Genomic DNA, 71,545 nt, shown 5'->3' with positions numbered 1-71,545 from the left:
GCTACCGAGGGCGGGCTGGAGCCCTGCATGTACGTCTCGTACAACTCGCTGGCCGCCTGGCCGACGCACGCCCGCACGTTGGCTAGTCCCCACATCGTGGTCAGCCTCTGTGGCTTCAAGAAAGAGCTGGACCCCGAGCGCGAGGTCGCTTTCGTGGAGGCCTCCCGCTTTGCCCGGGAGAAGGAGCTAATGTTCCTGGACACTAGCGTCCTCACGGGTGAGGACGTGCAAGAGGCTTTCCTGAAGTGTGCCCGCACCTTCCGGAACAAGATCCGTTCCGGCCAGCCGGACCCCCGAGGGGATGGGCTCAGGCCTTCAGTGCCGGGGACGCTTCCCTCCGCCCAGCTGCCGCAGCCTCGGAGCGCCCGGGGCCGTGGCTCCCCTCAGCCCTGGGGCTGCTGAGACGTGCGGAGCCAGCTCCCCTGTTCTCCAGGACCAGCTGGAGACCTTCTGGCTGGGGCCCAGACCCAGGCCCTGGGAGGCCGAGCCCCTCACCTGTCCTGACCCCAGAGAAGCCACCCCACCACCTGTCCCCCTTCCCTGGCCTGGTAGGGCCTGGTTGAGGGGCGAGACTGAGCCACGGGGGAAGGGGGAATCCGTACCTGCTGTTGCTTCCAATGTCTTGGCTAACCCCTGTCCCCCCTGAACCCCTAACCATACTCGAAGAGTTCCCAAAGCCTGAGACCAGGGCATTTGGCCCCAGCTCCCTGCCATTGCGAGTACGTTAGTAACTAGCGATAGTTTTATGTGTATCCTTCCAGAAATTTTTTGGCGTATTTACATATACATTGTACATATGTGCTTTTAAAAAACATAGGTAGGATCACACAATGCATGCAATTTTGCTTTTGCTTTTTTCACTTTATGGGTGAAATATATCTTGGAGGGTTTTTTTTTTTTTTTTTTGTAAACAATGCTTTATGGGGGTGGGGTGGGGACTGGACAGACTGTGAACCAGATGCCAGGATCTTCAGTGAATGAGTAAAGGTGTTGAGGTATAACCAAATGGTATGAAACTTAGAGGAAGTATCGGGGTTTTTCACCTGAGGGTGAAGGAAGAATTATCTGGAAGTTGTAATGTGGCTGGAAGAGGATGCCCACCTCACCTCCTCACTCTGCAGTACATGCATGTGTTGGTATAAATCACTTTCACTTGAAAGGTCTGCAAAGGACGCTCCATCCTCACAGGAAAGCCATGAATATTCAGGGATGAGTTGGAGGATGGTAGGAGAGTTTGTTAATCATGGAATGGTGTTCTAGAAGCGATAGCAGAAGCACCTGGAAGTTAAGGTAGGAATGACAGGTCAGGTGGGGGAAGAAGAAGCACAGAGGAATATGGGGAAAACAATAACAATATGGTAATTTAATAGGGGCACCTGGCTGGCTTAGTTGGTAGAGCATGGGACTCTTGATCTCAGGGTTGTGAGTTCAAGAAACACATTGGGGGTAGAGCTTACTTAAAAAAAAACAACAAAAAACTAACAATGCTTTGCATGGATTATCTCATTTAATCCTTATAGCAACCTCATAAAGTAGAGCCTTTATTGTATAGATGAGAAGACAGGCCCAGAATTCAAGTCACTTGCCCAAGGTCACATAGCAAATAAGTTGAACTGGGTGCTTACATACTGGGCAGTGACAGAGGAAAACAAGGATGTGAATGAGCATGGTGAGTTTGACTTATCACAAGTTTGGCAGGGTGGTTAGTCCTAACAGTCTTCTGATACACAGGAGGCTCTCAGCTCTCTCCAAATTTACCTGTATTTGGCACTGGAGGCAGGAGCTGCTGTTTTGTTGGTGTTCCTTATACGGCTCTGTATGGAAGGATTCAGGCATCGGCGGGGCCCAGTGCATTTTCTCACTTGTGCTCTGCAGAGTGATTGGTGGTGGGGGTAGTTGGTGTGATTCTTAGGTATGTCTTGCCCTTGTGGGGGGTAGACAGCCGGGCTGCAGAGGGCTCTAAGGTGTAAGGCCGAGAGGCAGTTTGTGGGAGAAGTGACCTTAATGGAAGACATCAGGGGCTGTAGATTCTGAGAGATGTGAGGCCCAGCAGGGGTCTGGCAGTGGCCCAATACTTTCTTGCAGTGAAAGCAGTTCCTCCAATGTTCAAAGCTGTGGCCTAGCTCCTAAAGAAACCTCTCTTTACTGGGGGCTCAGGGGTTTTGGTGCCATGCTTATTGCTCAAGGAAGCTTATGAAGAAGAAAAGGCAGTCCTCCTGCAAATTTCCCTGGGCAGCATTTTAGAGCCTTGGGTCAAGATGACCCTAAAAAAACCTTTCAAAAGTTTAAGGAGGCAAATACAATTTGTGAACATTTAATGTTTAGTATAGCTAGGTTATTTATTTATTTTAGTAAAATGTATGATAGACTTGGGTTTTCTGTGTACAATGCTGCATATACGTTGAAGAACCTTGTAAATTGCACAGAACATTTATGCACAAATTACAATACAGAGAGCATGTATGTCTAAAACATAAAGGCCCTTCATAACTACTAATTGCATGAATAAATGAAGTTCATTATTTTAATTTTTTAAAGATTTCATTTATTTATTTGAGAGAGAGAGAGATAGCCAGAGAGAGTACAAACGGGGGGGAGGGGAAGTGGGAGAGGGAGAAGCATGCTCCCTGCTGAGCAGGGAGCCCCACACTGGGCTGGATCCCAGGACCCTGGGATCACGATGCGAGCTGAAGGCAGATGCCCAACTGACTAGCCACCCAGGCACCCCATTATTTTAATTTTTAAAAAGACTTATTTATTTATTTTAGAGAGAGAGAGAGCATGAGCGGGAGGGGCAGAGGGAGAGAGAATCTTCAAGCCGACTCGGCGCCCAACGCAGGGCTCAATCCCATGACTCCGAGATCATGACCTGAGAGGAAACCAAGAGTAGGATGCTTAACCAACTGCACCACCCAGGTGCCCCATTATTTAAATTTTTTTTCATTATTTTAATTTTTGAAGAGGTTTAGGTTGGGGTGTTTCTTCTTTTATGATATATTGTTTGTTATAGCAATGATTTATTTGAGGATGAGTCCTTTGTCAGGAGCAAACCCCCAATTATAACCTTGGAAAAACAAAATCCACTTTATGATGATACCATTTACAACACAAAACCAGGAGCACATTGCAGTGAAAATCAGGCCCTGCTTATGTATTTGTGTAGGTGGGTTATGAATGAAGGTATTCATGCACACATACAGAAGTAAATACCTCATTAATACTAATGACCTAACTTGGCATTTGTCATAATTCAGATTCAGTTTCTGTGATCATCTGAGTGTATGAAAGTGGATTAAAATATGTATGTACGTGTTGCTATGTATCTATTCCCATGCATATACGATTTGTCATAATTTGGATAGAGTATGCATGATTTTATTTTATTATTATTATTTTTAAAGAATTTATTTATTTATTTGACAGAGAGAGACACAGCGAGAGAGGGAACACAAGCAGGGGGAGTGGGAGAGAGAGAAACAGGCTTCCCGCTGAGCAGGGAGCACATGTGGGGCTCAGTCCCAGGAACCTGGGATCATGACCTGAGCCGAAGGCAGACGCTTAATGACTGAGCCACCCAGGCGCCCCGTGCATGATTTTATAGAATTAAAAGTTAGCTATTATTTCTAGCACTGCCAATATTCAACTTTTTAATTATTAGGTTTCTCAAACAATTTCAAGAAAGTAGAAAGTCCATCTAGGTGTTATTAATTCTGGGGTCTATCAGGTTAAATTTTATTCACTAGTGGAATATATAGTTACTACTATGCTGTTAACATGTACGGATTCAATGGGGTCTTTTTCCCATTCTTCTCAAGCTACTTAATAACTGTTTATTGTTGTTATAATGTATTTATTGTTACATGGCAGGCTCCCAGGGTGATGTGCCAGATGAAGAAAGCTGTTTGGCAAGAAGCCTGACAGTGTAGCACCAACCACAGCTTGGGGTCTGGGCTTCAGTTTTGCATGTTCATAAACTCAATATTCTAAACGTCACAGAGTTGATTGATGCTGGGAATGAGGATTCACGCTAAGGACATTCACAAGAGACTGATGTATAAACCAGAATGACAATTCATTTACAAAGACAAACAATTGTTCATGAGGATTTGAATTGAAAATAGCAAATTTGGGGCACTTGGGTGGCTCAGCAGTTAAGCATCTGCCTTTGGCTCAGGTCATGATCTCAGGGTCCTGGGATCCAGCCCCCCCTTGGCTCCCGGCTCAGTGAGGAGCCTGCTTCTCCCTCTGCGCCCCCCCCCCCAGCTCATTCTCTCTCTCTCTCAAATAAGTAAATAGAATTTTAAAAAATGGCAAATTCTTGTCAGGGAGATCTTCATGGGAAACCAAAGTATAATCAGAAGATTGTCCCTACTACAGAATCAAGGCAAGGTGAGTTAGTTGTACAATTCAAATACATAATAGCGTTTGTTATGATTGCTCCAGACACCCATCTCCCCAATATAGAATATTTGCTCCCTGGAGAGAATGGTGTATTTGTTTTATAGGTGAGTGCTCATCCACTCCACTGCCTGGGTGGTGCCTGTTTGGTTAGGTTTTGTATTTTTCTATGGTTTCTTTGCTGATCAAAACTTTGGATTCGCTCTTTTTAAAATTACACTAGTAAAACGTGTTTCTTTAACTGTTATCTCTTCAATCAGATTAGTCTTGTATAGCTTGCCTAGAGGCCATTCTATCGTCAGGGAAATTAGCTCCCTTGAGTTATAGCCCAACTTGTAGGTATGGTGAGGCAGGGGACAGCAACCTAGTGAATAATTCTATGGGGGCACCTCACTGTGGCTGGTGAATGTGGTTGTCAGATCAAAATACCGGATGCCCAATTACATTCAGATAACAAGGAAATTTTAAAGATATAAGTATGTTCCAAATATTGCATGAGGTGTAGTCATACTAAAAATATATATATTCATTGTTTATCTGAAATTCAAAGTTAACTGGATATCCTGTATTTTTGCTTGCTAAACCTGGCAAGCCCAGGAATACATTAACAAGATGCCATGAGGCTTGCCTGGGTTCACGGTGGTCGGTAAGCACCGATCCACTCGGTTGTGTCAGGGAACAAAAATCGTTCCCACCAAAAAATTGCTCAGGTTAATAAGCAGGTAGCAACCAAACACGGAATACTCTTGACCCTTTGAGGAACCCGTAACTGACGCAACTGCCATAAATGCTGCCTTGATTGATTACCCCACCCCCTTCATTCTTCTCTTCCTGCAGCTAGAATGATTGCTCTATCTATCTCTTCTTCCTTCTCTAGTCCCGCCCTTCCAAGTCTCTCTGGAGGGGGAATCGGTAGCCCAAAAAGGGCCGGCAAAAGCGCCGACGTGTTCAGAGGAGCGGAAGTAGTCAAATTTCATTGAGAACCGTAAAGTGCGGCTGGCTGTCTCCCTTTCCGGATAACGACAACAGCTCCGACTGTCAGTGCCGGCCTTCCTCGTGTTAAGAGGGTCTGCCGGACCCTTGCTAATTCAATTTTTTTCCCATTCCGGGCCCTTCCCTATCGTCGCCCCCTTCACCTTGGATCATGTTCAAGAAGTAAGGACATGCTGTGGCCTCCATCGGCTGCTCACAAAGGTGGTGGGGGTGGGGGTGGGGAAGAGGGCGAGAGCAAAGATCCTCTTTCTCTCTCCCCCGCCCCTGCCATCCTTACTCCCCAAGGTCTTCTATAGTACTATGCTCTCACTCGCAACTTGCAACACTGTAGCCTTTCCATCCCTAATCTTCAGTCGGGTTTTGATCCCCCCACCCTCATTTTCTTTTTCCTTACCCCTCTTTCTCTTTTGCCCCCTCTCCCAATCCTATCCCTATTCCTAGGGTTCTACCAATCACAATCTTGCACCGTGATTTAAGGGTATATCCTCTTTAGCTGAGAGGAGAGCCCTGCCCTCACTGCCATATGTTTATTAGTTATGAACTGAATAAGGGAAGGCTTGACTTCCTGGGTCATGGCAGTGAAGGAGTCTGGGTGACAGGAAGCAAGCGGCCTGTCATGCCTATTGCCTAGCTGCCAGATTAACCTTGTCTTGAAAATAGCGTGATTGCCCCATAGGCTATTCAGTGTAAGGAAGACAAAAATTCTTTGGGAACCCACCTAGTGGGTTTACCTTCCAGACTTGATAGACGCAAAAAGCAAAGGGGGAACATGGGCAAAGGAAGGTGGGTTTTGTGCATGACATTTTGAACAAAAATAAATAGAGATCTTAGAAATCATCGTCATCATCACTTTAAAAAAAATCTCAGCAGATTACATAGCCTAGCAGGGGTCAGTTTTCTGTGTTATATTTGGGTTGGTCTTTTGTGTCTCAGCGCCCGAGGGTTTTTTGTTTTGTTTTACTTTGTTTTTTCACACGGGTTTTGTTAGAGGTGGGAATCTGTTTCTTCCTAGGTAGAATTGAGTAGGGTTTTCCAGGAAAGACGTTTGTGTAGCTGATTACAGATTATAATGTGAAATATGCCTCATATTCAACCCCTCCCCGCCCCCCATTGTGTATACATGACAGTTTAATATTGTATTAAGACACTGGTTTTGTGCTGGACAGAATTAAAGGGAAATGGTATTTTAAAAAACAATATTTCATAATTATTTTAGACATCTAAATACTTGGGAATAGATGACTAATTAAAACAATACCTTTAGCTATTTTGATATGTCTGCTTAGAAATGCCTTTTTTCTTGCAAAAATCATTTGACAGATTTGATGAAAAAGAAAATGTGTCCAACTGCATCCAGTTGAAAACCTCAGTTATAAAAGGTATTAAGAACCAATTGATAGAACAATTCCCAGGTATTGAGCCATGGCTTAATCAAATCATGCCTAAGAAAGATCCTGTCAAAATAGTGCGATGGTAAGTCTTTATTTTTCTCTATATAGAGCTCAGAGTAGCTGAATATTGTATGATTAGATTGCACTCATAATAAATGGAATTATTTTCACATTAACCATCGGTAGATTAATTATAGGAGTAGATAAATAGAATAACTCTAAAACATCAGTATTTGTATTTTCAAGTGTTTCTCTATGTTCCTGAAAAATGTGACTTTGTGTACTGACTGTTTTATTAAAGAGTTAAGTGTTTTTATTCAGACTTGAATTTAATTTATTTCAGTTTGTACTGTAGATATTTGTTTATTGAATTATCTAACAATGAAATTAAAATAATAAAATGTGAAATAAAATTGTAGTAGGTCATAATCGTCTTTTTTTTCTCTACTGGACTGGTATGGTAGGTGAAACAATTTAAACAATGCTTTTTTGCCTGGATATTTAATGAAGTTAAACAGAGGTTACTGTATCTTTGTATATATATGTTTCATATTTTTTGTTATTTAAAGGATGTTTGGCATATTCATTTTTGAAAGAAGATATCTAACTTGGTACTTTGTGACATTTGTCTTACAGCCATGAACATATAGAAATCCTTACAGTAAATGGAGAATTACTATTTTTTAGACAAAGAGAAGGGCCTTTTTATCCAACCCTAAGGTTACTTCACAAATGTAAGTCTTGTTAGAAAATATGTATTTGGGGATATGGAAAGATATAAAAGGAGTTGAAAGTGACTTCTGGTAGTTAACTTATTTATTAATACTAGGTGATATGGAATATAAAACTAAAATGAATCCCCATCTTGTGGTAGATCTGAAAAATGCAAATTTTCTTATTATGCATTCCAGAAAGGCCAAGAAAGAACATTCATTCATTCATTCAGCAAATATTTATTGAACTTACCATGTGTCAGGCACTGAGCTAGCTACTTGAGAATATGATGGGAAGCAAAGGCAGACATTGTCCCTATGAAGCTAACAGTCTAGTTGGAAGAATAGACAACAATTAGATAATTACACGGATATATATTCATAAACTGTGATAAGTGCTGTGAGCACTTCCTTCTTTTAAATTTGTATCTAGATTTGCCTCATGGAGATAACTCTATATAAGGGAAAGCATTGGCTAATTGTGGGAGTCCCATTATTGTTAGTTGAGTGCCAAGGTCAGGTGTTATAAAACGAAATAATGTTTATTACATACTTAACATTTGTATATTGTGAGATCGAGTACGTTACAAAAGAAAATCCAAAGGAGATACAATCCCCATGCACAAGAGGTTTTCAACTGTGAAGTTAAAATTTCTGCTTTTCAAACCAGTGTATTTCTGGCATTCTAGCTAAGAGGCAGAAAGGAAGGGAGCAACTGGAGGGCTCTGTAGATGGTAGTGGTAACTTAATGAGTTTGGTTTTTGGTAAGAGATCAATTTTGAGTTACCTGGTGGAGTGGAGGTATGGAGCAGTAAGGCAAGTCTTAAAAGAGGTGAAGCACTTTAATATTTAGAAAGGATTATTTACAATTACTTGATTAAGTATTGATTTCCTCAGGTTAAAAAAGTACAAGGGAGAGAAACTAAGTCCTGATGCAATGGGAAAAGCTTAAAATGAAAATATTTTGGTGACATTAGGACATTTTGATGACATTAATTCCTACTTAACTAAAAGAGGACAAAGACAAAATATTCAGATGTATTGCATGAATCTAGATTGGATCCGGGTTTGAAAAACAAAATTCAAGCCCTCCTCTCCTGCCTCAAAAGTTATAACACTTTCTTAGACTCTTGGGGGGGAATTTGAATATGGTTTGGGTATAAGACAATATTGTGGAACTATTGTTAAGTTCTTAGTATGATAATAGTATTGTGGTTATGTAGGAGAATGACTTTATTTTTAGGTGATATGTACTTATTTATAGTGAAGCACTACATCTGAAATTTCAAATGGTGGAGGACAAAATGTGTGTGCATAGATAGAGACAAAGCGGGTAGAGCAAAGGGTTAAGGAGCAGTTGTTCAATCTAAGTGGATGGTGTCCAAGTGTTCATTGAACTATTCTTATGGTTTTCCTGTATGTTAAGCCTTTGCATAATAAATTGGAAGAGAAAAATGTTCCTATTTAATAATATTTTGCCAGGAACCAGCCTTTTGGACATCCTAAAGTTATTGATGTGCAAGAAGCAGGGTAATATAGTGGTTAAAACCATACTTGGAGTTAGGTACACCTGGGTTCAGTTCCCACTGCAGGTCATTTTTGCCAAGCCATTTAAACAGGTCAAGTCACTTAACTTGCTTAAGCTTTATTGCCTTATCTTTATTTTTTTAAAAGATTTTATTTATTTGTCAGAGAAAGAGAGCCCATGAGCGCACAAGCAGGGGGAAGTGGCAGGCAGAGGGAGAAGCAGACTCACTGCTGAGCAGCGAGCCCAATGCGGGACTCAATCCCAGGACCCTGAGATCACAACCTGAGCCGAAGGCAGACACTTAACTGACTGAGCCACCCAGGCGCCCCTATTGCCTTATCTTTAAAAATGGATATATTGTCCCTGCGTCAGTCTCTGTGCTTAGCTCTGAGTCTCCTTGGAATCCTCTCTCTTTCCTTCTCCTCCTCCCCTGTGCGCGCTCGTGTTCTCTCTCTCAAATAAATAAGTAAATAAATAAATAGAATCTTTTTTTTTTTTTTTAAGATTTTATTTATTTATTTGAGACAGAGAGAATGAGAGAGAGAGAGCACATGAGAGGGGGGAGGGTTAGAGGCAGAAGCAGGCTCCCTGCCGAGCAGGGAGCCCGATGCGGGACTCGACCCAGGGACTCCAGGATCATGACCTGAGCCGAAGGCAGTCGCTTAACCAACTGAGCCACCCAGGCGCCCCAATAAATAGAATCTTTAATAAAAAGGATATATTGTATTATCTCCCAGGGTTGTGAGGATTAAATGAGACTGTGTATATAATGCATCTAACACAATGCTCAGAACACAGCAATGGCTCAATATATGACAGCCATTGTAATAATGTACTAATTGTTCAAAAAATATCCACTACTATTATGTATTACTGTCATCATCATCATTATTATTAAAGGGCAGGTATTAATGAGGATGGAGAACTAGAAAACAAATTATGTATAAATGCATTCATTCAGGTTCCTTTTTTTTCAGTAAGATGTTTAAATTTGGAGCCATGTTTAATTTGTAGTCTTGGTAGGAAGAAGACTTACTTGTTCTCTGATTAGTGGGAGGGCTAGTGGTAAGACATTGAAGTGGATAAATTTTACCAGTTATTATTATTCCCAGAAAGCCCTGAGAGGTCTAAAAAGTTTTGAATCCTTCAGGGATCCTTTACTTCTTAAATTATGAACTATTAGTAGACACACATACACACACAAAAATAAATTTTTTGAGATTACAAAAGGAATTTATGTTCATTCTAGAGAGTTGGAAAATAGAGAAATGAAATCATCTGTATTTCCATGACCTAGAGATAACCATGGTTAGTATATCGGTGTATTTCTTTCTTTCTTTCTTTCTTTAAGAGAGAGAGAACACAAGCAGGGGGAGGGGCAGAGGGAGAAGCTGACTCCTCGCTGAGCAGGGAGCCTGATGCAGGGCTCGATCCCAGGATCCTGGGATCATGACCTGAGCTGAAGGCAGAAGCTTAACCAACTGAGCCACCCAGGTGCCCTTATTGGTGTATTTTCATCAAATTATTTCCTATGATGTGTGTGTGTATAAATGTGTGTATTTTTTCCTTTTTAAATTGGGCTCTCCATTAAATAGTTTTTAATTAATAGAGTTTCTTTTTTAGGACAGTTGTAGGTTTACAGAAAAATGGGGCAGAAAGTACAGAGTTCCCATATACTTCCTACCCCCCCTTCCCTTGTTATTAACATCTTATATTGATGTAATGCATTTGTTATGATTGATGAACCAACGTTCATTCATTATTATTAACCAAAGTCTATAGTTTACATTAGGGTTCATTCTTTGCATTGTACATTCTGTGGGTTTTGCCAAATGCATAATGTTATGTATCCACTGTTACAGTATCACTATGTACTATCATAGTATCATAAAATAGTTTCACTGCCCTGAAAATCTTCTTCTCCACTTCTTTGTCCCTTCCTCCTCCCCCTCCCCTTCCCCTCAACCCCTAGCACCCACTGATCTCTTTGGTGGTTTTTTTTCTCTTAACATTATATTATGAACATTTACCAGGGTATTACATAGTCTCCAAAAATATGGTTCTATTTTATGTATATTATAGACATACCTTAAGTCATTTATCTCTTTATTGTTGGACATTTAGGTTGATTCCAATTTATTTCTATTATAAAGAGTAGTACTGCAATGAATATATTTCTACCTAAATATATTATATATCTCTAATTTTTTCATAGGATAAAGTCCTAGAAATAGAATTACTGAGTCAAGGAGTTTGAACCTTTTCAAGACTGTTGATACATGTTGCCAAGTAGTCCTAAAGAAAGATTGTACCCAATTATAAGCCTTCTAGCAGTATATAAGAATGCCAGTTTTCCTACATTAGCACTGGGAATTACTTCTGTTGAAAATATTTACCAATGTGGGGACACCTGGGTGGATCAGTCGGTTAAACATCTGCCTTTGGCTCAAGTCATGATCCCAGGGTCCTGGGTTCGAGTCTTGCATCGGGCTCCTTGCTTCTTCAGAAGGGAGCCTGCTTCTCCCTCTGCCTGCCGCTCCCCCTGCTTGTGCTCAGCCTCTCTCTATCTCTCTGTCTGACAAATAAATAAAATCTTTAAAAAACATTTACCAATTTGATAAGTGAAGGATGGTGTTTCAGTTTCATTTTGCATCTGTCAGAATACTGTAATTTGGGGGAAATTTTTTTTTAAGATTTTATTTATTTATTTGAGAGAGAGCACAGAGGGAGAGAGAGAGGTAGAAGCAGACTCCCCGCTGAGCAGAGAGCCCGATGCAGGGCTCGATCCGGGGACCCCAGGATCATGACCTGAGCCAAAGGCAGACACTTAACCAACTGAGCCACCCAGGCGCCCCTGTAATTTGGGGAAATATTTGTTCACGTCCTTTGCCATTTTCTATTGAGTCATTAGTCTCATTAATTTATGTAATGTATTTCTTTTCTTCTAGATCCTTTTATCCTGCCACACCAGCAAGTTGATAAAGGAGCCATCAAATTTGTACTCAGTGGAGCAAATATCATGTGTCCAGGTTTAACTTCTCCTGGAGCTAAACTTTACCCTGCTGCAGTAGATACGATTGTTGTATCCTTCCCAGGCTGTAACTGTTGAAAAATGTATTCACAGTATTTTTGTCATTACTAAAAGATCTTTGTCCAAGAGAAGATTAGATGTACTTTTTGGAGGTTACTGTTACTGGTTTTTTTTTTTTTTAAAGATTTATTTATTTATTTGAGAGAACGAGAATGAGAGAGAGAGAGAGTACATGAGAGGGGGGAGGGTCAGAGGGAGAAGCAGGCTCCCCGCCGAGCAGGGAGCCCGATGCGGGACTCGATCCCGGGACTCCAGGATCATGACCTGAGCCGAAGGCAGTCGCTCAACCAACTGAGCCACCCAGGCGCCCTGTTTTTTTTTTAAAGATTTTATTTATTTATTTGAGACAGAGAGAATGAGAGACAGAGAGCATGAGAGGGAGGAGGGTCAGAGGGAGAAGCAGACTCCCCGCCGAGCAGGGAGCCTGATGTGGGACTCGATCCCGGGAGTCCAGGATCATGACCTGAGCTGAAGGCAGTCGCTTAACCAACTGAGCCACCCAGGCGCCCTGTTACTGTTATCTCATACCTTTCTGGTTACATTTCAAAATGTGGGAAATAACATCATTTCTTGAGACTAAATTTTGTCCCATCTTAGAAGTTAAATGGGAACAAGTAATAAAAGAGTCCCAGCTGCATTTCAGCCCACTTATGGCCCAGGGTTATCAGACTCAGGACACAGTATAAAACTGGATTATTGGGGTGCCTGGGTGGCTCAGTTGGTTAAGCGTCTGCCTTCGGCTCGGGTCAAGATCCCGGGATCAAGCCCCGCATCGGGCTCCCTGCTCAGCGGGGAGTCTGCTTCTCCCTCTGCCTCTCCCCTCCAACCCGGCTTGTGCTTTCTCTCTTGCTCACACTCTCTCAAATAAATAAATAAAATCTTTAAAGAAAATAATAATAAAACTTGATTATAAATGGAGAGGATATGTATGATATGATTGAATCACTTCTTTGGACATCAGCTTGCTACTTTTACCATTGGCTTACCCATCTACACTGAAGTAAAAGCACTCAAAAGGGAAAAGAGCTTAGGTACCAGGTAGAGTATTAGAAGTGGGTAGTGGGAAATATGGACAATTCCCAACTTTAATTTTAAAGTTCTTTTTTTTTTTTTTTAGAGATTTTATTTATAGATAGAGAGAGAGCACAAGTAGGCAGAGTGGCAGGCAGAGGGAGAGGGAGAAGCAGGCTCTCCGCTGAGCAGGGAGCCGGACGTGGGGCTCGATCCCAGGACCCCAGGATCATGACCTGAGCCGAAGGCAGCCGCCTAACTGACTGAGCCACCCAGGCGCCCCTAAAGTTCATTTTTAAGTTGGCTCTTTGGGCCTCAGAACATATTTTCTCCAAGAGAAATGTTTTTCAGGTAGTCCTTAAAACTCATGATGTGGCTGAATAATTGTGCATTATTTTCATTTCTACAGCAGTGGTTTGCTATATTCTAGGTTAACTAGGTTTTTGTCAACTATCTGGACAGGAGGATATCTTTTCCTTTTGTCATAGATAAAGTGGCCATTTGCTTCAGGTTGAGAAAATACTTGGTAGGAAGAGGGAAATCACTGTGGAGTGGAAAGGCCATTGGAGTGGGTTTAAGAGTGTGTCCCGTGGGAGCCTGGGTGGCTCGGTTGGGCGACTGCCTTCGGCTCAGGTCATGATCCTGGACTCCCGGGATCGAGTCCCACATCGGGCTCCCTGCTTGGCAGGGAGTCTGCTTCTCCCTCTGACCCTCCTCCCTCTCATGCTCTCTGTCTCTCATTCTCTCTCTCGCAAAAAAAACCCCAAAAAAACGAGTGTGTCCTGTACTCGAAAGGACAGTATCCTCTGTTGTGGCGGTTATATTTAAGGGGTAGTATAAAGTGTCGGTTTATATCTTAGGAACAGCTTCTGTTGACATAGATACTGGTCACATAATAAGTGCTCAAATATTTTTGGAACATCAGATTGAATGTATGAACTGAAAGTACGATGGGGAAGATGGAGAATAGTATTCTGTAAGGACAGGGTTTTTTTTTATGTTTATGATTTTTCTAAGTGTTGTAGGTTAATAGTTCTGGAGTTTCTCTTAAATGGAAAATTTTCCTAGTACCTAGCCTTTGCTTTTTAAATAATTTTTATTTTGAAATAATTTATAGACTTTTAGACAGTTGCAAAACTAGTGCAGAGAGATACTGTGTACCCTTGAACTTTTACTTCGTAAAATATGTACTGCAATGTTTAACATTTTATTTTTTTTTTTAAGACTTTATTTATTTGAGAGAGAGAGCGTGCGTGAGAGAGCATAAGTGGGGGTAGAGGCAGAGGAAGAAGCAGATTCCACACTGAGCAGAGAGCCCCATGCAGGGCTTGATCCCAGGACCCTGAGCCAAAGGCGGACGTTTAACCAACTGAGCCACCCAGGCGCCTCACAATGTTTAACATTCTAAATGCTTCAAGTGATAACCAAGAACATTTTGGTTGTTCTAGAAAGGTTGAAACTTACACTGAGTTCTTAAAGATAGATTGGGGTATAATTATTATTTTAATGTGTCTATTACATAAAACCACCATTCAGTGATTAAAACATTAGAACAATTCATATGTATTTATTTCACAGTTTTTAATACATGCAAGAAATTTTATCTCCTTTTTCGCATGACTTACTGGGTTTGCTGGCATTGGGTTATAGTATTAGCATTTAACTTTTTTAAAAAAGATTTTATTTATTTGACAGAGAGAGAGACAGCGAGAGAGGGAACACAAGCAGGGGAGTGGGAGAGGGAGAAGCAGGCTTCCCATGGAGCAGGGAGCCCGATGCGGGGCTCGATCCCACTGGGATCATGACCTGAGCCGAAGACAGACGCTTAACGACTGAGCCACCCAGGCGCCCCGGTATTAGCACTTAACTTAAAAACCAAGAATGATAATTAGATTCATTCATTTAGCATTTGTTGAATATTTACAATGTGCCTACAGACTCTGCTAGGTCCCTGTCCTCAGGGAGTGTTGATGGTCTGGGTGAGGATACAAGATGGGTTGAAAATGGCTTCACTAGTAATGTGATCATTGTCTGAACCCCGCTCTCTAAGGCATTTTGATAGATAAATAGTTTTCTTAGCTGTGTGTTTTCAGGCAATCATGGCAGAAGGAAAACAGCATGCTCTGTGTGTCGGAGTCATGAAGATGTCTGCAGACGATATGTAAGTCTCATGTTAGTCCCCCTAAGCTTTTGAGGTATGGGTCACCTACTCAGAAAGCATCAGAATTACAGGTGAAATTTGCTCTCATTCATACCACATCCTACAAATATTTAAGCACAGAAGCCTCATTTCTGATTTTTCCTAACTCTTAGGAAGCCATTGAAACCTATTTTGCCTCTGGGATTGCATTCTTTCTTAAGCACTCTGAAAAGAACTGTGTGCCAACACAGCTGTTTTATATGTATGTATGTGGTATTTTAGGAACTTATTTAGTATGATTTAAATTGGGTGGGAGGAAAGATGTTTTGCTGTTAGTTTTTTTAAATTTTTTAATTTTTAAAAAAGATTTATTTCTTTCTTTTTTAGAGAGAGAGAAAGAGCAAGGGGAGGGACAGAGAGAGAGAGGGAGGGAGAGAATCCTTGAGCAGACTTCTCACTGAGCACGGAGCCCGACACGGGGCTCAGTCCCAGGACCCTGAGATCATGACTTGAGCCAAAATCAAGAGTCGGCCGCTTAACTGAGCCACCCAGGCACCCTGCTGTTAGTTTTTAAAACAGTGACATAGTTCAGTACCACACAGTGTTTATCTTCTGTTTTGACCTGGTGGTATAGAATATTAAGGAAATATTAAAGATATATTACCAAAATATAGTCAATATACTGAAAAACTTTGGAACTCATTTGATTACCAAATTATTCCTGTTAATTTTGTTTCACGGTTAAGTGTAACACTTTGATGTTCTCCTGGTATGGTGACATCATTACTTTGTTTCTATAGACTAGTTAGATCACTAGAATCACTTTAAGACAGGAACTGCAGCAGAGTAATGTAGTTTAATGTAGTCAATAATGTTAATGTAATATAAATAAATTCCCTACATGTGGCTCAATAATTGCAAAATAGCAATGCACTTTGAATTATATTTACCATAAGTAAGCCTATAAAAATTCATAACAATATGTTTATATGCTTTTTCCCTTCTACAGTGAGAAAGTCAACAAAGGAATTGGCATTGAAAATATCCATTATTTGAATGATGGGCTGTGGCATATGAAGACATATAAATGAGCCTCGGAAGGAATGCACTTGGCTAAATATGGATATTGTGCTGTATCTGTGTTTGTGTCTGTGTGTGAGAGCATGAAGACAATACCTCTGTGGTTATGCTGAATAAATTCAACAGATGCTAAAATTCTGTTGGCTTCAAACATTATTTTAATTTCTCTTAAAGTCAAGTTTAAAATTGGGTAGCAAACTTGGACATTAAGAGGTATCTGGTAAGTACTCAAACTCAGACAACTTGGTGTCCTTTCTTAGGCTAATGATGTAAAATGAAGGGCAGGACTTGGTAAATGAACTTGATAGTATATGGCTGACCCCCAGAGAATCTGACTACTTAATGGGGCTGGAAGCTAGACTGGGAATTTTCTCCCATTACCCCCTGGAAATGCCCCTTCTCTTTTGTGTGTGTGTTTTTTGTTTGTTTGCTTGTTGTTGTTTTTAAACTTTTCATTATGGAAAATTCCAAACATATATGAAAGTATGTGGGGAATAGTATAATGGATCTTTTCTGTATCCATCACCCAGCTTCAATTCATGGCAAATCTCACTTCATCTGTATCTCATTTACTCCTTCCCACCCCACCCCACTCCCCAGTTATTTTGAAGCAAATCCCAGATATATCATTTTATCCATACTTTAATATGTATCTTTAAAAGATAAGTGGGTTTTTTAAAAAAAATCATCATACCTAAAAAATTTAACTGTTTCTTAATATGATCAAATATCTGGTTCAAATATGTGACAAGTGAACTTGATTTCCTCTTTTTTTATTCTTTAACCATTGGTTTGCTTGAAATTGGTCCCAGACAAGGTCCATATATTGCATTTGGTGGTTGTTTAAGTCCCTTAAGTTAGAAGTTCTCCCTTTGTCTTTTCCCCTTTAAATTAATGATTGAAGAAATCTGGTTGTTTTGTCTTACAGAGTTTTCTCCCCCATTCTGGATTTTGTCAGTTTCACTGTAAAGTAGTTTAACTTGTTTTTATGCCCCCTGCGTAACCCATAAACAGATAGGCTTGATGAGATTCAGGTTGAATTTATTTAGTGCCCTGTCCTGAAGCTGGGTAAACTCATGCTACACAGATGCTTAGAACTTCCAGATTTGGGTCCTCATGGTATCCCCCAAAGGACATGTATCTCCTATCATAAGTGTTATATGAAGGCCATGAACCTATTTCAGTAAGAACAGTAAGCTGTTTTGGGAATTAAACGAGAATTAAATGGGAATTTATATAGTGACAGTAGGTATTTCTTAATAACCTTGCTGTTCTAGTGTCTCATTTTCATTTGGTTGTTTACAAATATATGACATGTGATTTTATTTTTCAGATGGATACAGACATTTACAAGATTGTGGTGACCCATGTTACAGTTAGAAGGTGGTGAGAAAGGTGAGGGTGGATAGTAAAAAGAGAGAGACCATTTGGCTGGCTGTTGCAGCTGGGCCCCCAAGATATAACATGGGTGAAGGTTATTGATCCAGGCTCTGACCCTCAGACTGAGAAACTATTTCCCACTAATGAAACTTGTAAGACTTGAGGAGTCCCACATTAGAATGTGAATGTGTTAATTTATGGTGGTAAGTCTGCTTAGGATACACAATCAGTAAACAGGAAGTTTCTTGGTGAACATGAATAAGAGTAAAGGAAGGTTGAAATTTGGGGGAATATTTCATCTGGGCTGGTGTAAGGCTTAGAGAATTTTTCCTACTTCATCATTAATTAGAATGCTTATGTCTGCCACAATCTTTCTTTCCTAGCCTCTAGAGGAACCCTGATATTTTTACTTCCTATATTCTTTTTAAGTTCTATGTAGAATATTTTCCTTTGTCATGACAGTTATATTCTACAACTTGGTATATTGTTATATTTTACTATTTATTCCTGATGGATAAAAGTGTAGTCTCATCAGTGACCCATTTATAAATCATCTTTCAGGGTAGGTTTCTTCAACAGTCTCATTTTATGCTGACTTACCAGTTTCAAATTCAGATGTCTCCACTTGAGGGATGAGGCACCCTATTTGAGGCCTGTATCACCTTACATTCTTAAAAAGAGAATATCTGAGTCACTGATGTCAAAACCAGACTTTGAACCTCTAGTTTTGGTACTAAGTTAATGTTAATCGACCAAGATTGCCTATGGAGTGTTAGCAGTGAAAAACAAAGCACACACATATTAGAGAAGTTAAAACCTTTAATTGCCTGGTTTCTGAAATAATTTATCCTTATTTCTAACCACTGTTAACAGTGGGTGTAGGGAATACTTTAAAAATATTTAACACCATCATCTGTGCTTGTTTTTCCTACTATGCTGAGGTATAGTGACTGTTGCCTTGGTGATGTGGACTAAATATGTATGTTTTCTCCTTCCCCTGGGTCTGAGGCCTCAGGTCATGGTGTTAGTCAGGGGTGTCACTCTACACTGGGAGCCTGGTCAGTGTCTCAACATTAGGTCATGCAGGAAAGCCAATTCAAAGAGGTTAAACTAGCATCTCAGCCTCTTGAGGTCTTATGCTTTAAGGAAACCTGGTCTACCCACATTCCTGAGAGTAGGAATACAGGGAGAGCCTGTTTTCTCTAAGGCAATGTATCTTCAGTTCATTTTTAGTTTCAGAATTAACTTTGTGTCAAGCCTGCCTATAATGTAGCCATTTCTATGTATCTGACATACTCAGCCAAGGTCAGTTCAGCTCAGTGAACATTTTTTTTTTAAGATTTTAATTTATTTATTTGACAGACAGAGCACAAGTAGGGCGAGAGGCAGAGTCAGAGGGAGAGGGAGAAGCAGGCTCCCCGCTGAATAGGAAGCCCAATGTGGGACTCGATCCCAGGACCCCGGGATCACGACCTGAGCCAAAGGCAGATGCTTCACTGACTGAGCCACCCAGGCGTCCCCTCAATGAACATTTATTGAATACCTGCTAGGTTCTAGGTGATGTGGCACAAAGATGAATAATACACAAGTGGCCCTTGCCCCTAAGGAGCTTCCAGGCTCGCGAGTAAATTTACATTTTTAAAAATCTGGGTAATGGTGACAGCCCAATACCGATTTATGAAGCCACTGGGAATTACTAATACTTTTCCAATTTCGGTCACCAAACTTTGCAAATTACACATGAGCTAAATATAAAAATATTCCTTAGATTGTATCCAATGTGAGAAGGTTAAAAACATCCAGATGTCTTGGAGTTGCAATGATTCAGCATTCCAACTCAGATGGCTGACCCATTGTGCAGTAATAGAAAGGCCTGATCAGCCCTCTTCTAGCAGACTATTATAGTGGTTTAGTGGTGGTCTCTTGGCAGCTGCATTTTTCCTTTTCTTTTTTTCTAATGTTCTGGACCCAAAACAGACAGCTGGATTTATCCCAGGGGTAGTCATGAACATTTCCAATTCGAGGAATTTGATAGTCCCCAAACAGAAGGTCATATGCCATTTGTCAAACAATGATTATATCCAGCCAAGTTCCTCCTTTGGATACAAATCAGCTACTGAGGATACGGTATTTCTAAGCATAGTACTTCAAAAAATATAAGAATGGCAAATGACTCAATTTGCACAGGTATTTCATTACAATAAGTATTTTACTTTTTTGTTGTTCATGAGAATAATGTAGCAGTCATATATTAATGGGAATATGAAATGAATGTATGCCCAAACAAAATGTGGTAAATATTTTAACTTTGTTTATCTAGGTTCCTTAATTTTGAGAATCTCTCTCTCAAGGCTCTTCACGAAACTCAAAATGTTCCAATTTCTAAAGGAGTATCCACTAGAACTGACTTATAATGAAAGGGAAAAAATGAAAATGTATGCATCCTATGTCAATATAACCATCACTTCTGAGGTCTCAAGCAATCAGAAACTTACTCAAGTAAGAATTAGGCCATTAAAATATATGTGGAAAGCCCTTCAGAACACTTATGTTTAGAATGTTACTAGTTGTGTTAAGGCAGTCAAAATTAGATTAAATATAATTGTTCTTAATATCCCAGTCTCTCAGCAATAGTTCCTAAAGAAGTCATGCCTGTCAACATGGAGACTGATGCATGTAAATGTATACTTTGTATTGTATGTTTTTATATTTTGTATGTATACTTTATTATACTTTTTATAGCAGGCAAAAAAATGAGTACATATAATGAACCATAACACTAATTTGTTTAATATTGTATTAAAACTAATTAAGTACTTGTAAAGGACTACAACTCCATCAGAACAGGAGTGAATAATGTGATTGAGAACCAGTTTTTAATCTGTGTTGAGACTATTAAGCATGCAGGTTGGTTCGTTGATTGGTTGGTTTGCTTAAGAGGCTGGCCTCCTGGAGAATATAATTTATGTATGGGAAAACATACAGGAGATGATTCACTGGAATTCTCCTAGTAATACCCTGTTCATCCAAACTACTTAGTACTATTAATTTTTGTCTCCTGGAGTGAAAAATGAAAGGACACCAAATTTTATCCTTGAACACTTGGAGAAATAAAAGATCAATTAGTGAAATAATTTCTAATTAAAATTCTAATTGTTAACAGAGAATGACATGCTTCATTATTGTTCAATTCTAATTAAATGGGTTATCTTACACATTTTAAAATCTTTTTAAAAGTAAAACAAATTATGATTTTCACATCCTATTTTTTATTGCTCTTGTTCCATTCCTCAATTTTAAAGTACTTTAATTTCAGCTAATATGTGAATAGAGGGAACTCTTGGGGTATAATCATTCACTCCCTTCAGGTTCATTGTAAGTGTTCCCAGAACTCTACCATAGGGGGAAATAACTCTAAATTTAAAAGATGCACAGGTTAGTTTTCTTTCCTTCTAATTTTAATTTTTTTATCACAGGACATGATTGTGAATGGTAACTGTGAACTTTCATTTAATCTGTGGTGAAATAAGTAATTTCTGTTGATTTTCACAAGCATGTGAGCAAAAGACTGTTTTAATAAGCAATAAATCATGTAAGCACTTGCTTGGAGGAAGTGCCATTTCTCCCAACATATGCCTTGAAAACAAATCAAATTCAGTTCCCTTTTTGCCTTGGGGAAAGCCATATTGGGGAGACTTTTGAGGTCGGGCAATCTGTTTTTATTCTTCTCACTTTCTATTTCAAAAGGGGACACTGTCTTTGTCACCAAATGCTGGGGTTGTCCTTCTATGCGGATGCATGATGAAACCCTGAGGCTTGGAAACTTGCACACTAATGAGATGATTTTGTGATGAAACTGCATGTTGGATTGATACTGCCCGTGAATGAGCTTAAATTTGAGACAACTTTTAAAAGGAGCAGTGCACTTTCTTCTAGTTTTGCTTCCCTATCAGCAGGGCTTGAAATGTCTGTTTCTGCATACAGATGTCTTACCAATAATTTTTCTCATGATCTGAACGATTTTGTATGTACTTCTTGGTCTGGATTCTGTTTTCATCAGGTCTAATGCTGATGAACTCATTTTGTAAAGCCAAAATTCACTGTTCCCTTAGACATCTGGACTAGATTGGGCAGGATGAGGAGGATGGGAGGAGAGTCCTTTTCGCCCTGTAGGCTCTGGAAGGTTTCTTGGAGAGTTGACTTATCCAGGATTAGGAAAAAGTACGCTTTTGCCTGACTAAGATATTTCTAAAAGTTGCTTGTGTAAGCATTTTAGATTTCAGAAAGTTCAACCTGAAATGTATGTGAATATAGAGTAGAAACAGTTTCACTTAGTGGGACAACCACTGTCTCTAGCCCATCAAGTTAATGTGTCTTCTAAATGCTTTCCAAAAGTACAGGACTAGAAAATATTTTTCACTGGCAATGCTTTATTCTGTTTTAAAAATGGTAGGGGCTAAAAGTCTGGTAAAAACTCGGACACTTATACTGTACTGATTTTATATTGTGACTTACAAGGTACAAATTTTGTATTTTGTAAAATATTTTGAAAGAAGTCTACAAAGTAATTCCCCTTTCTTGCTCCCAAATGTGGAAGTCTGAGAGAAGGCACATGGCCCCATAAGTTTCTGGATGTTGTCAAACCCAATTCTCTCTGAACTACCAAATGCCCAGATACATTTACTGGGAATGCAGGAGTCTCATTTAAGCTGTGGTTTTTGCCTATGTAAAGAGAAACATCTTGATTAAAGTGTGAGGAGAGAGAAACCATACCGATTTGGGCAGTTTGGGCTCAAGAATGTCTAATTTGCTGTGCAAGGGGAACTTGCTCTAAGTTAATGTTCTTAAAAGCAACTTCTGAACTTCTCCTCAAGAAGTATTTACTTTATAAAAAAGCTGTTTGAGGAAGAGCTGTTTTATTGCATGGCACAGATTAAATGTACAGATGTTATCTTAAAACTTAAGGAGTTCCCTTATGAATTTGAATATTCAATACCAGCTGTTATTCACGTCAACATTTTAATATTTTACCATCTAGGTATTTAATAAAAGGGATTGGTGCATATTTAGCTGTGTAAAGTGTTAGTTAAACTTGTTCAGGTGGCTGAGAAGGAGAGGGAGATAACATTCCCGGAGCACCTACTATATGCACAAGCTCTACTTCCAGTATCTTGCTTCATCTTTAGTATGATTCCATGAGGTAAATTTTAATTCTCATTTACAACTGAGGAAACTAAGGCACCTGAGGGGTTATATAACTTTCCTGAAGATACATACAGAATTGGGATTTGGACCTAGGTCTGACTGCAAACCCTGTTTTGCAGAAAGTCTCCCTTCACATTTCAGAAAATAACCTCAGCCCACAGTCGTATCGCCATCTTTATTTCTGGGTTATTGGAGAGGAGTCTAAGTTGGCCACGCCTCTGATCCACAGTGGGAAAATAGAAGTAGGATTTGAATGTGGTTAAGAATGGGCTGCTTGCACAGGGTCTTATTTGTGCTTCTGAGGGAATGTTTTCCTGCTTCCCTCTTCATCAGTGGGGTATATGGAGAGAATCTTTTGAAACTGGACTCAGTCCTGAGGGCTGAACTTTTTCTATTAGTCACCTTCAAGCCAGGTGACTTGTGACCATTTAAAGGTTATGCCATTTAGGAGCCTTGGCTGATAACGCCATTTAGAAAAGGATATAAGGGGGAGAGTTAGTTAAATGGCGGAGATTATAGGGTATAATGTGCAAGGGCAGGGCTAGCAGCTGCTTTGTGACTATCAATATATCCAAAAGATAAATGGGGGAAAGGAGTAGTGAATATTAAAATTAATGACAGGAGCAGTTTGGTTCAGTTATAATCTAAGGAGAAAAGCTGAGGGGTCTAATCTATGTATTGCTCCAGATGCAGTGATTGAATTTTCAGAAAGAAGATCCAGTGATTTAATTTTCAGAAGGAAGGTCTAGTGATTGGACTCATGCAAGGAGATGGCCTGGGGCCTGCTAAAAGTCAGGTTGCAATTTCCATAGCATTCAAGACAACCAGAATAATAAATAGGACTTTTAGAAGGAACTTAAAGTTTTCTCCCATTTCACATATTAGCCTTGGGGTGGGGGGTGGGGGTCTTAACATTTCTGAAGTTGGTTAGACCTGTGCTGTAACTCTAAAATACATACTGGATTTCAAAGACTTAAATAAAAAAGTAATGTAAACTATCACATTATTTTTTTTTTCCTGCTGATTACATGTTGAACTGACAATACTTTGGATATACTGGGTAAAATAAAATACTAAAAGTAATTACACCTGTGTCTTTACCTTTTTAATATGGCTACTAGAAAATTTAAAACAACACATGCGGCTCACCTATTTCTGTTGGATGGCACTGGAGTGGAGACTGGGCAGTAGTCCCTGAAGCTTCCCTCTAGTGGTGAGTGCCTTAGAGATGTAAATATGGAAAAGAAGATTCCCAACGCCAGTACTCACTCTTCCATCAAGCTAGGACCAGCCTTTCCCTTTTCCCGTCAGATCATATGGAGCTGGGTGTTTTGACTATTAGAACATCCCCGTTTATTCAACACTTTGAGTGCCTATGTGGATGTCTCCTAGTCACTCACTAGATCAAAGCATTCCATTTTTAAAAAAAAATGCAAGCCCATCCCATTCAGGACATCCTTATTCCATCACTCCCATCCATCCATGCATCCAGTGAAAATCTTGAGTCTTATTTTTAGGTCCTGCTCTTCCTGTTAAGGCTTTTGCCAAATTGCCAAAGCAATAGCCTAATCAAATGTGGCCGTTCTTGCATGGAATCAGTGAAAACAACCAAGGAAATGAGAATTATGTGGGTTAAAATATATAGCATTTATCAAATTGAGGACTTTTTAACGCAAAAGGACCACCATATTCTAATAATAAACTATAGCTTGTTCTATTGCTCATGCAGAGATTTCATGAAGTGATTGTTTTGACTCCCTGTACGAACTGTATGAGTTTGGGCTCCTTTTGCTTTCACAAAATACCAGGCCTAGTGTTGAGCTCAAAGTTAAAAAATTTATACAAGGAATATTATAGTATACAGGTGCCATATGAATAAATTTGGATTTATCTTTTTAAAAAATTTAAGTAATCTCCACACCCAACGTGGGGCTCAAACTCACGACCCCGAGATCAAGAGTCTCACGCTCCTCCTACTGAGCCAGCCAGGAACCCCAGAAGTGGATTTATCTTTCTTTTAAAAAAATTATGGTAGAGACCCCAGATATATACCATCATTTCATACTTTCCAAACAAGTAATTTTCCCATTGCTCTTTAAATATTTTATCCTTGATGATACTAGAATTATTGAGTGATTATTTTTTAATGAAACTTTGGGGGACTCCTTTGTTGGGGAGGTTGGCAAACATTTCTGAATTTCTTTGTATGCCAAAAAAGCGCTCAACTTCTCCAAACACAATGCTCTTCACATAACCACTCAGACCTTTACTGAATTCATCATTCCAAGTCAGCTGGCACTAAAAGGAACACAATATTCTTAACAAATGAAGGGGAAATTAGTGGTACGTCATCACTAGACTCTGTACTGTCAGTAAATTTCCTAATACAGGTGTGCCCTGCTTTAAGAAAGCTCAGTAGATGGGTTTAAATGCATTACAGAAAAATCTGGCCATTATAAATCAGAATGGATACACAAGCAACCTTATAGCTACATAAAAAAAAAGCCAAGGGGTCTAATCTATATTTTCCTCCAAACCCAATGTTTTAATTTTGAGAAGGAAGATCTAGTGATTAAATTCACACAAGGAGATGGCCTAGGGCCTGTGAAAAGTCAGGTTGCAGTTTCCACTGCATTCAAGATATACAGAAAAATAAAAACAACTTTTAGAAGAAATTTTAAATTTTCTTATTTAAAAAAATAATTTTTTTTTATTTATTTGAGAGAAAGATAGAGCTATAAGCTGGGGTAGGGGGGAAGGCAGAGGGAGAGGGAGAAGCAGATTCCCCATGAGCAGGGAGCCTGACGTGGGGCTCAATCCCAGGACCCTGGGATCATGACCTGAGCCGAAGGCAGCCACTTAACTGACTGAGCCACCCAGGCACCCCTAAATTTTCTTTCACATCTCATCCAGTGGATCTCACACTTCTGGAACTGGTTAGACCTGTGTTGTCCAATGTGGTAGTCACTAGCCATTTGTAAAATATATTCACAACCATGATTAATTTCCATTAACCTCCACTCTTTGCAATTCTTTCCCCAGTAACAGAGTGAGGTTAGGGTTACAGTTTTTTGGCTACTGAATGCACAGTGACCAAATCTGTAACCAGGACCCCAATAGTACTATTTTCTGTATTACTGAAACAGATTTTATCTACAAGACTGGGTACAAATAAATTCAAAGAGACAGCATATTAAGACAAGTAACATTTTATAAAGGAATACTTGTGTATAAAAATACAACCAAGATCACCAATTTGGTTCATTAAAAATTTTTTTAAAGATTTTATTGGGGCGCCTGGGTGGCTCAGTTGTTGGGCATCTGCCTTCGGCTCGGGTCATGATCCCAGGGTCCTGGGATCGAGCCCGACATTGGGCTCCCGGCTCGGCAGGGAGCCTGCTTCTCCCTCTCCCACTCTCCTGCTTATGTTCCCTCTCTCGCTGTGTCTCTCTCTGTCAAATAAATAATAAAATCTTAAAAATAAATAAAATATTTATTTGAGAGAGCATGAGCAGGGGGTGGGGGAGGGGCAGAGGGAGAGGAACAAGCAGACTCCCTGCTGAGTGGGGAGCCTGACAGAGGGCTAGATCCCAGGACCTCAGGGTTGAAGCAGACGCTTAACTGACTGAGCCACCCAGCTGCCCCTTAAAAACATTTAATCTCTACACCCAATGTGGGACTCAAACTCACAACTCCAAGATCAAGAGTTACTTGCTCTACCAAGTGAGCCAGCCAGGCACCTCTGAAGAGCATCAATTTGGTTTAAAAAACAATTTTTACCTTAGCACCCACCAGGAAATCAAACAATGGAATGCATTCTCTGATATATTTATTACAATTATACCTCGATACACTAATGTAATTGGTTGTGATAAATGCATAGTTCTTTTTTTTTTTTTTTAAAGATTTTATTTATTTGAGAGAGAGACAGAATGAGAGACAGAGAGCATGAGAGGGAGGAGGGTCAGAGGGAGAAGCAGACTCCCTGCCAAGCAGGGAGCCCGATGCGGGACTCGATCCCGGGACTCCAGGATCATGACCTGAGCCGAAGGTAGTCGCTTAACCAACTGAGCCACCCAGGCGCCCTAAATGCATAGTTCTTTAAAATATATTGTTGTTGGGGCAAGGTGACACTTATAAATTGGGTGTCACATTCAGGGAGATGCTGTTTATCATTGTACTTACACTGACCATGACCTGATCTGTATTAGTTGCATCTGAGACCACGTATTAGAGTGCTTGATAAAAAGGTTTTATTATTTTTTAAAATTAATAATGCTTCATTTTAACCAAAAGCCCCACTAAGGAAACAGATAACTTTTTAAAAAGCGCTTTATGCACTGATGATCAATAATTTGAAGCCTGAGGCCCTCTTGAGGAAATTCTCTTTTTGGCTTGCAAAAGCTGTGGGAGACCATTAACAGCATGAGGCCAGTTACAGGAAATAGTGATCTTTAAAATGTCATGGTCTCACACCCTATTGGGGGGGGGGGGGCTTATGGATCTGACTTAATAGAGCATGTGCAGGCCCAATTATAGGACAAATCAGCAGCAAGTATTTCACACATTTATAAGCACAAGAGCTACTGTACTCACCCCTGGATAAAGCTTCTGGGCAGGCACTGAAATTAGGCAAATGGTATGGTAATCCAAGGTGAATGGTGAGGTTAAGGCCTCCACACCCCAAACCGTTGGATATGATGCAACTATGAATATGGGGAAAATCTCAGAATTTGAACAGGTAAACAAAGACCAGACTCCACTCAGGTAAGTGAAACTGCCAGACTATCAAAACAAGTTCTTGAAAGGAGACTTCCACAGAACTCATTTGCCTAGCAGAAGTAAAGAAATCTCAACTGATAATAGATTCTTCATAGTAACCACTCCAATTTCAGTGTCTGCACAGAGAAGTAGAGAGTTAAGACAACTTGTGTATGCTGAGAAATGCCACTAAATTAGCTCCTGGGAGAATTATTAACCTTTATAGGTAATTTTCACTTTTTCTCTCAGGGACAGAATTCAACTTTCACTTTAACATTAGTTGGGAACTAATTTCCTTTGTTGCTTGGTCGTGTATTTTGAGAAAGCAAATCCATGGGCACTTGCAGAGGCTTAGAACATATACCAGCATTACAAGTAATGGAAACACATAACTGAAAGTTTTACTTTAATCACAAATTCACAACTAGAGATTTTATTTGCATATCTTAGAAAGCTAAAAAGACATGTTAAATTTTTTAACCGATCAGCAAAAATATGTGCCACAGATTCATAATTTAGGATTTATCACATAAATATATTTATAAATATATCTTTTATTTGCAAAATTATCATTCTTAAAACATTTCTTTCCAACATGTTTGAAATTGTCATGTGTTTTAAGGAAAAAAACCCCACCCTCTTTAAAAATGTACCACTAAACTTTAATGTGCAACTAAACCAGTGCCACCAAACTAAAAAAGAAAAAGAAACATACTGTTGTGTTGGATATGTAGTCGTTACTACAAATAGTGACAATACCTGTCCTAGACGGTGATTGTATACATGTTTTTCTTTCACTTCTCAGTCATTGTCAGAACCATTTGGAGGTAAGAAAACCAATGCATCGTGGAAAATATGCCCAAATGCCCTAAGACGGTATACCCCATACATCATCACATGCATCTGATTAGGAGTCAGTCCATTAAAAGTAACAGCCGTATCTGAACAGCATCCTTCAACCACAAGGTTGGGGTGATTAGTCATTGCCTCTTTAATAAAAAGCCCAACGGATTTGGTATTAAATACATCTTTTCCTTCAGAATCTTCTGCATTTTCTGCAAACACTCCAGCATATTTCAGGCAGACTGCTAGCTGCTTATCTTCAGATATCTTCCAAATCATCCCTCCCTGTTCAGGACACTTTTCGGGGATACCGAGGAGGCTGTTAAGTCTTTTCATTGATTCTATACTTAAGACGATGCCTCCTTCTACACTCACATATTCAAGGTCTCCAGATTTTATACTGTGGCCTAGATAGAAAGGTTGTGATGGATCCTTTTTTAACAAAAAATACTTTAAGTTTTCAATAATAGCAAACGTAGTGGGGCGTGCAAGGAAGAACCAGTTGTATTGGTCTCTGTATTTATCAAAGGCATATTTGTAAGCTTTCCTCATCATTAGCCACATGTCATCTGTTTCCATGTTAATTGACTCAAACACTTTAACATTTTCAGAACTGAAGAACTCTGCTTTGTCACAGTGTTTGGTCCAAGTCTCCCTCACTGCAGCCCAAAGACTCACATCTTTGGGTTTTACAAGGATGATACAGTATACCCGAAAGCTCTTACTGAGCTCCATACGTTCATCCTCTGAAATTTTCAAGATATCTTCTTTATTAGGCGCTTGCAGGTGATGATGCTCATGTTGGTGCATTCTGTTTCCATGACCAATCCTAACGTGTCCTAGCATAGTGATCAAGGCACAGAAAATGCTTCCGAGCATCACACCCTTCAAAAATGAACTGCTTTCAGAAAGCATTTTTCCTATAAAAAAAGAAAAAGATCCTTAGGATACTTAATAGAGAAGGATTAGTCTAGCAATTTGATTTGGTATACCTTATATACTTACATTTTGCTCTTAACATTAAAATAAAGTTCCCAAGTTTGAAATCAAGTTAGTTGCATAGAGTACCAATACCAAGAGGTCTAAGGATCTTTAGCTTCCAATGGTATCTGATCACCGTTCTGTATAAACTGGAACTTTACAACACCTCTATGCACTAGAACTTTCTGGGAGGCCATTTTGCACTTCACCTATTAATTAACTAAATAATAATCAAAACATTAACCCTAGAAACCAATGTTACAGAGGTTGTCAGTCCATCATTCTCTGAAGGAATTTCATTTCAAAGCTTGCATTTATATTATTTAAATACTTCCATAGATGTAAATGGACATTACATCAAAACCTTAAATTGAACAGATAAAACCACCTACAATTAGCAAATCACCAATGGTATCTGTGCTGGCATTTCTGTTCTCAACCTAGTGCTTTATTTAACTGATGGCTGCTGTCTTTAGGTGTTTGAGTACATCCACAGCAAATTTCTTGAGATTGATACCGTACATGTTAATATTACTCTTTCATTCCTAAGACTAAATGGTTTCCAATACAGTATCCCAACCAACTAATGTTAATAAAAGCCCATAATGAAAATAGTTAAATTATCTGGATGAGAACTGACTCAATATAGGCATATCTGGGGAACCATTAATGAACATTTTTATTTCCTCCAAAGGCATTTTCTTATTCTTTGGGGAAATAAAAAGGGAAAAGTCTACACTTTGATTTCAATTAGAAATTAAAAGAAAAGCCAACCTTAAGTACAACTGTTGAGATTTCCCAATCTCCTCTGTATCTCCACAAGGAATGTTCTACTGAGCTACTTAGATTTTTCCCTTTGTCTCTTAAAAGTTGAAAGAAACCTTAGAAGCTACCTAATATCATTTCTCTCATTTTACAGATAGGGAAAGAGAGGGTCCACAGATGTTAAGTAACTGACCCAAAGTCACACAGTCAGTGGTAGAACTGAACCAGAAATCAGATCTCCTGATATCAGTGTAATGCTCTTTCTATTACAGAATAATGATCTGAAGAGTGCTTCTACTCATATTGTTGAAAATTTAATAGATGAGTTACCGAATAGCCTTGTTTTCCTACAAATGAAAAAAAAATGTGGAATCTGTTAATCATAATTGACATTTTGCACCCATCTTATCATCCTGCTATAAAGAAACCACCTCTTGGTCTTCTTCTAGAGGAAATGGACTTTGACTTCTATTAGAAGGCCAAGGTGTGGAATAGCTTGGCAGAATAATTCCTGAGTGTGGGTGGAGTGGGCAAAGAGGCAGGATGGTTTTCCTGTGTCACTCACAGAACTTGGTACAGAAGGAAAAGAGAACTAATAGGAAACAAGCTCTGTTTAATATCGGAGTTACTAGATGCACTCTAAAAGTAATTTATATAGGACTTGGATTATTTCTGGCCCACATATGATAATTCACACGTGTCTCCTAGCTTGAGAATAGCATGTCAGAATTCTTCCTGATGGGGATACTACTCATGGATCATATGCATAAATTACTCTTTTTCCATTGGAGGGGGGGGGGCAAAAAATTGTAACACTGGAGTTGTACATGATAGGATATTTGGTGCAGAGGAGAGGGAAACTTAAAACTGCACATGGGCACAAATGAGGCAAAAACTACCAGAGTGGTTTCTGCGATGGCATCTTTTTAGCAGGTGAAGGTAGTTAGGTGGAGTATGGAAGAGGAGAACGAAATGGAGAACAAAAAATGAGAGGGAGGACGTGGTCACCTCAAAACCCCATTGAGGGGCCAAGGCAGCGCCTCTACGCAGGCGACTCTCACTCTCCCCCACTAACTACCGCTCCCACTGCACCTGCCCGGGTACCCCGCGTGAAGCCTGCTGGGACTGGGCCAAAGCCCAGGCCTTCCCCCAGGAGAGGGGCGGGGTCGGTCCGCTCCCGGGTCGGCTCAGGGTGCGGGTCGACGCCCCAGCACTCACCCGCATCTAGAACGGCTCAGAAGCGGGAAAGCGCAGCCGCGCACGGCTTTCCTCTCACGTTCGCGCGCCACCCGGTTACGCTCCTGGTCGGGCTGCTCTAGATGCAGGGGGTGTCCTCTCGTTGGTTTCACTAAAGGCGGGGAGGGCCAGGAAGTGAACGCCGCGACCGCGCGGGCAGCGGGGAGGAGCCGTCGGCCCGTGCTGACGTCGGAAGGGCCCGCACGCACGCCGCGCTCCCTTATTCCCCGCCTCCTGCTGAGTTCAGAGAAGCGCGTCTTGCTGGCGTGACCCGCGCGCTTTCCTGTACCCAATGGGAGGCATGCGTGCGTACGACCCGCTGACACCTCCCACCTCTTCACCTTCTCGGCGTGGAAACCGCGAGAGCGAGGTAGAGCATTACAGCTTGCCGCGCCTGTGTCACGTTTCCCAGTAGTTTCTCTAACGTGCTACTGCATTGTTCCATCCTCATATCGATGAGGAGGGTGCGCCACCCAGTATTCCTGGGCTGGGACCAAAATGCAAGCCACTGAAACAGTCCTCGAATTATGAGGGCAAGGATTTTCTATGGTTGTTGGAATGGCATCTGAAGCCCCACTGACTGGAATCCAATCCTGTCTTCACCGCGTCCTTTGGTATGCTGGGAAAGTTACTTCACCTCGTTATGCCTCAGTTCCCTCCTTTGTAAAGTACAGAAAATATCACGGTAGTGCTCATAGGAGATAAATGAGAGTGCATAGGACTCCATTAGTAAAAGACCAAGCACAGAGTAAGCATTCATTAAATGTTGACTGTTATTATTATTCATCCCTATATCACTAGCACCTAGCCTGTGCCAGCAAGCAGTAGACAGTACATACTTTTGGAATTTAATGAAGGTTAGAGCTACAGATGAGGACCCCAGGACCAGAAAGGAAAGGAACTTCTTAAAAGCCACACGGTAATTAATGTTGGAAGTGGGACTAGAATCCAGGTTTCCTAATTACAAGTGCAGAACTCTCTATTAAACACGTGATCTTTTTAAAATTCTTTTTTTTTTTGTAGTAGCGAGGTTTTTTTTTTTTTTTTGCTAAAAAATACAAATTTCCCCAAATATTTAAAATGTACTGTCACTAGGTTCCATCCAAATAACACTGAGTGGTGACTTTCTTCGGGCCTGAATTCTTAAAGATAAATGTTTGAGTATTGACAGTGACCCAGTTTAAGTAGACTGAAGGTTTCGGGAAGCACTGAAACAATGAACAAATAGATTTTAGCCAGTTACTATCCTGGCAGCACTATGCTAAATTCTGGAGTTAGAGGGGTGAGCAAAATTGGCCCCCTGCCTTCATGGAGTTCTCAGTCTCTCAGGGAAGAAAGACAGTGAACAATTCATTACAAATAATTATAATGGTAGTATGTTCTCTGAAGGAATACAAAAATTTTAGAACTGGAAAGGAACTTAAGACTGTGGAGTATCTCCACTATATTTTGTTAAATACTAGATATTGTCATTGTCACATATATAATAAGCATATATGTATGTATATATGTACATATATAGTTGAGTGAAACACGTTGCAGAACAATGTATAGTATGATTATATTTCGGTGTAAACAAAATTTTACATATGTGATCTGTTTGTATGAGCAGGGAAAGTTGTGGAAGACTCAGCAGGCTGTTAATATTGATTATATCAGGAGGTTGAGGTGGAGGTGATGAGCTTTGTCTTTATACATCCTCATAGTGAATTGTTTCACTGGTTCTAACAAGCATTTGTTACTTTTGAATTTGAAGAGTAGCCAATAAAGGGATCTTCAAGATTAGAGGGACAAAAAGTAAAAGAGGAAAAGTTACTAATAAAAATACCTTTTGGGGGGCACCTGGGTGTGGCTCAGTCGGTTAAGCATCGGACTCTTGGTTTCTGCTCAGGTCATGATTTCAGGGTCGTGAGATCGAGTTCCTCCTCGGGGAGTCTGCTGGAGGTTCTCTCCTCCCTCTGCCCCTCACTGCACTCTCTCTAAAATAAATAAATCTTTAAAAAAAAATACCTTTTTGTTTTATTATTTTATTTTTTAAAGATTTTATTTATTTATTTGGCAGAGAGACAGAGAGCACAAGCAGGGGGAGCAGCAGAGGGAGAGGGAGAAGCAGGCTCTCCCCTGAGCAGGGAGCCCGACGCGGGGCTCGATGCAGGGCTTGACGGGGGGCTCGATCCCAGGACCCCGGGATCATGACCCGAGCCAAAAGCAGATGCTTAACTACTGAACCATCTAGGCACCCCTAGGCACCTTTTTAAAGAGTGCAGAGAACCAGTCTCTCCTTGCAAAAAAGGACCAAGAAAGGACAGATTGAAATGGCACTCAGAATTCAGAGACTGACAAGATGACAATTTAAAATGCCACTTCCTGATAAGGAAGGACCAAACTGGAAGTACAGCTACAGGATGCTCTGAAACAGAATAAACCATGGGATTTCTAATACCAAGGCACTGTTAATTGGAGGTTGTTGGAGAACCCAGTTCTCTACTTAAAGCAGAGCTGAAATATACTTAGCATTTGTAGTGAAGTTAGTAAGATGATTGACTTGTAGTTAAATAATTTTAAAAATGCAATTACCTATTTATTTTAAACAAAGATTTATTTATTTGAGAGAGAGAGAGCGAGCGCACGAGCCAGCATGTGGCGGGGAGGGGCAGAGGGAGAAGAGAATTTCAAGCAGACACTGAGCATGAAACCCAACGCGGGGCTTGATCTCAGGACCCTGAGATCACAACCTGAGCAGAAACCAAGAATCAGATCCTTAACCAATCATGCCAGCCAGGCACCCCTAGGTGATTGCATTTTTAGAACACCATTCCACATTGTAGCCCTAATTTAAAAATACATGCAATTAGTATCTATTAAAATTAAGAATATTTATACTCTTGGCCCAGCCAACGCACTTCTTATAATCTCTCCCAGAAAATAAAGCACCAGAATGTAAGGCTAAATGTAGAAGGGTAAATGCATTGTTGTCTATAATAGCAAAGGTGGGAAACATCCATCAATAAGAGAAATGGTTGAATTAATTATAACATATCCATATAGTGGGATATTAAGCATAAAATAAACAGCTATTTCACGTACCTACACTAAACACTTCACTAAACACAGTAGCCTGCACCTTGTGCAGGAGATTGCTTTGGAATTTGGTTGTCCTCATGTACCCAGCACTTAAGGCAACACTGCATTTAAAATTGACAATACTGCATTTTTTATAAAGACCTCCTGTCAAGTGCATGCATTATTCAGCATGAGAAGTCATAAATTTCTAGTAACTGGCGATTTACTTGCATGTGAGCACTCAAATTTTCAAAATCTGTCCAAAGGCCTTTGGGAAATTAATATGGCTTTCCACAGCAGTTCACTGGAATAGTTAATATTGAAGAAAACCTAAGGTGGATTGTTTTCTGCATAACATCTTTTTGGGGGGTTAAAGATGTCTTATGTGTTTACCCAAATTAGGTACCTGTAATGTATGTACCTCTTCTGCCCAGACTTTCACAACTGTTCATCTTCAATAAACAAATTCCCTTGTCTGGGCAAATTCATTATTGTTTCCATTTGAGTATAGTTTGGTCCCTAAGTGAATCTCATTTGTGTTTTCAGGCATATTCATGCTTGTAATCTCATTTCCAGAATGTTTTTCCATTTGATGGCCATCTGAGAGCTTTCTTAAAAAAAAAAAAAATTGCCTGCCAACAGATACGTATTAAGTATTTACAGTATGTCAGTCACTGTGCTAGGTATTGTTTCTTTTAAAACTTTTAAAAACTTTTATTGGAAATTTTAAACACAGAAATAGAAGAGTATAATGAAATCACATGTACTTTTAAGGAAGCTTCAACATCATGAGTTACATTTATATCCCATCCACTTCCCTCCCTTCCAAATTATTGTGAAGGACCTTCAGGACATCATATAATTTCATCCACAAACATTTCAATGTGTATCTATAAAAGATAAGAGCTTCTTTAAAAAAAAAAAAAAACCCCACAATACAGCTAGACAACTAAAAAGTTAATAATTTCTTAATATAATCAAACATCTAGTGAGTGTTCAGATTAGTACATTTCTCAGTCCTTTGTGTTTCTTATAAATGGGTAGTTAGATCTAAAGTAGGATTGCCAGGGTGCCTGGGTGGCTCAGTCGGTTGAGCGTCTGCCTTCGGCTGGGGTCATGTTCCCGGGGTCCTGGGATTGAGCCCTGCATTGGGCTCCCTGCTTAGCAGGGAGTCTGCTTCTCCTTCTCCCTCTGCCTCTCCCCCCTGCTCGCGCTCTCTCTCTCTCTCAAATAGGTAAATAAAATCTTTAAAAAACAATAAAGTAGGATTGCCAGATTTAGCAAATAAAAATACAGGATACCCAGTTAAAATTGAATTTCAGATGAACAATGAATACTTTTTAGTAAAAGTATGTCCCAAATATAATGCATGGGACATATTAAATATTGCATAGGACATGCTTATACTAAGAAAATTATTTGTTGTTTATCTGAAATGCAACTTTAATTGGGTTTCCTGAATTTTATCTGGCAACTGTAACCCTAATCTAAAAGCTTTGTTTGATTCAGGTTCGGTTTGGGGGTGGTGGGGCGCAAAATTAACTTCATAGATGGTGGATGTGTGCTTCATTCAGGAGCCATATAATGTCTGGTTGTCTCTGTGATGATAGCTGCATGGATGCTTAATGCCTAGATCTGTAATTCATTAGGGTTATGGTATGGTGATCTTCTAATTTTTCAGGCATATTTTTTTCCACTTTTTTTTTTTTTTTAATTTTTTTAAGCTCTAAGCCCAGTGTGGGGCTTGAACTCAGGACCCTGAGATCAAGAGTTGCATGTTCCATGGACTGAGCCAGCCAGGTGCCCCTCAAGGCATACTTTTTTTTAAGGGACTAATTTCTTTTTTTTTTTTTTTTAAGATTTTATTTATTTGTCAGAGAGAGAGAGAGCACAAGAAGGGTGAGCGGCAGGCAGAGGGAGAAGCAGGCTCCCCATTGAGCAAGGAGTCTGATGCGAGACTCAATCCTAGGACCCTGGGATCATGACCTGAGCTGAAGGCAGACGCTTAACCGACTGAGCCACTCAGGCGTCCCTCAAGGCGTATTTTTAAAAAAGATATTGTTTATTTATTTATTGGGGGGGGCACGAGTGGGGGGAGGGGCAGAGGGAGAGGGAGAGAATCCCAAGCAGACTCCTGCTGAGTGTGGAGTCCAGCACAGGACTCGATCTCACAACCCTGAGATCATGACCTGAGCCGAAATCAAGGGTCAGACACTTAACAAACTGAGCCACCCAAGTGCCCCTTGAGACATATTTTTTTTTTAAAGATTTTATTTATTTATTTGAGAGAGAGAGAATGAGAGAGAGCACATGAGAGGGGGGAGGGTCAGAGGGAGAAGCAGACTCCCTGCCGAGCAGGGAGCCCGATGTGGGACTCCATCCAGGGACTCCAGGATCATGACCTGAGCCGAAGGCAGTCGCTTAACCAACTGAGCCACCCAGGCGCCCTCGAGACATATTTTTAAGAGGAACTTTGGTGTAGTGATTAAGAGGTCAGGTTTGGGCATAGGAAAGACTTGGCTTGAGCTTTGGCTCACCTGTTTCCTAGCTGTGTGACCTGGGGCAAGTTCATTCACTCCTCTCAGCTTCAGCTTCCTCATCTGTAAAACAAGGCTCATAATAGTACCTACCTCATGATTTTGAGGGGATCAAATGAGTTAAGGTATGTGGAGGATGTATTTTTTTAAAGATTTTATTTGTTTATTTGAGAAAGAGAGTGAACATGAGCAGGGGGAACGGGCAGAGGCAGAGGGAGCAGCAGACTCCCTGCTGAGCAGGGAGCCCAACGTGGGACTCCATCCCAGGACCCTGGGATCATGACCTGAGCTGAAGGCAGACTCTTAACCGACTGAGCCACCCAGGTGCCCCTCTGTGGAGGATTTACAACAGTGCCCAGCAGATGATAGATGCTCATAAGAGCTAGCTAGTGTGAGACTTGAAGAATCATGGCCTTTAAAATTCAGCATTTTTTTAATATTAGAAACTTAACCCTCCATTCAACAGTTAAGTTATAGTTTCACATTAATAAAAACAGTAAAGGTTTATTGAGTGAATAGCCTCTCATATTTGTCCAATACTTTGCAGTTAAAAAAGGCCTTCTTAGGGGCGCCTGGGTGGCTCAGTTGGTTAAGCAACTGCCTTCAGCTCAGGTCATGATCCCGGAGTCCCGGGATCGAGTCCCGCATCGGGCTCCTTGCTCGGCAGGGGGTCTGCTTCTCCCTCTGACCCTCCTCCCTCTCATGCTCTCTGTCTCTCATTCTCTCTCTCGCAAATAAATAAAATCTTAAAAAAAAAAAAAAAGGCCTTCTTCACGTGCATCCATTCTCATTTGATCCTTACAAAGCCTTTTAATGGGAAGGACTGGTCTTATCCGTTTTTTACATCTGAAGAATGTTAGGTTTACAGATATGATTTGCTTAATGTGTAACATAGCTAGAAAGTTACACAGTAGAGCAGGGACTGAGTCTTAGCCCAAGACTCTTTTATTTTTTAAGATTTTATTTATTTATTTATTTGACAGAGAGACAGAGAGCACACAAGCAGAGGAAATGGCAGAGGGAGCAGGGAGCCTGACTTGGGGCCTGATCCCAGGACCCTGGGATCATGACCTGAGCCGAAGGCAGACACTTAACCTTCTGAGCCACCTGGGTGCCCCAGCCCAAGACTTTTGTGATGGAAAACATTAAGTGGGCAAAATTGTGTGGTCCTCCCTCTGTGCAGTGCTTTCATTTCTTGGCTCCAGTGACATCACTATCTTGTTTTCTTTTCCAACTTTTCACTTCTTTCTCAAACTACTCCTATCCCCATCCCAGGAGGCTCTTTCTTCTCTTCCTGAATGTAGTTGTTCCCCAAGGTTCTATCCTTGGGCCATTTTTATTGCTATATTCTCCTTCTATGGTATCTACTCAGTAGCTTCATTTATTCAAATAGCTTCATCATTCCCTCTGGGAAGATGATTTCTAAATCTGTATTCCTGGCCTCTACCTCTTCATTGAGTTTTGGACCTGAAATTTCAGTTGCCTGCTTGGTATGTATACCTGGCAGTTTTAGACAGAATCTTACATTCAATGGGTCTGTTTATCTGGATCCTGATTTTAACCAGTCAACTATAAACAAGGAGACCATTGAGGAAATTTGAATACTTACCGATGACATTAAGTATTTGATGATTAATTTTTTTTAGGTAAGATAATTGTATGTGGTTATATTAAGAGTATCTTTTAGAAATACATACTGAAGTGTTTATGGATGGTATCATGTATCTGGGATTTATTTCAAAATAATCCAGTTGGGGAAAGGAGGAATAGGTCGGGTATTGATGAAACAAGATTGGCCATGAATTGATAATTGTTGAGCTAGGTAATGGGTACATGGGACTTCAGTATCCTATTTCCTCAATTCTTCTCTATGTTTGAAAATTTGTATTATAAGAAATTTCAAGGGGTGCCTGGGTGGCTCAGTCGGTTGAGCGTCTGACTCTTGGTTTCAGCTCATCTCATGATCTCAGGATCCTGCGATCGAGCCCCATGTCAGGGTCCACACTCAGCTCAGAGTCTGTTTGAGATTCTTTCCCTCTCCCTCTCCCTTCCCCTTTGTCCCTCCTCCCACTCTCTCTCTTTCTCAAATAAATAAATAAATCTTTAAAAAAAAATTTAAATATTAACTAGGTCCCAAACCAAATTGATCAACCTTACCTACGTCCATCTCCTGACAGTCATTTTCCTATTAATGTCCCTTATCTTCCCAGTCACTTACTATGAAAACCCAAAGCTCTCTTGGTCTCCTCCTCCCTGACCTCTGCACCCAATCAGTTGGTAAGTTAGCCTGAAACTCCCCTCACAGTGAATCCTGTTTATTCTTTCCTTTCCATTCAAACTGCTACCATTCTACTAAGTCCTTCATTACTTTTTGCCTAAATTAGTGTCATAGCATTCATAAATTTCTCCTCATTTCCGGTCCCTCCTCCTTTGGTATATGTAAAGCATCTAGCATAGTGCTTGGTACTTAACCCCTTCTCCCTTTTTCCTGAATTGTGAATTCATCTTCCTTACTGCTGCTGCTTAACTCTATGATAACATCTCCCTTCCCTGAGGAGACTGCTCCTCTCTCCTTTCAGCATTGCCTTTCTCGCTATCCCTCCTGGATCCTGCAACCTCACTGCTGCCCCCACTCCACCCCAGCTGCCATGCTTTGTGGAGGAAGCGTGTGTGTCTGAATAAAGACTGATTTCTCAGTTCCAAAGTTAGATACAAGAGCAGGATTTTTCCTAGCTGTAGGTGAGTGGGCCTTTACATACAGACAAAACAGGCATACTAAGTGTGAGTAAAAGAGAAGCAGGTTTTAAAGCTGCCTCTTCCCCCCCCCCCCCAGCTCAGTGTGGAAGAAAAGGGCAGATGTTCAGTCCAGAGGGATCAGCAGGGTCAGGTAAACGGTGATGGCAAAGAAGGAGCTGGGTGGGTAATATTGCAGCAAGCCAGGGGCTTCTTGAGGAAACACAGCTTGCCTAGTCTGGCCAAGGGAGGAAAAGCATGAACTGCCTCCATTGGATCTCAAAGGGGCAACGTCAGCAGTGTGGATTGGGTGAAGGTCATGTGGCTCAGGCCTGTCTGAGGAGGGTGGCTATAGAACTTTTGCTTTTGGTAGCCTGCCTGGGTGTATAGTTCTGTCTGTTTGGGCGAGCAGCAGCCAGGCATCCAGGGGCTGGGCCGATCAAGCACAAGGGACTTTCATCCTTTAAAAAGAAAATGCTATAAGTCAATCACATTCTTACATTTTAAGCATAACGCTTGCGACTAAAACCAAACTGCCGTATTATAATCAAGATGCATCCGCCTATTTTATATTTAAGGCCCACAGGCTTCAACTAATTTAGGGGACCATCTGGTGAGAAAGAGAGAAAGTCTCATTACAAAGTGGCATTTGTTTGCAGGCTGAGGCCTCAAAGTAGATTGTCTTGGGGACCCCGACAAATGTCCTGTGTGAGTGCCCAGTGCTCCCAAGCCTACCGCTTAGGTAGAAAGAGCACAGCTTTGGATTCAGGTAAGATTGAATTCCTCCTCCCAACATTCACAGACTGGGTGCCTGGAGCCACAGGACTTCTGAAGTTTGAGTTTCCTCAGTTTCCTCTTATGTAAAATGGGAATCCTCAGTTTCCTCTGATGTAAAATGGGAATCCAATTGTACCTGAAGTTGTTGAGGAAGATTAAAGGAGATAAGTGTCAGAGGCAGCCCAGAACTATTGCCTCCTTTCCTATGACCCATAACTTAGTTCTCCATTTTACTCCCTCAGAGCCTTGCTCTTCTTGCCTTCTTTGCTTAATACCCACTTTCTCGTGCATAGACATGGCATGCTTTTAAACAGATCTTTTTTCTTTAAAGATTTTTTATTTTTTATTTGACAGAGAGAGAGTACAAGCAGAGGGAGCGGCAGGCAGAGGGAGAGGGAGAAGTGGGCTCCCTGCTGATGTGGGGCTCAATCCCAGGACCCTGGGATCATGACCTGAGCCGAAGGCAGACGCTTCACCGTCTGAGCCACCCAGGCGCCCCAAGTGTAGTATCTGTTCTTATCAGTTTAAACAGATCTTTTAAAAAAAAACAGATTTATTTATTAGAGCACGTCCGCATGTGTGCACAAGTGGGGGGAGGGGCAGAGGGAGAGAATCTTCAAGCAGACTCCCCGCTGGGCACAGAGCCCAACGGGGGCGGGGGCAGAAGGGGGCTCCATCTCAGGACCCATGAGATCATGCCCTGAGCCGAAACCAAGAGTCGAAAGCTCAACCAACTGAACCACCTAGGTGCCCCTAAACAGATCTCTGAACAAAAGATGTAAAAAATAAATTTTGTTCTAATTCTGTTATTTGTTCACCTCTCCAGAAGGTAAAGAGGTGAAATGGAATTGCCCTGGGATGCACGGGTCAGACAGCAATTTTGCCTCTTCTGCAGCATGCTGAACAAATGTATTCTCAAAGCCTCCCTGTCCTATGTTCCCGTAGTTGAAAGGAGACAGGATTAGATCATTAGATCAGTTAGCTGGGACAAATGCCGGTTGCAGCACAGGGGTGGGAGGAGGGGGAGTTGGGGAGCGGGTTGGTTAGAGATGGGGAATCTGGGAATGGGGATGCTTTTAGATTCTAACTAGATAACCGCTCCTGAGGTGGCAGCTTTATTTCAAGTGAGACTATGAATTTGGCTGTATTCCTAGTGAGAGCCCAATGCTCAAAATTTCTTCTAAATCAAGAAACAAAATTAAAAAGTGATGATTGAGATTGGCAGAATGTAATTGCTGAAGCTGAGTAATGGGTACCTGGAACTTAATTGCATTGTTCTCTATACTTTCATGTATATTTGACAATATCCAAAATTAGACATTTTTTGTTTATGTGGCAACTATGGGACAACAGAGGTGACTCAAGAACTGGGAATTTTGACTGTCATGTCAGAAAAGCTAGTAGAAGATATTTGGACCAAAAGAATTCCTTAGAGGAGATGTGATTTCTATAACACTTACCTAGTTAACTGGATTTATTTGAAGGATTAAATAGCATGCAGATAAAATATTCGGTGGATGTAATATAAATTGACCTCATGAAACTTTTGATAAGATGTCACAACCACTGTTTTAAAGGCAATTGAGTCACTATAGGACTGTGACCCTCTTTCCTCTGAGTAGATACTGCCTTAGAAATAGGAAACAAAGGTAGAGATAAAGGAGGTTAAGGATATAATTTTGACATTGCAAAAGCATGATTTCTTAGGGGTGGGGGGTAGCTAGTTTTTCAAAAAATATATCTTTTTTTTTTTTTTTAAGATTTTTTTTTTTTTTTTTTTTTTTATTTGAGAGAGAGAGAATGAGAGAGAGCACATGAGAGGGGGGAGGGTCAGAGGGAGAAGCAGACTCCCTGCCGAGCAGGGAGCCCGATGCGGGACTCGATCCCGGGACTCCAGGATCATGACCTGAGCCGAAGGCAGTCGCTTAACCAACTGAGCCACCCAGGCGCCCCTCAAAAAATATATCTTTACAAAAGATCCAAAGGGAGGAATGCACAGTGAAATCTCCAAGTGGAAGATTATATGAAACTGTTTCTAACAATGAAAAGCTTAGTTGATGGGAATAAACTATAAGGAAATCTCATGGCCACGGTCATGGGCTCATTACTGAATGACCTAAAGACAATTTACATAGGTAATGTACGCAAATGTGTTTGACGCTAGAGTAGTTGCTGCCATTGATTGTGTTACTCAGGAGAACAGGCTTTTCCCCTGCCAGGATCGGCATTTTGGAAGGTATAGGCAGATATTGTGAGGGACACGGATAATCCATCCTGTTGGGGGCTGGGAGAGAGTGTAAAGCTAAAATCTAATAGGGAAGAACAACAGTCGGTCCTCAGAGGCTTTCCTTCCTCTTCCAGGGAGAGGGTTGATCAGCCTGCTGACAGTGGAAAAAATGAGTCCAAAGCCTCCTTGTCGAGAGGTTTTCCTTTCTGTGTGAAGGAAGGAAAATGAAAACAGCACGTTCTCACAGCAGTGGCGGTTGCGGACATTTCAGGATGACAGCTGAAGAGGCAAGGTATACTCCTGACAGGGCCAGCTACAGAATCTGCAGGACCCAGTGCAAACTGGAAATGTGGGGCCCCTTATTCGTGAATTATTCAAAATTGCAAAATCATGACAGTAGGGTATTAAACAAAACAGGGGCTCCCGTAAGCCTGGAGCCCTGTGGACCACCAGAGGTTGTGTGCACATCGAGCCCACTGTACCCCTGCTGCCCAGGAGTGGTGTTGATAGCCGACGTTCAGAAGGCAGTCGTGGAAAACCAGAAGGCAGAAAATCAAGGTCATCTAAAATCCCACCACCTGGAAACAACCGTTGTTATCATTTTGCTATATAGCCCCAAGATTTTTAAAAAGATTTTATTTATTTATTAGAAAGAGAGAGAGAGAGGAGAGAGTGTGCGCACAAGGAGAGGGAGAAGCAGGCTCTCTGCTGAGCAGGGAGCCCGATGCGGGGCTCAATCCCAGGACCCCGGGATCATGACCTGAGCCGAAGGCAGATGCTTTTTTTTTGAATTGAAGCGTGGATTTTATTTTTATTTTATTTTTTTAAGATTTTATTTATTTCTTTCACAGAGAGAGATAGTGAGAGCAGGAACACAAGCAGGGGGAATGGGAGAGGGAGAAGCAGGCTTCCTGCCGAGCAGGGAGCCCGATGTGGGACTCGATCCCAGGACCCTGGGATCATGACCTGAGCTGAAGGCAGACGCTTAACGACTGAGCCACCCAGGCGCCCCTCCCCAAGATTTTTCTGTATACATATGTTGATAGATATTCATGCAATTTTTATACGATGGAAATGGGATATCGTACATCATCTTCTGTAGCCTTAAAAAAAAACTTAACTCTATTTTAGAGAGCTTTTCATGTAGTAAATATAGATCATTTCAATCCTGTTGTATAGAGGTTCCATGATCCATTTAACCAAACCCTATTGTTGGGTGTCTGAGGAGTCTTGAGTTTTTCATTATTACAAAAGATGCACATTGAATATCAATAAAGCTGGGTGAGAATTGAATAACTTAATCAGTGCAAAGCTCCTTACAAATGTTAGTGTTATTTTTATATTGTTAAATAGCCCTGTATAAAGGTGAACTAATATACATTCCCAACAGTAGGGTGAGGGGGCTTGGTTTCCCTAACTCCTTGCCAGTTGTTTCAATATTTGCCTTTTCATATTTCTTTCTCTGTGAATGGCCTGTTCATGTTCTTTGCCAGTTTTCCTATTGGATTTCTCATGCTTTAAAATTTTTAATTGATTTCTATATTGGGGCTATCAATCCTTTGTAATATGAATAACAGGTACTTTTTTCCCCTAGGTTTTTTTTTTTTAATGTTTGATTTTGTTTGCTTTAACCTCACAGATATTTTTAAGTTTAGTATGGCTGAATCTGTCCCATCTTTTCCTTTAGGATTTCTGTCTTTGCTGTCCTCCTTTAGGAAGTCTTTTGCCACAGAACGGGTTTAGAATTCAGTGGTGAGGAAGGCTTTCCTGCCATAGATTAGCTCCAGCAGGTTTCCTCTGAGGCTTTATTCTTCCGGGGCGTGGTTTTCCAAATTCTGTCAATGGAATTCACAACACTAGACTACTTTAAACGTATATGGGAGGGGAATACTTTTATTAAGTTTAAACCTACTTGTGAAGACACAAGATGTATTAAAAGTGAGTGTTGTCTATCTTCATCCAACCCAAAAAACACTTTTGCTCCTTTTACATTTTCTGCCTTTGTTTGCTTTCTATGGAGAGTTCTGTTTTTACTGGAGCTATTCTTTTTTTTTTAGAGATTTTTTTTTTAAAGATTTTATTTTTTGACAGAGAGAGAGAACAGTGAGAGAGGGAACACAAGCAGGGGGAGTGGGAGAGGGAGAAGCAGGCTTCCTGCCGAGCAGGGAGCCCGATGTGGGGCTCGATCCCAGGACCCTGGGATCATGACCTGAGCCGAAGGCAGACACTTAACGACTGAGCCACCCAGGTGCCCCTTTTTAAAGATTTTTATTTATTTGAGAGAGAGAGAGAACGAGCAGGGAGGAGGGGTAGAGGGGGAGAGAGAGAGAGAGAAGCAGACTCCCTGGGGCTTGATCCCAGGACCTGGAGATCATGACCTGAGCCGAAGGCAAACGTTTAACTGACTGAGCCATCCAGGTGCCCCTTTACTGGAGCTATTCTTTTGGGGATCCAACCAAAGAGAAATTGAGTTACAGATACATTAATTTGGGGTTAGCAGGATATATTTTATGTGGTTTGCTATCACTTCTGCATATAGTTAAGTTATGGGTGGCTGTACCAGTGTAGAAATGACTTGAGGGCCCTCAACACTTTTAAAGCAGTAAATCTAAACCTTATTTAAGAGTAGTCATTACATAAAAAACTTGACATAGTCTAAAATCTTGCAGCTTATATATATAAGAAATGATAGAGATTTGATAGAGGTTTTCCCAAATTTGACAACAACCCAGAATATATACATGACATTAATCAGTGATGGGTTGGGAAACCGAAAGAAACTTTTCTAAACTCTTAGGAAAAAATTGTTTCCTGTTCTCTCTATAGACATTATAGTACAAAAGTGGTATCAGATGAAGAGGTGATCAAAAGATGCAGGCAAAAAATATAAAAAGGTAGCAAGGAGTTGTACCAGTTAATATAAGGAAAAATACTGTTGCTTTTAAAAAATTTTGTGATGTTTGTACATTTTGTCAGTTTTTAAAACTTGTAGTTTCTTGTCATTTATTGTATCATTTTAAATAGATATTCAGGATTGTACCTAATTTTACACTTTAAAAAAAACCTTACTTAACCCAAATGGTATAAGCTTCGGGCCCCACAAAAGCTGGATCTGCCACTGCCTGTGTACTAAATATTGATGGTCACTGGGAGTGTTTCATGTTACAGATAAGGACACTGGCTTGCCCAAGCCAGCATAGATAGTGGGAGAGCCAGGATCCAACCCTGACTCTGTCTGGCTTCGGGGCTTTTTTCCCCCTCACTTTCCGAAACTGTCTTCTTTCAGATGAAAATGTACAGTAATCAACCCAAATTATAGTAATAATGATAATCTACTGGCCTCTTTAGGGCCATATTTACAGTTGTCACTGAGGGTCCATTGCATTAACCCTAAAGCAGCCGTGCTCTTCCTTTGCTCTTACCAGTCCTGCTTTTCTGGCAACACTACTACCTTTTTCTGCTTCTTTTGTTGATGTCAAATGTGGTTGTCAGCACCTGGACTGCCATGGTACCTTTTTCTTCAAGAAGGGTAGACCCCAGGGCATATACCTGGATCATTGCCAGTTCTTCCCTCACTTCTCAGCTTGGAGGAGAACAGGGACCTCCAGGTCACAGCCTTTCCACATTCCAGTATGAGATTTTAGCCTGCAGATCTCAGTAGGGCAGGCGAAGGCTGAAATAAGCATTTTGAGGGCCTGTGAAAAAATGTGAGACAGGGCTCGCCTTCTCAAGTTAGAGCTTACTTTGACTCCAAGCAAACTTAGGGAAACCATTTTGCAGGTGTCTTCTCAATCCTAGAGACTGAGCCTGTACTTGACTCCTTCCTCCCCACTCTCTGTACTCACTCTGAACAATAGTTCAGCTCTCCACCATAAAGGAGATGCTTTTCCAGGGTGCCTGGGTGGCTCAGATGGTTAAGCATCTGCCTTCGGCTCAGGTCATGATCTCAGGGTCCTGGGATCGAGCCCCGTGTCAGCCTCCCTGCTCAGCTGGGAGTCTGCTTCTCTCTCCTCACTTCTGCTCTCTCTCTCACTCTCTCTCTCAAATAAATAAAATCTTAAAAAAAAAAAAAAAAAAGAGATGCCCTTTCCTCAAACAATCAGTCCAGGCCTGACTTCAGCTCCAAGGCTCTGCTTTCCAGGACACCAAGTACCTGAAGGTGTTGTCTGTCATTGTCCACTTTGTGCTACAAACTCAATTTTAAAAACTGGATCCCAAGTCTCACCAGCTGACAGACCTCACTTGGCAGATGCAGTGGTTATCCTCACCTCTGTGTTTTTATGACATAGCACAGATCTCCAGTCTTCAAAACTGCCGTCAATTTATAAAAAGCCATGGCAGTGGAGGACAACACATGCTAAAACAGATCCCTGAGCCAGGCAGCCGGCCAGTCTCCAAAAGCGCAAGAGGAAGGGTGCATGAGAGCAGTTTGCCTGGGGGAAAACTGCTTTGTTTGCTTTGGGGCATCCCCCCGCAAGGAAAGCTTTATTTTCATATGCAACGTAGTTGTGCCCCACGCACAAGTCTTCCTAACTGCCAGGCCTGGTATTTTGACCTGCCTCTCCTCCCTCTTCAATCACGTGTGTTCCGATTCTGACCTGATCACCCTGAGCTAACTCATTGAGGTGTTCTGCAATCTTTGAACAGTCCTTCAGCCAGCTCCTGTGGTGTCTGCTGAATCCCCTTCATGTTTTAAAATTTCGGGGCCTGACCAGTCAGTGATATTCCAGAGTCTGCCCAGCCCCTGTTGTGATTTTATACATCCATCATATTTTATTGAGGTCTAGGAGGCCTGGCATTTGTCAGGGGACAGTTTTAGGCTATTTCCCAGGTGATCCAGTAATATAAGGAGCCATTGTTCGCCAAAGCTCCGCCAAACATAATTATGCCATCTAAACAAATAAGCACCTCTAGTTCATTCATATCACCAAATGCTTTTTCCATCAAACTCTTAAAGGTGTCTCTGGCTCCAAAGATGTGTGGAGCAGCCTTTCAAATAGGTAAAACCTAACAGAGCAGATGCAAGCTGTCTTGTTTGGCCCAGTCAGACGTAGGGATTCAATAATAGCACTTCTCAAACATAGTGCTGGAAATCACTGATTCCCTACCATGCAGGCTAGAGGTTAATCTGGACACAGAAAACTCTGTAAGGTGGAGAAAAATAATAGAACATCAATACCCCTGTCCCGTCCCCCATCTCCTTGCTGTCTTGAGTCTGCTCTCTTCTATCATGAACTTTCCTTCTTCCCCTTTCCATATTTGTTTATCCAGCTAAATAGTAGTTCTTAACCCTGACTGCCTATTATAATCTATGGAGTTTGTTATAAAACATGTATCCTTGGACCCCACCCTCCCCTAGAGATCCTAACATTTTCTTTTAAGATTTTATTTATTTGAGAGAGAAAGCGAGAATGAGAGAGAGCACACAATCAGGGGGGAGGGGCAGAGGAGGGAGGGAGAAGCAAACTCCCTGCTGAGGAAGGAGCCCAATATGGGACTCCATCCCAGGACCCTGGCATCATGACTTGAGCCGAAGGCAGACGCTTAACCGACTGAGCCACCCAGGCGCCCAAGATCCTCACATTTTCTAAATACCTATTCTATGCTAGGTCCTATGTCCTGCCCTAGGAGTAGAGGCAATTTATTTGTTTGTTTAGTAAATTCTGCCCCCAACATGGGGCTTAGGAGTAGAGGCAATTTAGTCATGGTCCCTGCCGCCACATAGTTCATGGTCAAGGGGCAGAGACAAATACATTAAAAAGCATAATTCACAGAATAAATATGGTATAACTGCATGTTTTTTTCTTACTCTCGCTTGTTTCGCATAAAACTGTGCCAGTATTAGTAAGGTAAACATAGATTAGTTCAACAATTTCTAGTATATAGGAGGAGGCGGCTTTCTTGGGTTCTTGGGTGGCAAGTTAAGAATTTAAAAAAATAGTAAAATGTGAATGTCCATAGAAAAATTTTTTAAGTAATAAAAATTTATTGAGAATTCCTGAGATGGTGGTTATCACCTCCCCACCTGGAGGGAGGAACCAACACTGTAGGAAATCACTTAGAAATCACACTGTCCCAACACCTCTGGCCAACACAGGCAGGAGCAAAATCATTCCCCCCAAAACTGGTCAGGCTTTGTTCATTCAAGAAGGCTTGGGAGGACAGATGCAGGAGGGACCATCACATGATGCTGGGGGTGGGATGGGGGTGTGCTTGGACCCCAAGCTGGCTCTTCAAAAACCAGAGGAGAAACCGATCCACTTCTTCTCTGGGAGTGGAGTTCCTGGTCACCAGGCTCATTTCTTCCCTTTGATGAGGCTGTCACTGCCCCGGGCAAAACTTTCATCCTGTAGGTTCAGGACAAGGTTGTCAGCAGTGAGATAGATAAGATTCTGTGATGTGGCAATCATCTTGGAGATTTTCTGGGCTGTCTGGATCTTGCACAGTTTGATATAGCCAGGGTTCTTGCTCAGGGCTTCTCCAAGGTGAGCAGGTTAGGGTTAAGGGTTCACACAAGGCCTGGTCACAAACCCTGGCCCCATCCTTACTACTACAGCCCTTCTCTAGGCTGTCAGATCAGATAGCTCATACCTAGTCCCACTTTGGTCCCTTCCTGTCCATAGAAATTTTATTTGTAATAGCCAAAAACTGGAAATAGCCCAGATGTCCTTCAATGAATGAATGGTTACACAAACTGGTATATCCATACCTTGGAATACTACTTAGCAAGAAAAAGGAACAAACTCTTGACACCTGTGACAACCTGGATGAATCTCTAGGTAGTTATTCTGAGTGAAAAAGGCTAATCTCAAAAGGTTACATCTTGTGTGATTCCACTTACATAACATTTTTGAAATGACAGAATTACAGTGATGGAAGGATGTTCAGTGGTTGCTAAGGGTTGAAGAATTGGAGAGGGAGGTAGGTAAGTGTGGCTATGAAAGTGCAACATGGGGGAGCCTGGGTGGCTCAATGGGTTAAGCATCTGATTCTTGATTTCAGCTTAGGTCATGATCTCAGGGTCGTGGGATCGAGCCCCACATTGGACTCCACGCTCAGCGCAGGGTTTGCTTGTCCCTCTCCGTCTGCTCCTACCCCACTCATGCGCGCGTTCTCTCTCTCTCGCTCTAAAATAAATAAAATCTTAAAAAAAAAGTGAAACATGAGGGATCCTTGTTGTGATGAAAATGTTCTAGATCTTGATTGTGGTGGTGGTTATGCAAGCCTATACATCTGATAGAATTATATAGAGCTAAACACCCACCCACACACAACACCCAGACAAAATGAGTTCATGTATAACTGGTGAAATCTGAATAAGCACTGAGGATTGTACCAATGTCAATTTCTTGGTTTTGATATTGCACTATAGTTGTATAAGATGCTAACATTGGGGGCTACTGAGGAAACAGTGCATGGGACTTCCCTATACATTTCTTGCAACCTTTGTTGAATGTATAATTATTTCAAAAAAATAATAGGACAAGTTACTAACCAGAAGCCAAAAGGTTTAAAAAGGTTAAACACATTTACAAATGCAAAACTATAAATGGCTACATTAGGAGAAGCTGGGAATATAGTTACTCTTTGATGTTATGAGGAAGACAAATAGTCCTTCTCAGGGAATATTACATTTAAAAAATAGAAAGTTTCATTGTTTTGTTCCCAATTAAAAAAGAATGTTTCTTGTGGAAAATTTAGAACAGGTAGCTCAAAAAAGGTCATTAATAATCCTATCATTTTGAGATAAACATTTTTTTCAACATTTAAGGTAAATCTTTTCAGTCTTTTTCTATGCATAAAATTAAAACAAAAATTTTCACAATCAACAGTAGATTTTTCCTGTCTTTAAAGAGTCTTGCATTAATAGGACTTTAATGTACATACAATATTCTATCATATGGATAAAGAATGAATTATTTACCTAGCCCTCTATTTTGGATATTTAGATTGTTTCAGTATTATAAATAATGCTGCAATATACATCATTGCACTTGCATCTTTGTATGTATCTCTGATTACTTCCTTAGTATAAATTCTTAGGAGTAAAATTACAGGTCAAAGATTATGTGACTTTTTAAAGCTTTTTCTACGTTTGGCTAAAAAGCCTGCCAGAAAGGTTGTATGAATGTTCCATCTTGGTTTTTTCTTTTCTTTTTTTTTTTAAAGACTTTATTTATTTATTTGAGAGAGAGAGAGAGAGAGGCGCGCGCACACACACACACACACACACACACACACACACACACACACGCAAGCAGGGGGAGGGGCAGAGGGAGAAGCAGACTCCCCTGCTGAGCAAGGAGCCTGCCATGGGACTTGATCCCAGGACCCTGAGATCATGACCTGAGCCAAAGGCAGACGCTTAACCAACTGAGCCATCCAGGTGCCCCTATCTCTGTTTTTTCCGGAGTGTGTTCTTTGTTGATAATGTTAGCAATTGGGGAGTAGGCTGGATAAATCTACTGTGGCAATTTTTCTTTTTTTATAAAGTATTTTTTAAAAGATTTTATTTATTGGAAAGAGAGTGCATGTGCACCAAGTGTGTGAGCAGGGGGAGGGGCAGAGGGAGAGAGAGAGGGAGAGAAGTAGACTCTGTGCAGTGCATGGAGTCTGACGCGGGGTTCAATCTCACGACCCTGAGATCACCACCTGAGCCGAAATCAAGAGTTGGACGCTTAACTGACTGAGCCACCCAGGCACCCCAGTGGCAGTTTTTCTGTTCCTTAATACAGTGCTATAGGCTCTAGCCCAGTGCTGGGTTCACACTAGGCCCCTAAGAAATTTGCTGATTTAGTATTCATCATAATACATTCCTTGAAACTCTTATGTGGGGCATGTGGGAAACAAAATCATCAAAATATTAGTGTGCCTGAACCCTGAATTATATCACTGACATCTAGTAAAGAGTATGGCCTTGAGGGAATAGACAGGTACATTTTGTTTTTTGTTTTTTCTTCAAGATTTTATTTATTCATTTGACAGAGAGACAGCGAGAAGAGGGAACACAAGCAGGGGGAGTGGGAAAGGGAGAAGCAGGCTTCCCGCAGAGCAGGGAGCCCAATGTGGGGCTTGATCCCAGGACGCTGGGATCATGACCTGAGCCGAAGGCAGACGCTTAACAACTGAGCCACCCAGATGCCCTAGAGAGGTACATTTTGACTGGGAGGAAGGACTTGGGAGAGGCTTTTTTTTTTTTTTTTTAAAGATTTTATTTATTTATTTGAGACAGAGAGAATGAGAGAGAGAGAGCACATGAGAGGGAGGAGGGTCAGAGGGAGAAGCAGGGTCCCTGCCGAGCAGGGAGCCCGATGTGGGACTCGATCCCGGGACTCCAGGATCAGGACCTGAGCCGAAAGCAGTCGCTTAACCAACTGAGCCACCCAGGCGCCCTGGGAGAGGCTTTAAAGTGGAAAGTGTGAAGATAAAGGAAACCTTATTTAAAATGGAGTCAGCGGGTGCCTGGGTGGCTCAGTCGGTTAAGCTTTCCACTCTTGATTTCAGCTCAGGTCCTGATCTCAGGGTTGTGAGATTAAACCCTGCGTCGGGCTCTGTGCTCAGTGGGGAGTCTCCTTGAGATTCTCTCCCTCTCCCTCTGCCCCTACCACCATGCGTGCTCACTCTCGCTCTCAAATAAATAAAAAAATAAATCTTTTAAAAAAATTTAAAAATTGAGTCAGGAAGCCCTGAAGGGGGAGCTCTCACGTGTTACCACTTGCTTGTAAGAAGCGTATTTCACATTGCCCAAGAGGAAGCAGCTTACCTTATAATGCCCCAGCAGGAGGAAGAATTTCTCCTGGCCCAGCAACAATCCAGCCAGTAAGAACTCAGCAAAACAGCCCCTCCCAGTTTCTTCCTTTCCCCTCCTAAAAGGAAGCCCCTCTCCTCTGTTTTCGGGACTTGCCTGTGGTTCACTGTAGTTTTCCTGTCTTGAGTTGCAGTTCCTCTCCATTACCTAATGAAGTTATTTTGCTGGTAAAATAACTGGCTCTTTTGCTTTTTAAGGTCACCATGTAATGTTGGGACCCAAAGGAGATGAACCCCTGAGGAACTAATGACCCCCAGAACCGTGTGAAGTACCCACAGTTAGTGCCTTGTGCTCTCTGCTTCTGTGAGTCATCTTCTTGCTTTTAGTTCGGTAAGTCTCCTGTCGGATCTGAGCTCCCTCCTTCTGGTTGAGCTCTCCGACTTTATTTGGGATCTGATTAATTTTTTTTTTTTTTTTTGTGAAAGTGTTGTCCTTCCTGGTGAGTACTCTTCTGTTTCCTGAACCTCTGGTTTTGAGTAATGGGTTCTCAATCTGCTAAATTCTCTCAGGAGGGTCCTCCTTCTGGGACCCCAGCCAGTTTTATGTTTAAAAACTATGGTTCCTCCTCATGTGCATTTTTAATTGGACCAACTTAACAAAAAATAACTTAGGACTCCAATGGCTGTTATGGGGAACTTTTGGTCTTCTCAAACTTGCTTTTCTTAGAACGAAATGAGAAGCTCTAAAATAAAATGAACTGAATGGGATACCTATTTCAATTAATATCTTGAAGCTTCCAAGAGTATCCAAGACTCTAAAATCATCTCTTTACAAAATACTATTTTAAATTAACCAAGGTGAACAAACAATTGAAAGAATGCAAAAAACCCTTTTCAGGCCTTTTTCTTCCTCCCCTGTCCTCTTTGTCTTTGTCCCCACATCTTTTATACCCTCTGCTTCCTCATTCTGGTTCTCTCAGTGGACTTCCCTTTTTTTCTGAACCTCTCCCCTCTCCCTTCTCTGAACCCATTAGAACCTGCCCCTTTAAAGTTAGACTCTTAGAGGATCCTGATGCTAAGCTCCTAATTTCCCATGTCCCCTGGACTAAGGCTGAACTATGAGTCATAGTCAAAGATTTTCCTGGAGTTATTGAAGATCCTCATAGATTTGCCCAGGATTTTAACAGTCGTTCAGACCTGCCAACCAAAAAGGTTCCTCAGATTTGTATCAGCTAGTTGACATGCTTATTGAAGGCCAGGCCCAGCACTGGTTGAAAACAGCTAATTGGGATGATCCTGAAAAATCTTTAGAACTTTATTTTTTTTAAGATTTTATTTATTTGTCGGAGAGAGAGTGTGAGCGCACAAGCAGGGGAGCAGCAGGCAAAGGGAGAAGCAGGCTTCCCGCTGAACAAGGAGCCTGATGCGGGACTCGATCCCAGGACCCTGGGATCATGACCTGAGCCGAAGGCAGATGCTTAACTGACTAAGCCACCCAGGCGTCCCATCTTTAGAACTTTAAATGAGAGACCAACCCCATGCCTTTTTATATGATCAGGCTGGGCAGTTGCCAAACAACTTCACCTCGCAGTCCCTAGGGCTTTCCCAAGACCTGTTGATTGGAACAAGACTGAAGCTTGCACTCAGAAACCCAGTGAACCTGTACATGACTATTACAGTCACCTCTGAATTGTTTTTAAGGAAAATTCTGGCCTCCCTCTGGATGTTAAATCCACTCAGGTACCCTTCAATTCTGTGTTCATTAAAGGGCTGAACCGGGATTTTTCCCTTGTAGTTAAAAGGACTAGGATGGAATGGGAAACTGTCCACTTCAGATTCAGTTAATTTAGCAAAGTGGTCTACCCACATCCCAGAGAATTCAGCTACAAGGAAGACCACTAAAATCTTTAATTTTCAACTCCAACAAGTGGAGGCCCCTAAAACAAAACCAGCCCCCTCCTGGTCTCTGCCATTATTGCAAAAACCATTATGGAAGAAAGATTGTTCCAAACGCGAGCATTCTAGGTGCCTTCAGCCCTCCAACCAGCCTTTCCAGTGCCCTCTGAACTCCCAACTACAGGACTCCGAAGAACTACAGGGGCTTTTCCCAGTCCTTCCTCTTTACCAGCTTGGAGAAAAAACTCTCCAGATTGGGGATGAATCTCTTTGTGTCCTTATCGACACTGGAGCTACACTTTCAGTGCATGACCCTACTGTTATTAAACAGCCCCTGCTCAAAGTACTGAAATGGTTCAAGTAGTGGGGGTCTCTAATAAACCTCAACAGGTTCCTACTTTAAACCAATTCCTTCTTGTTTCCTTTAAGAGATACCCATTCTTTTCTTCTTAGTTCCTCTGCCCCTATTCATTTTTTGGGCTGAGGTTTCTTAGAAAAATAACATTGGAATTTTTTTTCTCCTGAAAGGGGGAGATAATTCTAGAATTTGATAGCAACAACCAAAATTGCCAGCTAGGTGAATCAGATGACCTTCAACATCTTTTATTTGTTCCATCAGATTTTTCGCTGTCTTTGATTTTTCTGTGGATAAGGTCAGTCAATTACCTCTTTGCCTTTTGGGGAAGGAAAGCAGTGTACCTGGACAGTAATGCTCCAGAGTTTTGCTGAAAGTCCTTCCTACTTCTCCCAAAACTTAAAAGTGGATTTAGAAGATAGAAAGTTACCTGGAAGTTCTGCTTTATTAATACTTAGGCGACTTGCTTCTCTGATCCCCTTCTCAGGTGTCTTTGCAGGGACAGCATCCAGCCATTAAGCCTGTTAGCTTTAAAGGGACACAGAGTTTCCACGGAGAGACTGCAGTTTGCTCAGACTCTGGTTTGATATTTGCGGCACCTGAGTTCAGAACAAAGGCTACACTTAGATCCAAATAGGCTTCATGGCATCCTGAACTTCCCCCAACTAAGCCAATTATAAGGTTTTCTTAGGCTAGCTGGCTACTGTGCAAAACTGGATTCCAAACTCTTTGGCTGTAATCTTAACCCTGCCACCATTCTTCCTTCTCTGTGGACAATACTCTTCATGACTGTCTGACTCTCCATGATGGCTTATAGAAAACTCCTTTGGATAAAGCAGACTTTTTGGTGGTTTATCAGTAGTTCTTATTTAAAAGGCGAAAATGGTAAATATTATGTTGGGTATGCTATTACAATTGTTTTTGAAGTCATTAAGGCAGCACCTTTGCCCTCAGCTATTGTGGCCCAACAGACTGAATTATATGTTCTTGCTTGGACCCACGTTTTAGCCAAGGGCAAAACTGCAAATATCTATACTGATGGTAGGTGGGCCTTTGGAGTAGCTCATGACTTCGGAATGCTATAGAAACAGTGAGGCTTCCTCACTTCTAGTGGGGACAAAATTAAAAATGGCCTTTATGTTCAGGAATTACTAGATGCCATACTCTTGCCAGATGCTTTGGCCAGTATCAAGGTCCCTGTGTATTCCAAACTGGATTCCTTGGAGGCCAGAGGAAACCACCTAGTTGATATTTCCACAATGAATGCTGTTCTCAAAGGAACCAACAGCCAAGCCTCTGTCATGGTCCAAAGGGATGTTCTCCTCCCCAAATGATAATCTAGAAAAAATGATAGTGATGCCCAACAATCAGCCACAGAAAAGGAAAAACAATATTGAAAACCTAATGACTGTTGGTTTGATTAAAAAAAAGAAAACTCTGGGCTGGGCCAAATAATAATCCAGTGCTGCCAGAGACTCTAAAATTCCCATTACTGACTACTGTACATGTATCCAGTCATTAGTCTGCTGATAAAATGAAAACCTTTGAGCCAATACTGGTGGGTAAATGTAAATAAGACCACAGAGTGCCTACTTTGCTTGCCCCACCTGCCTTTAAATATAATTCGGGAAAACCTGTCTGCACTGCTCCTGGACACTTTAAGTTGCCCAGTGGATCAAAGTTTGGCAGATGGATTTTATTCACCTTCCTCCATCTCAGGCATATAAATATGTCTTGGTAATGGTTTGTATGTTTTCTCACTGGACTGCTATTTTTGTGGCTAAAATCCTACTGGAAAAGATCATGCCTACCTGGGGAATCCCCCCTCAAACTTCATAGTGACCAGGGAACTTGCTTCAGCAAGTTTGTGCTGTTTGGCTATTGTTACAACACTTCCACTGTGCTTACTACCCTTAATCCTCAGGGCAAGTCAAACACACTAATGGCATTGTCAAGCAAAATTTGTAGAGGCCCTTCAAATACTCCGGCCAAAAGCACTGCCATTAGTTTTCCTACATCTTAGATCTACCTCTTTGGAACCTATAAACTCTCACCCTTTGAGATAATCACAGGATGGCCAATGTACTTGGCTTCTGCTTCTTTCTGATCCACAAATGGTAAAAAGAGATATGCTTAAATATTGCAAAGGCCTAATTGCTTCTGTTGACAATAACCATGCTTTAGTAGAACAATCTTTCCACAGTGTGTTCCTGGGAGATAAAGATCTTAAGCATCATACCTTGCAGTCCAGAGATTTCATCTATTGGAAAAGACATCTACAGAAAGACTCTCTTCAACCCTGTTGGAAAGGCCCCTATCAGGTACTGTTAACTAACCCTTGTGCGGCCAAACTTCAAGGAATGACTCTTGGATCCATATGTCACATCTTTTTTTTTTTTTTTAAGATTTAATTTTTTAATCTCTCCACCCAGCGTGGGGCTCGAACTCACAACCCCGAGATCAAGAGTTGCACACTCCTCCGACTGAGCCAGCCAGGTATTCCCCACATGTGTCACTTCTACAGAAAGCACCAAACCCTGATTAGATCTGCACACCAACTGAGTACCTGGAAATAAAGATTTCTAGGAATTGAAGCAGACGACAGCTGAAGGAGACAGATTTCCCAAGATGACTGGACCAGACCTGTATACCTTTTTCTTGCTGTTACTTCTTACTTTATTTCTTTTTTTTTTTTTTTTTTAGATTTTATTTATTGATTTGACAGAGAGAGACACAGCGAGAGAGGGAACACAAGCAGGGGGAGTGGGAGAGGGAGAAGCAGGCTTCCCGCCGAGCAGGGAGCCCGATGTGGGGCTTGATCCCAGGACCCTGGGATCATGACCTGAGCCGAAGGCAGACGCTTAACGACTGAGCCACCCAGGCGCCCCCTTCTTACTTTATTTCATCCCTTTCTTTCATGGTCTAATCTATTGCAAAAGGGGAACCTTTCTGACCGTTGGATCTGACACCAGAAACAGATTTGTTCTTCCCTATTTATTATTTGTTCCCCTGCATCCAAGGGAAATACAAATGAGCTAAATCCTCTTTGAAAGGCTTTTTTTAAAAAATATTTTTATTTATTTGAGAGAGAGTGTGTGCAAAAGTGAGCGAGCAGGGAGGGGCAGAGGGGGAGGGAAAAAGAATCTGAAGCAGACTCCACACTGAGTGTGGAGCCCGACTTGGGGCTCGATCCCATGACAGCAAGATCATGACCTGAGCCAAAACCAAGAGTCTGACACTCAACTGACTGAGCCACACAGGTGCCTCTGCAAGGCTTTTAGAAAAGACCCCTTTAGCCTTGCAGAAGTTCTGCTCATCTTATTCTGTATGATCACTTTTTAAAAGATTGTATTTTTAAGTAATCTCTACACCCAATATGGGGTTCGAACTTACAATGCTGAGATCAGGAGTTGCAAGCTCTACTGACTGAGCCAGCCAGGTACCTCCTCTGTATAATTATTTTTTTTAAGTAGACTCCATGCCTAGCATGGAGCCCAACACGGGGCTTGAGCTCATGACCCTGAGATCAAGACCTGAGCTGAGAGCAAGAGTCGGACGCTTAACTGACTGAGCCACCCAGGCGTCCCTTTATAATCATTTTTAAGCTTTATACCTGTTGCCTCTCAAACCTTCATAGAAACAACGTGCCTGATAGGGTGATGCTAGCTCAGCACCTCGAGATGATCTTCAACGTTTATCTCAGATGGGAAATGCCTGACCGTTCTCCCTCCTACCATTCCCTGTTACTCAAATGTGACCTCAGCGGTTTCCAGTCTACGCACTTTCCCTCTGATGTGGGACATGACAACCAGGAAAGGTCCTTTCTGACACCAAGGGCACGAAACCACTAAATATGAAAACAACAACAACAACAACAACAACAACCCAACACAACCCTGAATTTTGATTAGCAATTCTTTTGAAAAAAGACTTTGATCGAAAGGGGGAGATGTGAAAATAAAGGAAACCTCATTTAAAATGGGGTCAGGAAGCCCTGAAGGGGGAGCTCTCATGCATTACCACCTGCTGTAAGAAGCATATCTCACAATTCCCAGTAGGAAGCAGCTTGCTTTCCCCACCCCAGCCTGAGGAAGGAAGAATTTCTCCTTGCCCAGCAACAGCCCAGCCAGTGAGAACTCAATGAAACAGCCCCTCCCAGCTTCCTCTTTTCCCCAGTGAAAGCAAGCCCGTCTGTTCTCTGGGTTTACCTGTGGTTTGCCATAGTCTGCTTGTCCTGAATTGCAATTCCTCTGCTCTTCCTGAATAAAATCATTTTTGCTGGTAAAATAACTGACTCTTTTGTTTTTTAAGGTCAACAGAAGCAGAAACCACCTGAGGTTTCTGGGAACAGACTGACAGGGTCTGAAAAATGAGGTTTGCTGGGAAGGGAGGTGGTGTCTGGGGCATTAAGGGTAATTGTTGGGGTGGGAGAGAGCAAAACTCTCGCCAGTTTACCCTGTTCCCACTACCCCACTCCTTTAAGCACTCAGGATGTTAATTCACCTGGTGGTCTTTATGTAAAACATTAGTGTGCAAACTTCTCCCAGCAGAAATCTGGGCATAATTATACTGAATTGTGCTTTTATTTTTTATTGGGGGGGGTACGAGTTTCATCTAAGTTTCCCCCTTTGTGTCCTCCATGCAGTATTACTAGTCAAGTGGGACCAGTGGCCAGAGGTCTGCGCTTCCGCTTCCCCTCATTGCTGCTCCATCCACCCTGTGCCTGAAATGTAAGTAGGGTGGGTAACACCCACACAGGCCCCAGGGCTCTCTAGGAGGAGCCCATCATGGTTTTAGAAAAGAACAGGCATGGCTGCCTCGATATAATTACCAGATGTGATTAAATAATAAAAATATGTGAGCATTCAAATTATACCAGACTCTTCTTGGGTGACTTTATGTCATCTCATTTAATCTTTCTAACAACCTGGTAAGATAGAGCCTTATTATCCCCATTTTACAGTTGAGGACATAGACTTAATTAACTTACCTGGGCTTGTATGTTGCAGATCTTGGATTTGAAATTGGATTTGAAATCTCATCCATCTGATTCCAGACAGCTGCTCCTAACCACTGTCTGATTTAAAGCACACAGGGCGATGTGCTCTTCCTGAATCCATTTCCTTCATTGCACGTCTTATTTTCTTAGATTCTACCCTTTGAGATTCAATCCTTTGGATCATGAAGGCTTTTCCTACCCTAAGATCCCTTTTTTCAAGGTATCTATCCAAAGGAGCAGCAATGGCTTAAGCACATTAGATAACATTTGAGTGGAGGAAAATTGGTTATTAGCTAAGTTCCCCAAACAAAGGACACGGACAGTTGTTTCCTCGAGGTAATCAGTTTTGGCAAATCAGGGACACAAAGGTCCAAAGAAGAATAGACAAGATCAAGTATGAATGTTATATCGGTATCCTCAGACATTTGCTACTGCTTAGGAAGCCAGCCCTTTGGGGCCTACTCCACTGTTTTTGCATTCCAGATGACTTACTATCACATAAGGTAAAGAGTACATTTTCTCAGAGGCCCCCGGCTTCACCTTTTGAAGCCTTCCTTGCCTACTTCAAAGTTCCCTTTATTTCTCAAGATTACAGGAAGATTCAGTCAGGTTCATATATCCTGCGGGAGTTTTTCCCCCAGCAGGCTGAGATAGCATGCTGTCACAGGTCCTGTGATATTCTGCTTTCGGTGTACATTTTAATAGGTACTTGTTCAGATTCATCAACAATCTGTATGATGTAACAGTATGTTATCGAGTGCATATTATATTCCAGACTGTGTACTAAGCACTTTCCATGCATGATCTCATGAAAGCCTCATGAGTCTGAGAACAAACTCTATCCCAGAAAGGCCACCTTGTTTGAAGTCACAAAGATAGTAGCAGAATGAGGGTTTAGGCTGAGTCTGACTTCAGAGTCTCATAACCATGCCTGGTGGTAGCTATAGTTAGAAAATAATAATTGAGCTAAATAGAGAAACAGGGGCTCAGATAAAAGGTGGTAGGGTATTTACTGACCAACAGCGTGGTCTGTGCTAACATTTTACTGGTTCCTGTAGGGATAACGATCAATGAAATGGCACATTTATAATAATTAATCAAATAATAATAAATAACAATTATTGTTAGTATTTTATTACTTGTAGCAGTAGCTAACACCTCCCTTATTCAATGAACAAATATTGAGTGCTTCCTATATGTGAAAGATTAGGCAAGATTCTGGGGATACAAAAGTAAGCAAAAAGTACATGTTTCTTACTTTCTTATGCTTTTTAGTTTAGTAGCAGAAACATATTAAACAGTCACTCTGATGACTATGTAATTACAAAGATAAAAGATCAGAAGAGAAAGAACATGGTTCTCAGTGGGCAAATAAGAAAAGAATGTGAAATAGATGGTGGGTTGGGATCAGGAAAGGCTTCCCTGAAGAGAAGTAAAGGTGTATGGGTGAGTTGGAATGAAGTAGGTGAGGGGTGGGTGGGAGTTGAGCTGAAAGGCACATCTCAGGGAGAGGAACGGCATTAGCATATGTCTTAAGGATTTGGTCTCTATGCTAAGAACACTTAAGTCACTGGAAGGTTTTAAACAAAGGCCTGCTGCGAGCCAATTTACATTTTAGTAAGATCACAGGAGTTGCTGCAGGGATAATGGATGGGAGGGGAGCGAAAGTGGAGGTTGGGACCAGTTAGCAATAGTCCAGGCTAGAGATGATGACTTAGACCAGGGTCGTGGCAGTGGAGATGGAAATGTATTTGGGAGGTGACGGATTTCTTGGAGGTGGTGCTTGGAGACTTGGTGATAGATTCAGTAAGGAGGTGTGGGATGGGGGAGGGCGGTGATGCCCTTTAATCTTCACAGCTACCCTATGAGCGAGGTGTTACTATCCCTTTTACGAAGAAGGAAACAACTTCTCATGGCCTTTAGCATAAACACCATAGGCTTCCTAGGACCCTCGGGACATTCTCTCAGCCAGGCTCTATTGACTTACATATCCTGGTCTCTGCCATTATCCCCCTAGTTCTCTGTGCTCTAGCTACAGTTGCCTTTTAGTTATTTGCTCTGCCAAGCTCTTCTTAGTCTTAAAGCCTTTTCATATGCTGTTCACTTGACCCGAAATGTCTTTTTCCTTTTCTTTGCCTGGCTCAGCTTTCCTTGGGGAAACCTCTGACCTATCAGACTGGGTTATGCCTTTAAGTTATCTGCTCTCCTAACACTCTGTACTTTTGCACTGGTTACACTTGTATCTAGTTTTTTGTGTGATTATTTTTGGACAGTCCCTCCTACAAAACTGTAAGCTCCGGAGAAGAGATCTTGTCTGTCTTGTTTATCTCCCTATTGCCAATGACTAGCATAGTAATTTATCTCCCTATTGCCAATAACTTAACATAGAGTAAGGTGTTACATACATGTTTGTTGAATGAATGACTGAAGCTTATACAGTCTAAGCTAACTTGCCTACTGTTAAACAGTAAGTGACTGGTCCAAGATTTGGACTCAAGTCTACCCAACAGGAGAGCCCAAGCCCTAACCGCTATGTAAGACTGTCCCTGTTCATGTTTGCAACTGAAATGTCAAAGCCATTACAGCAGTTGCTAAAGAAGTAATAATCCATTTTCTTTTTCCTCCTCTGCCCTCCTTTCTTCTTCCTTCATTCCTTCCTCTTTCCCTCCCTTCTTCCTTCCCACCTCCCTCCCTCCCTGCCTGCTTGCTTGCCTCCCAGTGTTTTTCTTTTATAAGATTTGGAAAGACTGTAAGAAGTCATCTTGTCCAACCTGCGCATTTTACAAATGATGAAACTGGAGCTAGACCAAATTGCCTGCCCAAAGGCCATAGTTATTGGCAGGCTCAATAGATATCTTTATCTTTTATGGTGGGCATCATTCTAGCAAAATCAATGGAGATCTAATTTATTTCAATCTTGTTTACCCAATATCCGTTTGTTATAACCAGGTTAGTCTCATCACTGACGTGGGCACATGTTTTGCTCATTTTTACTTCAGTAGCATGATCCACACTGGTCCCTTTGTTTGGGACTTAGTTTTTCTTTCTAACCTATTTATTCATCCTTCAAGCCCCAGCTCCGTTCTTACCCCTCCATGCAGACTTTCTGGCTCACTGTAGTCAACAGTAGTCTATATCACTCATTTGGCCTCTAATCATACAGTAATGTGTATTTTCTTTTAAATGTTCTTAGGTGTGTTTTTTCTTCTTTGCAGACTGCCCTCACCCCAAGCTTCTCAAGGGCAGGAACCATATCACATTGTTTGCCTCTTTTATAATCCTTTTGATCCCTAGAAAAGTACTCTACACATAGGAGACACTCAAAGAATAATTCTTGAATGAATGAATGAATGAATGATGTAAGCAAGAAAAAATGAAATGGTAAACTCTGCCATCTTGTGGCTATCAGTCTTCAGTGTTGCCATTTTCACTGTTTTTCGTGTTGAAATTAGAAAAATGGCACATGGTAATAAACAAAGGTGATGGTGGTGAGGTGGGAAAGGTTTCTTTTCCTTTTGCTCAACGTACCAACAGCATGGTTACTGAAATATAAGAGAAAACAGAGGGAAACTAAAAACCAAACTAACCATGTACTTAAGGACTGAGGAATATTGATCGCATTTCCTCAGGTACAATTCCTGCTTTGAAAGGGACAAGTAAAAGAAATTGTCTCAACATGTCCAAAAGAGCTCTGATCAGATGACCAACCTACTCATTGAGGGGAATCTATTAATAGACCTTTTGTGAGCATTATCTGGTGAAGAGAATCTCTGCCTTTGAGTTACTGGCCCTAAGATCCGGTCTTTGTTATGCTGAACAACCTTGTGCGGATCAAACAACCTCTCTTGTCTCAGTTTTCTTACCTGTTAATTTACTGCCCAGTTTACTTCCAGGGCTGTTGTAAGACTCTGTGAAACCACAGGCACGAAAATTCTTAGAAACGTTTTTAAAATGTGATACATACGTTTAACATTTTCATAAAAGAAAAAGAATGTTTCTACTTCCCATTTGTACAGCACCTAAATGTTCCCAAAGGGCCTGTAAGGCCATCGCCTATTTTTAGTCTCATGGCAACTCTAGGAGATAGGCAGGCAGGTATTATTACCCTCAATTTACAGATGAAGCTTGGAGATTCATATTCAGAGTTAATGAACCTACATTGAGGACCTGCTACATGTCAGGCCAACTGATAGATACGTGCACATGTTAGAGAAGTTAAGTTAGTTGCCCAAGATCACCTGGCTGCTAAGTGGTCGTTTCTGTAATCTGATCCAGGTCATTTGGCTTTGGAAGCCCGTGCTCAAATGCCACTATATTTAGGTCAGTCAAATTCCTCTCCTGGGGCCATTGCATTTCTCTCTCTTTTGTAGAACGAAATATTTTGTTACCTGTTAAAAATATTTAAGATCTGGGGCGCCTGGGTGGCTCAGTTGGTTAAGCGACTGCCTTCGGCTCAGGTCACGATCCTGGAGTCCCGGGATCGAGTCCCGCATCGGGCTCCCTGCTCGGCAGGGAGTCTGCTTCTCCCTCTGACCCTCCCCCCTCTTCTGCTCTCTCTCTCTCATTCTCTCTCTCAAATAAATAAATAAAATCTTTAAAAAAAAAAATATTTAAGATCTGAAGAGCAGACCTGGGTGCAGGTTACAAGCCTGTACTCTGCTTAAGGCAGTGGTTCTTAGCCCTGGTTGTACATTAACATCACTTGGGGAATTAAAAAAAAAAAATTACCCATGTCCTGGGCCCAGAACAGAGTAATTAAATCGGCCTTTGGGGGTGGAGCCCAGGAAAAAGTTTTTTTTTTTTTCTTTTTTAAAGCTAATTCCAAGGTGTAGCCAGGATTGAGAACCACACTGCTCTAGCAGAAAGGTCAGCAACCCAACATTCTGACAGTCGATCCAACTTTATCAGAGATTGGTCCTGGCAAACATTAAGAGCATTCAATGAGGAAGAGGGAAGAGGAGTAAAGAAACACCCTAGCAATGTAATTTGTTGGGTCTGCTTTTAGTAGCGCAAGCGAACTGAACAGCAGTGACAGAGGTAAATAATTAGAGCTAAAGAAGAACCGGGAAAGAAAAGGACATGGATCTCACTTTGAGGTGAGAGGGATGGCAGACACTTCCTTCTCCAAAAGAGCAGACATTATAACCCCCTTTTCACCCATCCATCCATCCATTCATTCATTCACTCATAAAATACTCACTCATAAAGTATTTACTGAGCATCTGCGGTGTGTGAGGCACTCTTCCAGGTATTGGAGATACAGCAGTGAACAAGCCAGATACAGACTTCAGTCTCACGGAACTTTCATTCTAGTTGTGGGTATAGGGGAATGGTTCTGCCATGGTGTTCTTGTGACCTTGAACATCTCCCCAGAGGCCACATAGCCAAGGCTCAACCACGCTCTGACTCAAGTCTTGGAGGAATGCCCTGTAATCCTCTCTGGAATATGGCAAGATGAGCAATTGCAAGGAGCTGTTACCAAAGACCATTTCTTTTTAACGGGAGGCTGCCATGAGGCAGTTTCTCATCTGCCTCCCTGGTTCTGGTGAGGCATAGGGCTTTCCACCATCATGCACACAACCCCCTTCAGTGTAGGGGCAGCATAAACGGCGTGGCTATAGTTTAGAGTTGGCTCCTCTACAATAGTGTCCCACTGTTATGTCATCTGTCATCCGGCCCCTCCAAGTCAGTGTCATCCTGTGGGACTGGGGACATGGGAGTGCTGACACCATGATGATCTTACTTTGCTGCCTATGTAAGTTATAAGCTGTCCGTATGCATTTGGACTCATTGTCTTCTTGTTGGCTGAATCTGTGGAAGTGTGCAGTAAGCCAGCCTAGCAGCTGCCAGTACCCTGCTCTTTAGGGACTGCCTGACCGCTTGATAGTAGTTCCAGACTGTATAATTTGATTGGAAAAACTTAGCAATTGGCAGAACCTTCACGTTGGCTGTTTGGCCAGTAGAGTAAGAGCTAATGTAGTAGGAAAGGCCAAATAGAAGCCTCAGAAACTCCTCACTCCCACCTACCAACATAATAAGTAAATAAAAGTTAAAAACCGTATTGCATCCCAGGGAGAATTGCAGAATTTAGTGCTCTCAGAGACTTATGCAGTGCATTCCCCCATCAGATACCTATGAAATTCACTAGTGTGGCCCCCCCCAAAAGAAAAACCGATGAATCATGGCAGGTGACAATATGAAGTACCACAAATTTTACTAAGTAGTACCAACTGCTCTGTCAGGTGTGATATCTTCGTTCGAGCAGATTAACACAGCCATGTGTATGTGGCTGTCGATCTACCAAATGTGTTATTTTCCATACCCATCAGAAGGCAGATCAGAAAGTTTATGTTCACAGGGTAGGGCCATCAGTGCATGTGGTGAATGCTGTAATGTGCCACCCAGATCGCCTTTCAGCAAGGAGGACATTATTCCTCCAGCTGCTGGGAGCACATCTAGATGGCCTTCAGGTGTCAGCCCTCTTTATGGGATGCCTCAGCTAAAGAAAACTGCTTCACCTAAGATCATGCCTCCTTCCAAGGGAAGCCCACATCCATGACCAATAAGTTCAGGGGTATAAAGGCCCAGCCCTTTTAACCCAGTTTGGGGCAACCAGATATTCTAGTTCTAGAGCCTACCATGGAGTTGGCTGAGGCCTTCATTGGAACTGTATCATGGCTTCATTTCTCCCTCTGCCCAGTGCTTTTCCTCCACCTCTTTTCCACAAGTTTTGATCCCAAAGGCACTCCCTAATAAACATCCTGTGTACCAGTCTCCATCTCGAGGTCTGTTTCGTGGGGAAGCCAGACCCTGTGACATTTGGTGCCAGGAGCGTGTGTGGTGATGGGACTTTGGACCTGGCCCACTCATTACCTGGCTGCCATTGAGAACCCCATACTGGTGGTAGGTGGAGCATGGATATTCCCTGACACAAGGCAGCAGTGCAGTTAAAACTTTCATTGGTGGGAGGGAATAAATTGGCTACTGGGATACATCAAACATTTGAGAAATATGGGGAGAATAGTAATCTTTAAGAGAATGGGATTTGGTGGCTATTCCTAAGTTTGATGGGCACTCTGGAAAAAGATAACAAAAAGCTGAAAGTGATTATCTGGCAATTTAAAGTTCAGTGGGTAAGTCACAGAACCTTCCTGGTAGCATCTACAGAGGCTTACCTCCTGCAGCAGGATGATAAAGAAAGTGGATGACTGGGCCCAGGACTTGAATCATAAGAGTAGTCAGTCTCCAAGGGCGGTTAAAATCCCAACTAAGGCAGGTCTGCTATGCCAAGGTCAGGACTCTGGCTGGGAAGGAATGGGACTCTGACTTGAGAGAGGGACTTCTAGGCCTAAAAAACCTTGAATTCCCCTCTGAGAAGTGGCCCATTCCTCCCTATTAAGAGCTAGCACACCCTGTTTGTTTGCACACAGTACAGAGGCCTCTCCCTTGCAAGGCAACATGTGCCTATCCCCTGTCCTACTCCTCTCAGACAGTAGGCCAATAACTAGGGTTAAATCACAGTGTCACCCAATGGGGGATGTGCTCGGCCTGCAAAGAGAGGAAAGGGACAATACCCTGATAAAACCGCAGCATCTAGTAAAAATGTTGCAGCAGGAGCTGAGACAGTAGGTATGGGCAAGAATTTTCCTTAATCAAGGGAAGTAGAACACAAATTTGGATAAAAGGTCATTTGTAAATATAGGAGTAGTCTCCCGGGATACAGGATTTAACAGCCTGGCAGAGAATCTGAAAGATGGTGCAGACACGCTGCTAGGATGGATCATAGCATGGAAAACAGGTTGGCTAAGTTGGGTTGAAATTACCTGAATTTTCATGACAGACAATGGATTAGAAGGCTTAGGGTGGAGTCTGCTGAGTGGATCTGTTATGTGAGGCCAGAAGATGTATTGGAGGATCATTTTGCACAGAGGTGCTCAGGGAACACACTGTTCACCAAGGCTGTGAGGTTTGTGCTGGTAGGAGAGGCACCAGCATGACGGAGAAGTTCATGTGCAGGCCACATGCAGGTCAGAGTGGACAGTAGGTGAAGCAATCACAGAGCTGAGCTCATCACTAGCAATGGGGATGATGGGGAAACTGAAGGAACAGAGGCCAGGTGGCTAGGGTCAACTGCCAGACGCTAGGTGGATGCAAGAATCATAATCAGGAGCTAGGTCAGAGTGGCAGCCAAGGGGGCCTGATCTAGAGGGAGTTATGAACGTTAATAGGATATAGCATCCCTAGGGGCGAGATAGATGGGCAGATGACAGGGACGCTGCTCAGTCTGCAAAATCAAAAGCAATCAAAGTTTGATCAGGAGGCTGAAGGTAGTTGCTCCAGTTCCAAGTCATGGCCTCTTGCTGAGTTGTCGGACATAAGCCAGTTTTCAGTCTTGGAACCCATGGACTAAACGGGGTCCAAGTCCCTCAGGAGGGAGGACCCCGCAGTAGCACCGTGAGTATGTGTAGTCATGATTTCTTCAGTCCTTGCCCAGAAGGACTCATGGCCATTTACTTGGGTAACTGTGCACTGGAGAAAGGAACTCAAACATTTTGAGAACCATCTGACTGATGGACATGGGGGTACAAAAGGTTATTTCCTCAAGTTGGTGGGAGGAAGGTAATACTCCATAGTGCAGTTCATACTCCAGAGGATCTTCATGGGATCAGACTGAGGCTAGTCTCCAGCTAAGACCAAATTCTTGCCTACCTTTTCCCCCTGGCCCTATCCTGCCTGACTTAACTCCCTTCTCCTGAGAGCACCTCCCCAGTAAATCATGTGCACGGGAATCATTGTTTCAGGCTTCATTCTGGCAAACCCAACCTGAGACAAACTGTGTCCGTTCATACATGAAACATTCATAACAGTGCACAGTATGATTGTGTCCTGGTACATTTAACCATTCTCCAAGTGGTGGACATTTGGGATTTATCTAGTCTTTTTCTATTACAAACAATGCTTCAGTGAATGTCCTTGCATCTGACTCTTTATGTCCCATATGTCCTCAAATCTTTTTATATAACTTGCCATCAGAAAAATTCATCTGGGATTCCAGGTAGTCCCAAGAGGGCTATGAATATTAGTTTTGTGGGCTGTGGCTATATCCAAGGAAACTAATTACCTGAGGTAAATCATGAAAGAGTCCGTGACTTCTGGGGCTACACAGAGGTATTTGTGAAAGGGTCACAAATTAGGGAAATGGAAAGGATGAAGGATGGTTGGAGAAATAAGTTGAGATAGAATAGTCCCGATAAGCTTTGAGGAAGTGGTTAAAGTAGCATTTAGGAGTCTTTTCACTAGAGGGAAATTCGAATTTGAGGTGAGGTAGGATTAAATGGCAAACCCAGGTTCGAATGTTCTGGTTAAATAGGAGACTGATGAGATAAGGCAAGGGACTAAAGTGAGGATCTTGAAGTACAGTATTGGATATTACAGTCAAAATGGCTAAAGTCAACAGGTGTACCTAGGAATGACCTAGTAATGAATATCAATGCCTAAGAATAATTTTTCTTGAACTCATTGCTTGTAGTGCTTTTCTGAAAGAACACCGTGATCCTTCCCAAGCTTATTTTCTTTGTTTTGATCATCATTCCCCCCTCACTTCCTGTCTTCATTGCCAAGATCCAGGAGGCAAAGATAGGCAAGAGAGCAGGTCATGGACTATAAGTGGACAAGCTGTGTGACTCAAGAGGCCATACAAAGGTTGGGGCATGGCAGCCTTGCTTTGGCTATGCTCCTATACAAACGGGGCACCCGGCCTAATTTTTGTTAAATGTATCCATTAATATGACAAGGTGCATTTTGTGATTGTTCCATTCCATGTGTTCCAATGGCATACTGCTTTTTAAAAAATTTTTTTATTATGTTCAATTAGCAAACATATAGTACATCATTAGTTTTTGATGTAGTGTTCAATGATTCATTAGTTACGTATAACACCCAGTGCTCATCGCCACCCATTATACCACTGTTTTCATTCTGACTTGCATTATAGTTAAACTATTTACTATTCTGAGCTCACAGAGTGGTGGCTTATGGGACACCTCCGGCCCATACATATGCTTCATTAAGCTAACACATGTTCACATTTAAAGAAAAATAGTTGCCAGTATTTCAAAAATAGGAGGGTTCATACAAAAATATGGATTCCTGACTTCTGAAAAAACAGAATCTGGCATACAGGGCCTCCATTTCCTCATGACAATGGGAACTGAACAGTGGCTACTCTTATTTTTTTTTTTTAAGATTTTATTTATTTATTTGTCAGAGAGAGAGCACGCACAAACAGGGGAAGGGGCAGGCAGAGCAGGCAGAGGGAGAAGCAGGCTCCCTGCTAGGCAGGGAGCCCGATGTGGGACTCGATCCCAGGACCCCGGGATCACAACCTGAGCCAAAGGCAGACACTTAACCGACTGAGCCACCCAGGCGCCCCGTGAATATGAAGGCTTTTATTAAAATTCTTTATTTGAGAAAGAGAGTGAACATGAGCAGGGGTAAGGGGCAGAGGGAGAGGGAGAAGCAGACTCCCCGCTGAGCAGGGAGCCAGACGTGGGACTCGATCCCAGGACCCTGAGATCATGACCTGAGCCGAAGGCAGACGCTTAACCGTTCACTGAGCCACCCAGGCATCCTGAGCAGCGGCTATTCTTGTTATTAACTTGACATTGAATCTGAAAGTCTGCTACCATTTTTCATGGACCAGGCATTGTTGTTCTTACAGTGACATTCAGAAGAAAGTGAAACGTTTTTCTATATCCAGTTTATATAAAATCTGGGAAAACGGGGTGCCTGGGTAGCTCAGTGGGTTAAGCGTCTGCCTTTGGCTCAGGTCATGATCTAGGGGTCCTGGGATCGAGCCCTGAGTTGGTCTCCCTGCTCAGCGGGGGGACCTGCTTCTCCCTCTCCTTCTGCTGCTCCCCCTGTTTGTGCTCTCTCTCTCTCTGTCAAATAAATAAATAAAATCTTTAAAAAAAATCCTGAGAAAACAATAGCTAGGCTGAGAGGGGAGAAGACTATTGTGATTTAAGAATTAAAGGATGGAGGGGCGCCTCGGTGGCTCAGTCGGTTAAGCGTCCAACTTGGTTTCGGCTCAGGTCCTGATCTCAGGGTCATGAGATCAAGCCCTGTGTCTGGCTCCAGGATCCGTGCAGAGTCTGCTGGAGAGTCTTTCCCTTTCCCGCTCTGCTCTCCCTTGCCCCCCCGCCCCGCAATATGCATGCACTCGTTCTCTCTCTCTCTCTCAAATAAATAAATACATAAATAAATAAATAAAATCTTTTAAAAAAAAGGATGGAGGTGGGGTGAAGACTGTTAGGCTAGCTTGGACAAAACTGCTGAGATGGAAGAGGGAGAAGGTAGAGGAGCTAGCTGAGACACTTCTCTTACCAGGCTTTTCATGAGGGAAACCACACCTAGGACATATTGTACTGTTTCTCTGCCTTCCACTGCAATTTTCATTGTCTACACTGTGCCAGGCTCTGGGGATACGGAGGTGAGCATAGGAGATGTAGCCCCTGCTCTCCTAGAGCTCACAGCTGAGTAGGGCAGCCAGACACTAATAAATACTATGAGGGAAGATAAGAGGATGTGAAGGAAACAAACACTGGAGAAATGCTTTTCTAATCTAGGGGATCAGGGCAGTGACACTTAAATTGGGGCCTGACAAGTAAATGGGAGTTAGTCAGGCAAAGAGGCG

General features: G+C 41.8%; 2 protein-coding genes, 1 long non-coding RNA gene and 1 pseudogene across 5 annotated transcripts; 3 read left to right on the top strand and 1 right to left on the bottom strand.

The window, feature by feature from the left end:
* The window catches only part of LOC102742328 (ras-related protein Rab-4B pseudogene), a 3,427-nt pseudogene extending 950 nt beyond the window's left edge, over positions 1-2,477 (top strand).
* Positions 2,478-5,221: 2,744 nt separating this feature from the next.
* On the top strand, positions 5,222-16,483 carry MCTS1 (MCTS1 re-initiation and release factor). Of its 2 annotated transcripts, none has more exons than XM_006746209.3 (6): positions 5,222-5,553; positions 6,712-6,864; positions 7,419-7,516; positions 11,972-12,105; positions 15,219-15,286; positions 16,275-16,483. In XM_006746209.3, the coding sequence occupies exons 1-6, from the start codon at positions 5,543-5,545 to the stop codon at positions 16,354-16,356; spliced, it is 546 nt and encodes a 181-aa protein (XP_006746272.1). In that variant the 5' UTR covers positions 5,222-5,542; the 3' UTR covers positions 16,357-16,483. The 2 variants fall into 2 exon arrangements, with proteins under 2 accessions (XP_006746272.1, XP_006746271.1); XM_006746208.3 differs by lacking the exon at positions 5,222-5,553 and adding an exon at positions 5,979-6,174.
* An 11,597-nt stretch (positions 16,484-28,080) lies between these two features.
* C1GALT1C1 (C1GALT1 specific chaperone 1) lies at positions 28,081-31,652 on the bottom strand. The gene is made up of 2 exons (XM_006746210.3): positions 31,499-31,652; positions 28,081-29,454 (listed from the first exon to the last, which is right to left on the bottom strand). The coding sequence occupies exon 2, from the start codon at positions 29,447-29,449 to the stop codon at positions 28,493-28,495; it is 957 nt and encodes a 318-aa protein (XP_006746273.1). The 5' UTR covers positions 29,450-29,454; positions 31,499-31,652; the 3' UTR covers positions 28,081-28,492.
* A 203-nt stretch (positions 31,653-31,855) lies between these two features.
* LOC145717789 (uncharacterized) lies at positions 31,856-57,552 on the top strand. 2 transcript variants are annotated; one of them, XR_014141210.1, is made up of 5 exons: positions 31,856-32,130; positions 42,988-43,145; positions 52,859-52,991; positions 57,055-57,172; positions 57,284-57,550. It is a non-coding gene; the product is annotated as an uncharacterized LOC145717789 (long non-coding RNA). The 2 variants fall into 2 exon arrangements; XR_014141209.1 differs by having other exon boundaries at positions 31,857-32,130; positions 57,055-57,552.
* The last annotated feature ends 13,993 nt before the right edge of the window (positions 57,553-71,545 follow it).

The sequence above is a fragment of the Leptonychotes weddellii genome, chromosome X, assembly GCF_054177405.1.
Source record: "Leptonychotes weddellii isolate Sample4059 chromosome X, ASM5417740v2, whole genome shotgun sequence".
NCBI classification, from domain to species: domain Eukaryota; kingdom Metazoa; phylum Chordata; class Mammalia; order Carnivora; family Phocidae; genus Leptonychotes; species Leptonychotes weddellii.
The sequence above is the reverse complement of the archived record's forward strand: the minus strand, read 5'-3'. Positions and strand labels throughout refer to the sequence as shown.

What these genes read in the sequence shown, in the direction of transcription:
- MCTS1 (XM_006746208.3), top strand. An exon ending in CCTAAGGTTACTTCACAAAT is followed by an intron (nt 7,517 to 11,971) that starts GTAAGTCTTGTT and finishes CTTTTCTTCTAG; the next exon opens with ATCCTTTTATCCTGCCACAC. An exon ending in AAGATGTCTGCAGACGATAT is followed by an intron (nt 15,287 to 16,274) that starts GTAAGTCTCATG and finishes TCCCTTCTACAG; the next exon opens with TGAGAAAGTCAACAAAGGAA.
- C1GALT1C1 (XM_006746210.3), bottom strand. Translation starts at nt 29,449, where the DNA reads ATGCTTTCTGAAAGCAGTTCATTTTTGAAGGGTGTGATGCTCGGAAGC.